The sequence below is a fragment of the Lolium rigidum genome, chromosome 3, assembly GCF_022539505.1.
Source record: "Lolium rigidum isolate FL_2022 chromosome 3, APGP_CSIRO_Lrig_0.1, whole genome shotgun sequence".
Lineage (NCBI taxonomy): Eukaryota > Viridiplantae > Streptophyta > Magnoliopsida > Poales > Poaceae > Lolium > Lolium rigidum.
Window position 1 is genome coordinate 142950769 of NC_061510.1, and position 72089 is coordinate 143022857.

The window sequence follows — 72089 nt, forward strand, 5'->3', positions numbered from 1 at the left end:
TCATGAGCTGCCTTACATGATTGAGATTCATCTGATGTAATCGGTGTTGTGTTTGTTGGGATCCGATGAATTGTTACATTATGATCAGTCTATCTATAAAGTTTGTGAAGTTATTGTTGCTGCAATCTTGTTGTGTTTAATGCTTGTCACTAGTGCACGAGTGGCATGATCTTTGATTTAAGCTATATAATTATTGCTTAAACTGTATCTACAAGTTGTTTGCACATGTCTATGTCCGAAACCCGAGGCCCAGAGTGACAACAACTGGGATAACTGGAGGGGATGGCTTAGATATGAGGATCACATGTTTTCACCAAGTGTTAATGCTTTGCTCCGGTGCTCTATTAAAAGGAGTACCTTAATTACCAGTAGATTCCCTTGAGACCCGGCTGCCACCGGCTGGTAGGACAAAAGATGTTATGCAAGTTTCTCATTGCGAGCACGTATGACTATATATGGAAAACATGCCTACATGATTAATAGACTTGATGTTCTGTCTTAATGCTATTTCAATCCTATCAATTGTCCAACTGTAATTAGTTCACCCAACACTTGTTATTGGAGAGTTACCACTAGTGTAGATAGCTGGGAACCCCGGTCCATTTTTCATCATCAAATACTCACTCGGTCCTATATGCCATTAGAAGTAGTATCAACTATTTTCTGGTGCCATTGCTTACGTGTTCTTGCTCTTGCTCGCCGTGTTACTTGTTACTATTGCTCTCATATTACCGCTGCTTTCACATCATCCCTGTTACTAGTGCTTTTCCATGTGCAGCTGAATTGACAACTCAGTTGTTAAGGCTTATAAGTATTATTTGTCTCCCCTTGTGTCGAATCAATAAATTGGGTTTTACTTCCCTCGAAGACTGTTGCGAGCCCCTATACTTGTGGGTCATCATTTACCCCAAAACCACATTGGAGTCCAACTCCAAAACTTACCAAATTTGGGAAACCTAGACAAGGTGGAATTCCTCCCCTTCCTTGTGGTGTGGCCGGCCACCCCACCTTCCGGGACTCTACTTTCCATAGTGATTTATTCCGAATGATTCTAGAAACTTCTACAACCTTCCATAAATTCACCGGACCACTCCCAAACTTGGAATGTGACTTCCTATATATGAATCTTATTTTCCGGACCATTTCAGAACTCCTCGGGATGTCCTGGATCCCATCCAAGACTCCGAACAACATTCGAACTCCATTCCATATTCCATATCTACTTATAACGAAACCTTAAGTGTCTCACCCTACGGTTCGAGAACTATATTGCGGACATGATCGAGATTCCTCTCCGATCAATAACTAATAGCGGTACCTGGAGATCCATAATAGCTCCCACATATTCAAAGATGACTTCGCGATCGAAAGAACCATTTACATAAGATACTGATTCCCTTTGTCACGCGATACTTTACTTGTCCGAGGTTCGATCATCGGTATCTCCATACCTAGTTCAACCTCATTACCGACAAGTACTCTTTACTCGTACCGTGGTATGTCATCTCTTGTGATCTAGTCATATACTTGCAAGCTAATCAGACGACATTCCACCGAGAGGGCCCAGAGTATATCTATCCGTCATCGGGATGGACAAATCCCACTCTTGATCCATATGCCTCAACTCACACTTTTCAAATACTTAATCCCATCTTTATAACCACCCATTTACGCAATGGCGTTTGATGTAATCAAAGCATCCTTCCGGTGTAAGTGATTTACATGATCTCATAGTCGAAGGACTAGGTAACTATGTATCGAAAGCTTATAGCAAGTTGAACTTAATGACTTGATCTCATGCTATGCTTACTATGGGTGTGTCCATCACATCATTCACCTAATAATATGATCTTGTTATTAGTGACATCCTATGTTCATGATCAGGAAACCATGATCATCTATTAATCAACAAGCTAGATAAATGAGAGGCTTACTAGAGACTCCGGTTGTTTTACACAACACACATGTATCAATGTTTCTGGTTAATACAATTATAGCATGGAGTTTAAACATTTATCATGAACACTAAGATATAACAATAACTATTTTATTATTGCCTCTCGGGCATATCTTCAACAGATGCCTTCGGAAGCAAGTCTCCCCTGGCCACATGGGAGCCTTGGGAGGGGGGAGCAAAGTGCAGGGGAGGGGTACTTCAAACCCTAGTTGCCTCACCTGCTCTTCCCCCTCCTTCCCGCGTGTTTGCTTGGCGAAGCCCTACCCATGAGAATCTCCACCATAGCCACTATCACGTCGCTGCTGACGTAGATCACATCTATCTCTCCCTCTCTCTTGCTGGATCACGAAAATGTCTTCGTCAACCTTTGATCAAACGTTTTTCGCTTGTGTACGTCAAGGGTATGCCGCTCTTCTTATCTCGTTACTTGCATCTACTTTAGATTGCATCTTGTTTTTGCTCGCGCTTTGAGATTTTTTTTTGTTTTGTATTGCATGTTCTATTTTAGATACTATCTCTGGCCATAAAAGGATGGTGTAAGTTTATCTAAATTTAGATGTATCTAGACATCTCTAAGTGTATTGATACGTTCGACATTCTTTTATGGACGGAGTTTGTACAATATATAGAGGTGTTTTCTACAAAATACACCCAAGAACATCATGCCATCTCAATACTAATAGTGGGATCATCAGAAAGAGCATCAAACGGGCTAAATTTTGCGATTAGTGTTATCTGCAACAATCAGAGAGAGGAGTATGGTGATTTTATGAGAAAAGTTAAATAATAGATGGAAACCCAAAACTGATCCCTGGTGTATATGCACCCGGTATGTACAAAACATATTTTTAAAAGTTAAAAAAATTAGGAAAAAAGTTTCACATGTAGAGGGACATGTTCAATGTGCGCATGTAAAGTTTCACATAAAACAAATATTTTTCGTGCTACCTTTATTTTCTTACACAGGGCATAAAGCATGCCGGTTTTTTTGCTGAAACAACTTTATGATCATGTATCATGTTAAGATATATACATGAGACATTTTTCTGTATTTTTTAATATTTTTAAATATGTTTAAAATGCATTTTAAAATAAAGGGTGCATGCACTCGGTGCAGAAACATCCTATCCAGTAATAGAGACCTTTTGAAACCCTATTCCGAATTCTGCTGGTTTTATGCAATTTTCTTACCCGACGAGGACTCAGCGACGAACCTTTCTGCACCACGCCCGCTGCGACGCCACGCTATCCTCGTCGCCGTCGCCGATCTGCCGCGCCCCCTCGAGCTCCCCTCCTGGTTTGTCAGTCTGCCCGCCCGTTCCCTCTGGCCAGACTGAAGAGAGCAGCACGACGACGAGGGCAGAGCGCAAGGCGGGACCTTCCAGGCTCCCACCGATCTGATCCCCTGTCCGCCGCCACTCCTCTCCCCTGTCCCCTGTCCCCTGCTCTGGACTTCTGCTGCCTACCTCTGCCTCCACTGCTCGCCGAGACGCCGTCCGAGGACCAGGTACCTGTCACTGCCGCTTGATTCGCAGTTTACAAATTACATCCGTATCATTTGAAGGCTTGAATTGAACAATTGGTTTAGTGCATTTTGTAGATGGACAGATCTTATACATGAGTGCGAAAATTACCCAATCAGTCAACAATTCCACAAACTAAAGCAACTCCAGAAACTGAAACAACTCCAGGATTAACATTGTGTCATGTTTTATCTGTACTATGTTGGATAGTTGGAGTTGGCAATTGAGTTTTGTTTTTAGGGTGGTTTATTAAAGGGGTTAGTTTCTGGCAGATCTCTGAATTAGGCAGTAGGCTATCCACTTCTTTTTTGCTTTCACGCCCGCATATATATTTTTTGATCGAGAAATATGCCTACCATTTCACTCGTTCATACAAAACTCTGTATGCCTAGCCAGATGAAAACTGTAATAATTGTTCAGCAATTTTCCCCTTGAAAACATTTATGACGCTGATGCGTTGTAGATCTGTTTGTTGTAACAACCAGCACAATTCCCCTTGCTGCCACTGATGAATGATTCTTTTGTTCTAGATGTCAGCTAATCAATTTCACCACTGCTTATATATGTACCACGCAAAGTTCTAAGATTTTTTCTTAATGAAATTGCAGCATTTTCGTTTCAACTATAATGGTGAAGTTGGGATATTTTGTGATTTTGGTCTAATAGTTGCCCCTGGTGAGGATAGAAGAGCAGGTTATGATGGAGCTCTGCTTGGGATGACTTATCTGAGTTTCAGTAAATAAACTAAAGCATTCACCCAGGTCAACTAAGTGGAGCGAATCCGGAATTTTCTATATTTGGATAAAGTTGTTCTAGATTTATCTTGACTTGAGTATGCAAGTATCATGTTACTATGTATGCCTAGTAGTATAATTTACATAAATACATCCAAAAAACAAACAACATGCTGAAATCTGTTAAAGCCAAGACAATGCACTAAATACCAAGGCTCCAGTTGGGTCTCCTTCACCATGCCCGTCTATCCCTCTCCCCGTCAATCTTCCATGTGGCCATCGCCAGCGGATCTCGCTGCGTTTCTCCGGCTAGGTCTCTGGTATCAGGTAGTGGTGGCTGTGTCTGTGAACTCGTGCAAAGTGCAACTGTTCTTCATTAAGTTGCGTGCCCTGGAGAGAAGAGAGAGATTTAATCAACTTCCTATTCCTATGGCTCGACTTCACGGATGTGGTTGTCCGCAAGGATTTCTGGCTTAAGACCAAGTGTAGCAATGTATGAGGTTGACAGTAGTGTACTTAAGACCGTCCTTATTCGCACATTGGAGACGCCCTTAGTGGTCAACCACACAGTTTATTTGATTTTTATTGGCAAGTACACTCTAGCAAAATGGTAATTAGAAGTTCAAACAAATTTCAGAGAAAAAATTAGCTGGAATTTTGGAGAATCAATCAAATAATACCGGCTTGTTTTCAGTAGAAACTGCACTTCAAAGCTGTTTCATTGTTAAAAAAGATTCTGTTTTGGATGCATAAAACAAAATCCCACCGAGCCTCTGTTTTCTCTCTCCTTCATACCTCACTCGCAAAGCAATACATTGCCGCCGCCTGGGGTTCCAGAGCCGCCGGACAACCCCAGTGAGCCTCAGCACTCCTGCAGAGCAAGCCGGCTGTTGCCTTTATCCGTGTGGCCAGCTGCTCCTGCGGGGTAGCAGGCCCTACAGACCTAGCAGGGAAGGAGTTGGTTGTCGGGATCCGCGGCGCGCCACCCGAAGAGAGAATGCTGTGAGGTTCTGGTGCTTGCTGCTGCACACGGATGGATGAGCAGACAGATCAATTAGGAGAGCGAGGTAGGAAGAAGAAAGAGAGGAAACACCCTCATATTTCGTCAGATTCTTTGCCCAATCGGGATTCACGAGCAAATGTAGGTTACTAGTAGTATTCTCTAGTGCGTGTATGTGCAATGGATGGACCGAATTTGATTTCTGGTGTAATTTTAGATGACTGGTTGGAGATCTTTTTTCAGTTTTTGCAAGGGGACCTGGGTCGAGAGTAGAGAGCTTGTCCTTATATCTGGTTCCAATATGTTAATAATTTGAAATTTCGTGCACTGAACTAAAAGTTGTAAGTTATGTTTTTAGCTTTCAAACAGTATATACTTTATCAGTGTCAATATTTCGATTAGCTGTGCAAAAGACATCGCCAAATTACAACTGCAGTCTGGCAGATTGAAATTAAATCAGTTTTTTGTTTATCATATTTTTCTAAAGAAGGCAAAATTAAAATTTGGTCACATCATGAAAATTGCATAATTTTTTTTTCTTTAGTTACCAGCATTGATATCATTTCTTATGTTTGGATAACAGTGGCATTAACGATGCAAATTAAACAGCAAAAAGATAGAGTATATGGTAAGTGGACATTGGAGAATAAACGGTGTTTTGAGGAGCTCTATTGCGAGGCTTAGCTGCGATTAGGGCATCCACAAAGGTAGAGACAGCCTATAAGTATTCAGTAATTTGAGTCGGTAAAAAAAAAATCATATAATGGGGTGTGTCTTCAGTAGAAATAAATAGCCAGCTTACAAAAGCCATAAGGTGGACTCTTTGCCCAAAGAGTCAGGCACATTTTCTACCCTCTTTATCTCTCTTTCACATAAGAGTATCCTACACGGAGAAATTAAGAGCCAACCTTTGTAGATGCCCTTAGCGTCTACTCCCTCCGTTCCCTTTTAATTGATTCTTATTTAGTATAACTTTGTATTAAATCAGAGCCAATTAAAAGGGAATGGAGGGAGTAATATTGTTCTTATTTTAGGCTAGCTTCTTAAGGGTGACGTCAATGTTAGGGGAAGGGATGAGTTTATTTAGATTCATGGTTGCATATTGTTGTTTATTTAGGGAAATGATTTTGGTCAGTAGTCCTGCATAGCACCACATATTTTGGGAGATTTGTTTTAAAGCCGGATCAGTAAGAAATCAGTAAAACTAGGTCAGTGAGTCGGTTGGTAGCTTATGACTACCGGTGTGCTTGGGCTAGGTCGGTGAGAAATTCACATGGTTGACTGGTTCGAAGAGGTCGGTAAGAAAGTCAGCTATAAGTAGTTTGGGATGCTCATTTGACGTAGATATCTCTTCGAAATATTGGCCCAAGAAAGTCTTTATTTTATAACTCAGGGTATATTGTGTCCTACGGTTGGATGGTCTTCTCATGTACTCACTCTTGCATGTATTCTTATTTTTTCCGGGCAGGTGAAAATGGAAGGCCACTCCCAAAATAAAATATCATCAGCTGAAGCTATCTTGGTGGGAGCCTTGTCTTCTGGTGTTAATGTAAGAAATGTTGCGTTGTGCATTTGTTCAGTCTTAAATTAGATTTTATCTCATCCTTAGAAATAATATGATGTGCATTATACTCAATCTTAAGTTCTTTTTTGGATCATGGCATCTTCATTATATTCACTCCCAGTTTTAATCCTAATCATGCCCCTTTGTGCTTTTGGAATAGGCCCCAACATGGATTGTGCTCCAGATGACATTTTTGCTACTAGCGTGCTGTTTTAGTGCAATGCTCTATCTGGCCTTCTTCTCAAGTGACTTTGTGATCGTTGGGCATGTTTTTTTGCTCATAACCATTGGCGTGGTTCTGTTTGTGCTTCTTAACAGGTACCCCCCTTCTGTTCCTGCATGTGATCCACACTTGTGTTGTGATGAATTTAGCGAACCACAATATGCATTGCAGGTTTCTTGCAGAGACTGGTTTTGTCCCGGTTGAACAACAGATGCAGGAAATTGGAATCCATAAACCAGAAGCTACAGAAAAAGACAAGAGAAGCTAGCCACTGAACATACTTTAATTTATTCATATAGAAGACAACTTGTCATTTTACACGGTGAAACAGAGTGCATTGCACGATATGCCACTCCATTCATATATCTAGGCAGACTTTTGCACACGTGTACATGTAAATTTCAACAGAGTGCTTTGCACGATATGCCACTCCATTCATATATCTAGGCAGAATTCAGACATGCTTGGCCGCCTCCTCCGTTGTTTTGCTCTTCTTCCTCTTGATGTAGCAGAAACACGAGCAGCAGGGGAACTGAAACAAGAACTTCATTATGTGGGAATTCACCAATGCTGAGTCGGCAGAGATGTTATGTTGCTGAATGGATTTCCATCCATCCCCTTATATTACTACGTTGATTCCTTGCTTAGTTTGTCATATTACCAGAAGACGGTGGAAATTGTGGTGCTTTCTCGTCTGGGGGTGGTTTTCCATAGATTTTGTCGGCAAGCAACTATGACAATCGTGCCATCCCTTTTATTATATGATCAACTCAACGGAAAAGTGCTATTGGAGCCTTCGAAAATATCAAAAGCTATATTTCCAAATCTTTAAAAATCCTGAATAAAAGCAACAAATAAATCAACATATCTAGTCTGTATGACACAAATTTTGTGGAAATATTTTTCATGTATGACCTAAACAAAAAGAGACACGTGGAGCTCAAAATATAGCATATTTTAGCGGAACTTTTTAGATACATATATCATATCATTATATATCCAACATTAAATATTAGTTTTTAAGAGACTTTTAAATAGCATTCCAAATTTTCTTAAAAAGGACTCGGGTGAGCTCGTGTTCTAAAACGAGGCTCTCAAACTAAACATGTTTACAAGTCTGCATAAGTTTTTTTGAGAAACACATGACAACGCAGACGCTCACATACACGCGCATACACTCACCCTTTGAACGCACACACATACACCCTACTTTATGAGCATCTCTAAAAGACTGAGCCGGTGGATTGGATCTTGAAATTGACGAAGTCACCATAGAAACGTTGCCTTCTATCGAATGAATATTCCGTTTTTATGAGACACATAGATGTCAAACTTAGGTTTGAACTTTGGTGGGTTGGGGATACACCACCTTCCTAACCACCTAACCTTAGGTTGGTTCTCCAGGTCCGCATAAGTTTGGAGTTATAATCTTCGGGGGTGGTTCTTTGAAGCTAGTTATTCTTGTCTCGAAGTAAGGCGGAAATCATATCTTTTTGTTGTGATGGGTCATTGAATGGCATATGTGCAATCCTTAATACTACCTCTATTTGTAAAAAGATGTCGTAAATTTATCTAAATTTGGATGTATTTTGACACTCTTTAGTACGGAGTATATAGATATCTCTAAATTTAGATAAATCTCCACGCAAAGAAAATAGTTAAAAAAATATAACTGTCGTCGAGACTTCTCCATTTTAACCGTGAGTCTACCATGTAGGTACTTTTAATAAAAGAGGAGAAGAAGAAAAAAAGGGTACATGGCGTGTCGGCATTGCAATAATAGGAGATAGCAAATTGACCTCTTATTAGCGAGGTTCGGTCTGTCGGTCGTTCCGTTTTGGCCAACCCCATTCTGTCGTCGTCGTCGTCTCACCCCCAGGCTCCTCCGTGCTGATTTTGATTTGATTTGATCCACCCCCAAACCCTCTATCCATCCGAGGCTGATTGATTGCTCAAGAGAAGAGAAGAGGAGAGAAGAGATCCTCGTCTCGGCTTGTCGATCTCGCCGCATTCGATTTGCCTTGCTCGGCTAGGGTTTGGATTTGGATTTTGGAGAGGAGGAGGAGATTTGGGTGGGTGGGTGGCTGGCCGGGATGGAGGAGGTGGCGGAATCGTCGACGGACTTCCTCGACTTCCTCGGCCCGGACACATCCGCTACCGTCTTCACCATGCTCCACGACCCCGCCGACCTCGCCCGCGCCTCCGCCGTCTCCCGCTCCTGGCGCACCTTCGGTCGGTACATCCTGTTTCTCTTCTGCCCACATGCCTTCGTCTATCTATATGCCCATTCTTATGCCTGCGAATCTAACAATTTATCTAGATGCTACTCTAAATTTGCTAAAATAAACTCACCCACAAAAGGGCTATGCTCAGGACTTCATCTATCTGTATGCCCATCCTCATGCTATACTCTAAATTTGCTTAAATAAACTCACCCACAAAACTTCATCTATCTGTATGCCTATGCTCATGCTATACTCTAAATTTGCTATACATTCGAGGAACCAGAGTAAATTTCATGACAGCCGTGATTGATGATGCTACACCCCAACCCCAAAAAACAAATGCCTACATAGCCTGTGTTTGATTTTCTCTTCACCGACAAGCATGCCCCAACTCTGAATCTTTCATCCAGTCATTGCCAACCAGTTCAGCAAGATGCAGTGCCTGCGGGTGTGCCCGGAGGTGTCCACCTTCGCGCGCGTCGAGGTGCGCAGCAGCTCCGGCGGCAAAGACCATGATGTCGCTGGGCCGAGCGCCCGTGCCGAGGACGAGAGGCTCTCCCGGGACCACATGGTGTACATGCACCTCGCCCACGGCCTCCTCGCGCGGCCGTACAACGACGCCAGGAACTGCATCACCCGCTGTATCGGCGCGTCCAGCACCGACAACTTCCCTGAGGAGACCATCGAGAACACCCTCGAGCCTATCGACCGCGTGGATATGAGACCGTCGTACTGGTCCAGCGGGGGGCAGAGGGACCCCGCTGCGCCCGAGTGGCTCATTTATAGGCTCCAGGCGGATCTATGCCTCGTTGATGAAGTCAAGGTGCAGCCATTCAAAGGTCCGTCCTAAGACAAGACTGCCTCCTTTCTGTCTGGTGCTGCTTGTTGTGTTAACACTCTTCCTCGGCCGTGCAGCATTTTTCCAGTATGGTGATCCGATATACTCGGCAAAGTGCATCCGGTTCCGGATGGGCTATCCAACATCACCTCTAGAGCCTGAAACACTTGTGTGCGATGAAAATGAAGGGCAGCTAATTGATGATAGCAACTATGTATGGACTTACACATCTCCAGAATTTCCAATGTTGCAGGTCAGTTAACATAGAATCTCTTGTACAGATAATATGTATAACTGACATAGAGCCTTGAATGGGTACAAGTGTTCAACAAGTGCTTATTACGGAGGCCATTTGAACCTTGTTTAATAAAGTCTAGACGCCTTGTGCTGTTAGTCTGCTGAGTGACATGATGTGTGTGATATTCCAGGAAAATGTTTTACAATCCTTTAAGTTACCACACCCAGTTTTGTGTATTGGCGGCGTGGTGAAGGTTGAGCTTCTTGGGAGGGTCCAGAAGCAGGCAATGGACAGCTTGTACTACATATGGTGAGCACTTGTGGAGATTGATACTGTATTGTCTCACTATGATCAGTCATCTCCTGCATTACACTGATACATTAATTTGTCATTGTTCTTCCTTTTCCAGCGTGTCTCATGTCCAAATTGTGGGGAAGCCAGTCTCTCAAGAACTTGAGGTCGCTCCTCATGGGAAATGTGTGGTCATGAATTACTACCCAGATCCACGTAGATGCAGCGTTGCTCGCGGCGACTCGTCGGGGGACGATGGTCGCAGCAAGTGGCACGGCTTCGCGTCGAGGTTCTGGCACTCTGGCCGTGCTAGAGGGATAGGTGGACTGAACCAGGGGCTGTTGAGCAGGCTGTTTGGTGCTCCGTTGCAGTTTGGGGGCGAAGACGATGTATCCGATGAGGAGGGGGAGCTTCTTTAGAACTTAGAAGAAGAGAGGGCTATATCGGTGTCGAGCTCATGTGTCTTTTAGGTTTGGTTTTGAACAAAAGAAACATAGTCACTAGTACTACACACAAGTGAGTGTCCTTTGTGTGACAGAGATGCATCATCCATTGGCTCACTTGTAATCAAACCGATGCTACTATCGTTATTATTACCAGCTAGAGAATAAAATATATCTGAACTTGTTCAACCCGTGAATGGATGACTGAATCAGGTTATCTCAACACCTTCAGTCTATTTTGGAAAAATGAGTGAAAAACGTGAATGAATTCAACATATATTGGAAGAATGAATTGAAAAATAGGAGAATAAATTGAAAAAAAAGAAGAGAACAGATTCAGCATATATCTGGAAGAAAGTACTTCCAGTTGAGCTGCAGCCAAAATTGGATGGGCCAAGCAGCTTCTTTAGCGGTGTGATGTCTTTGTCATTGTTGGAGGAGTAGAACTCCTTGATCGCATCCGTCAGGGTGAAGATGGCGAGGTATTACCTCTGCAGTAAGCATTCTCAAATCCCCCGGTAGCATTTGGTCCTAGTACTGCTTGTATGGGCTTTGGCGAGAAGGCTGCCTCGTTACCCAGTTGGCGCTTATCTTCCGCTGTTTTTGGTTGAAAGAGGGGTACTGGAAGGAGATAAGCGTGAGGTCAGAATTCATGGTATTGGGTGTTTGAATGCAGAAAGATTGTAGGGGCATAGAGGAACCAGGTGTGATATGTAGTTGCTGGGCAATTTTGGTTGCTTGGTGGTTAGACAACGAATCTGAGTATAGCGGCAGGTGTTTAACACGTGTCCTTTATGTGGGATCGAATGCGAGGACACGTTCCACGCTTTCTGCAGGTGTCCATCAGCGCGTGCGCTCTGGAGTGCAATGGAGGAGGTCTGGTCTCTCCCAGACCTTAACGAGGTGACATGTACGGACCCGGAATGGCTGCTCCATATGCTGGATAATAAGTCTGAAGTGGAGCGCACGATGATCCTTCTGACGCTGTGGAGGATATGGTATGCTCGGAATGAGGTTGTGCATCATAAGCCGATGCCAACGATTGAGAGCTCGAGGCGTTTCCTATGCAGCTACCTGGACTCGCTGCTAATAATTAAGCATGACCCGGGTGCAGACCCTGTGAAGGGAAAATCAGTGGTTTCCTTTGACCGCGTGGTGGGAGAGAAGTGTAGAAAAAAGAAGGATGCAGCCTGTGTCTAGCCGCCGAAACCCTGGATCATGCCAAGAAGAGGAAGTATAAAGCTGAATGTAGATGGCTCATTTTGTGCCACTGACGGTACGGGAGGCACAGGTATGGTGCTGAGAGATGAGACCGGTATGGTTATTGTGTCCGCTTGCAGTTTTATGAGTTCTTGTAGCAGTCCTTTGCATGCTGAACTCAAATCCTGCCGTGAGTGGAGCACACTCCCATGCTTGATCGAGATGGATTGCGCGGAGGCAGTCAACCTGGCATCGACTGATCGCTGTTCATGGGCATCGTCCAAGAAATAAAGGAGCTTTTAGTTGAGGGAGATAGATTTGATATAGACGTTATCAGTCGTGAGCAAAATAAAGCTAGTCATGTTTTAGCAAACTTAGGCCGGTCTATGACTCTTACTAGGTTGTGGCCTAATTCTGGACCTGATGAAGTCCTGGCAGTGTGCCAGGCAGAGTGTAATCCTATGATTTGATCAATATAAATCTCCCTTTCTCGCAAAAAAAAAAAAGAAGAGTATAGCGGCAGGTGAGGCTTCCTGGCAAGGAATGGGATGGAATTTGCATGGTGCATTGCTAAATCATAAAAGATTTGTTACCATACGGAGTGAGGAATTGCTTCCTACGGGTCCAAACCCTGCTCTTGCTCCTACTGCTTCTTCTCCATGGCTCCATGGTATCAGCTGACGGGCTATAATCCGTATCCAATTGTTTGCCTTGCCTTCTTCTGCTGCAGCTCTTTGGTAAAAATCAGCGGGGTGATTCCAAACTGTCCCAAGACCGTTGTAATTTCACCATTGCAATTTTATAAGCTTCCTTTATAATTGGACCTACCTATTTAATTATCCCAACTGCTAAAAAGTACCCGGATGCTCCCTGTCTATGCGAGCACTCTCTTTTCAGCCGTTCGATGCGATCGGAACGCGCTAAATCGCGCCACACGAACGATTGCGTCCGGACATGTCGGCACCTGGGCCCCGACAATTTTCAACCTGGACCCACGGGTGACGTGTCATCCGAAGAGGCGCTGCGGCGCGTGCTCTCTCCGTTCCCCATTTCTCCCCCGCTCTAAAATTAGCTAGGGTTTTCTCCGGCGATTTTTCCTCGGCGGTGGAGGGGTGCTGTGATTGGCGGTGAGCAAGCTCGTCGGCGTGAGCGGGGGCGCGCGAGAGGGCTTCTACCTCGGTGCCGGAAAGGCGGAGAGTGAGCCGCGCGGTAGTGCGGTGTTATCTTTAGCAGATCGAGAGAGCACGGAAGGGGTGGGGATCTCATCAGCGGAGAGCGCCCCGCGTGAGTGGGCGGGGAGCTCGTCGGAGGAGAGGGAGAACGCCTGAGGGGGTGATCGGTCGGCTGCGGAGGACTTCCCGTGCTCAAGGGCTCATCGGCCGCGGAGGGTGGAGAGCGACAGCGATCTGCAAGTCTGCAACGGGAGGTACGGAAATAGCAACCCAGTTCATGCTCTGTACGGTTGCAATTTCTCTCATTCCCCGTCCTCTCCTTGCTTTGTTTCTGCACAGCACGCATTAGATAGGGCAATGCTATACTACTGCTGATTATCCCCGTACAATCTTTGCAATCCAAGCTATGTATCACGGATTTGCCAGGTAGCGAGGAATTTTAGGCAATAATGTTGGGTGAAATGTTGATGTACACTACCTTTATTAGTACTGATTTCGGGGTAGATGGTTTCGCCATATTAGTGACTCTTTTTTGAAAGAATGTTTTAGTTCCATAAAAAATTGATCAAGTTGCTTTGCTAATGTGCTTATATTCGTTATTAGTTTGTAACTAAGTTGCATTTTTTTCCTGTACGCATTGTCGTATAGTTTTTAGCAGCAACGTCATTTTAAGCTGCAGATTTTTTCGTCAATTGACACACGCACACTAGACTCCTTTCGTCCCAGCCTAGCAAGGTTGTGAGCAACCTGGACACCTGGTTGGGTGATCGGTTCATTTCGGACACAGGGTAGTTTGGTAGCATGATAGCAGGTTTAGTGTGGTTTCTCATCCTTTAGGTCCTTGATCACAGAAGCACAGTCGTTCTTAACATGGACTGGACCAGCATAATTACCGATAATTGGTTTGACTGCATGTAGTCCAGTCGTGGCTTCGAAAGCTTCAGAAGTTGTGCAAGACTGCATTTTACCCCAGGTTGGCAGAAGGATCGGCCCCTTGCCACTTTTTTCATAGTTTTTGCTATTTATGTTTTGATGCTCCTGCACATCAGCAACATGAACCACTTCCACCTAGTGCTGGAACCTAGTATATCTGATGCTTGAGCTATACTGTAAATGGTGAACTTCATTGCTTAGTGCTAACAATTCTGCATTGTGTTGTAAATTGATCGATCCATATCAGAATATGTTCCTGGTTCGACTCTGTGTGGTTCGTTTTGATTGAAGTGGGGACGCCCTGATGTGATTCGGTAGGGTTGCTGGCGTCTTCCTCGACAATGTTCCTGAGCTGCTGCCGCCGGCCACATCCATCGCCCCTTCCAACCATCCTACTACACCGGCACCAGCCCTCCTTCCCCCACATCCACTAGGTGCCGCCGGAGCACCCCGCCTCTCTTCACGGCATCGGCGCGCACTGCACAGCCCGGTGCCCCATAGGTAAATAGCTGCTAAGTTGCTTTGTCTCCATATGTAAATAGCTTACACCATCATAACTAAGTTGGTTCCATAGCTTGTTTTAGGGGTTTATTTTTGCACCTTATTTTTTGGTGTGTGGGGGCTTAATTCAATGTGTTGTTAATTGTCACATTTAGGTAAGTCATTTTTCAGCTTACAATTAAGTTGCTTTACCATATCGATTGAGAGAATTTTTCATGGTCGTTTAGGGTGTGTTCGGTTTGGGAATTAGGTGGAATGGAATGGAACCATTCCATTCCACTGTCACGGAACCGTTCCATCCCTGTGTTCGGTTTGGACAAAAAAATTGTCACGGAACGGTTCCATCCCTGTGTTCGGTTTTGGAATGGGATGAGAATGGAATGGAATGGGTGAGATTAGTCACCCGATTAATTATTCTAAACTCGATTAATTATTTACTAAACTTGATTAGTACTGCTAAACTTGATTAATTATTGCTAAACTTGGTTAATTAGCACGCAGATCGAGATATTCCACCTCGTCCGGCCGATTTGCCCGGACGGGTGCGTTCCGCATCCGGACAGAATATTCCCTTTCAAGGAACGGTTCCATTCCATCTTATCCCTGAACCGAACGCGAGAATGGCTCCGAAGAATGGAATGGTTCCATTCCATTCCACGTAATTCCCAAACCGAACACACCCTTAGAGTTTGCCAAGAAGCAATTTGGATGTCCAACAAATGCAACTAATCCCACATACACATGCAACTTAGGGATTTATTGAGAACCAATTTACTTTCTAGGAGGTTTGAGAAATTAATTATACAAACACATTCAACTTAGGGATAGCTTGGAAGTAACTCATTTCTCACACAAATGTAACTTAGGAATTAAGTTTGGTTGCATCTTAGGTTGTTCTGCCCCAGCTATTTAGTGGACTTGGGTTTATTAGTTAAGTTCCCTCCCAACATAGTTAAGTTACTCGTACCATTTAATTAAGTTTCACATTAGTGGAGTTGCTACTCAATTTAGCTAAGTTGATTATTCCTGAAAATTAAGTTGCTCACATCCTTTTGACTGCTCCTTTTTCCAAGTTTTGTCTTGCTGCAATATCTATGTTTAGTTAAGTTTCACATTAATAGAGTTGCTAGTAAATTTAGGTAAGTTGTTTTATTCAGCATACTTAAGTTGCTTCCATCATTAATCTAAGTTTTGACTTATAATCAAATTCTTACTAAGTAGTATACTCATTTAATTAAGTTGCTTTTTGCCATCTCACTAAATTGTTTTTCATTAAAATTAAGTTGTAGAAGCAATGTCGTAAGTTGCATAGTGATCTAATTAAGTTTCTTTCATCAATATGTTTTAGTTGTTTCCACCATCTAACTAAGTTGTATTTTATCACCTAACCAGTTGTACAAGAAATGTCGTAAGTTGCATAGTGATGTCTGAAGTTGTATAGTGATCTAATTAAGTTGTATTGTCAACATGCCTAAGTTGACTACTGAAATGAAGTAAGTTGGTTCTACAAACATGCTTAAGTTGTGTTTTATAATCTCGTTGGTTTTCTTCTTTTATGGAGCAACATGCACAAGTTGGTTAGTTTGGGTTAATTAAGTTGTATTGTCAACATGCCTAAGTTGACTACCGAAATGAATTAAGTTGGTTCTACCAACATGCTCTGGTTTGCTCCTTCTGAATATTGCTGGTGTGTTTTTACTGCTACTTGCGCTGGTTGTGCTCCAACTTATTTTTGGATCATTGCTATCCTAAATCACTAGACATGCAAGTGCTTCAATTTAGTCTCCATCGTTGCAAACATGTCCAGTTGCAAGTATCACTTTACATTCATGATAATGCATAGCATTGGCCTGACTGCAGAGTGGACATCTTGTATTGTTTAGTTGTCACATGTTTTTATTTCGTTCGCAAAGTGAGTACTTTCACTAGATGTATAGATGAACTATTTTCTCTAGGGGTATCTCTATAGGCGAAGTGAGCTGAATCTTCGTAAATACAACAGATATGTAAATGGTGACCATGCTACTATATGTTTAGAATCCTGTAAAATTTTCAACTGCTGAATTGACCCATTCGGTAATGCCGGTCTTCTTGTGCTTCCGCTAGTGGTCACCTGCTTGAGTTGCTGCTGCCGGTGGCATCAAGGCACATGCCACCAAAGCGGAGCAATATCGGGGCAGAGGCCACCGCAGCAGGGAGATGACGATGCCACAATTATGCTGACCAGTCAAACAATTTTGGTGTCTTATCCCATGTTCAATAACCTAGTTTTTTTTTTCCTTTTTGGTACAGGTTTGTTTGACCATGGATGCTACCCCTTCACCGAATTTCCAAAATTAGTAGAATATTAATATCAAGTTGATGTAGCAAATTTATCTTAGTAGTTTATTATGTATATCCTGGGATTGATTAGGTGCGTTGTTTTTGGCGTTGTTATGCCAATTTGCATACTATATGCTATTAATTTTTAAATGGTAGATATGTGAGATATCACAATGTTGTTGTGTGTAATACATAGTTGTGTACTGCTTGTTGTTAAGTTGTCCATCGACTGCTTGTTAAGTTGCATAATGATTGCAAGTTGTCCACTTTTCTTGGTAGCCGCTTAGCATAATGTCTATTCACCACGGTGTTCTTTTATTGTTCTAAGTTGTTGCATACACACTTGTTATTTCGCAACGCACACTTAGTTGCTTTTTTTATCTACTTGTAGTATGCATATGGTTTGTTTCTTCTTTTGAATTATGCATTGCGCCTTGGTAGGTTCATGATGCTGCCTAAGTTGCTTGTCATATTTCATTAAGTTGATCATCTACTTTAGATTAAGTTGTTTTATGCTCTCTTGTAAGTTGCAGGTTGCAGTCAATTAAGTTGTATGTACCTGTCCAACTAAGTTGCTTCATCGGACAACATGGTTTATCAATTTACGCACACAGTAAGTTTATCCCATTCCCTTAAGTTGTTTCCTCTCCATTTATTAACTTGTTTTTTGCATATCGATGGACAAGGGTTACTCTTTTTGATTCACGGCGCAAATCATTTGACTTAATAAGTTGTTTAATTATGCAAGTATAAGTTGCTTGGCCACTTTTATTACTCCCTCCGATCCGAAAAAAGAGTCGGAACGCTAATACACATTCATTTTACAATTAAGCCCTTGTGAAATCAGAAAAGCCATTCCGCGTCCTACGAAATTCAGAACAGCAAGGATCTGATCGTACATATCGAGCGCCGCCTTCAGCGGCTGCTTCGGCTCCATGCCGGCGCCATACGGGTCCGCCATGTCGAGGAAGGCGGAGCTGCGGGAGGCCAGGGCCTCGATGCCGGCCCAGCAGGTATGGCTTCGCGGAGGAGGGATGCAGCAACGGGGGCACCAGATCCAGTGTGTCCGGCCTCACAGCAATCAGATCCATCCTCGCCGACGCCGTATCCGGCGATTTGTCGCCGGCGTGGACCCAGAGGTCGGCCTTATTGCGGTGGGGAGGTCGGCGAGCCATGGATGGTCGAGGGGAGAAGAGAGAGTAAGCGGGGGGAGGGTTGCTGGTTGCTGGGTGCTGGGTGCGAAACTGTGAATGCGGGGTGCGGGTTGACCCGACGAGATATGGACTGCGGGTCGTTTAGAAAATAAGTGCGATGGCTCTTTTGCAAAACTTACCGTTCGACACTTTTTCCCGACCGGAGGGAGTAAGTTGCTTGTTGCTCCTTAACAAATTAATTTTATCAGAGTTTTGCTATGCATGCATGTGGTAGGCGTTTGTTACTTAGAGTGTACACAATCATGCAACTAATTTACTTGCTTGTCTTGTCTAACTAAGTTTGATGCGACACTTTAATTGAGTTTGGGCGTTTTTCATACATCATAATTTGCTAAAAACCAAGTTGTCTAGATTCCATACCTTTTTTATGTCAAGTTGTATGTATTTAGTTGATGCTAAGTTGCTCAGTGTTTACTGTTAAGTTGTGTTCAAAGTATCTGGTAAGCTTCTCAATGTTTTATCTACAGTATTAAATTGTGTGCAAAGTAATTGCTAAGTTGCTGACAAAGAAGCTCTTAAGTGGCATCTTAATTCCTCCTAAGTTTGCCCCCACTAAGCACAACTAAGTTTCCTAGCGAAGAAGCTTATAAGTTGCATATTTTCGGTTGTTCTTAAGTTGCTCCCTAATATATGCTAAGTTGCTCCATAAGATCTGCGATATGATTACCTCCTTTGTTTCATTTTCGTTTTGGAGCTAAACCTTAAATCATGGAAAATTTGATGATTTGCAGGTTTAGTGGAGATCTGTAGGAGAGAAAGAAGATTAGTGGAGATCTACAGGAGATGAAGAAGAGAAACTGTTGCAGGTGTCACTGCCACGTGGTCCTGGGCTGGGGCCTGGTTAGCGTTGCATTAGAAGATGAGGGCTGACCCAGGACGAGCGGAAACCTAATCAGGGACTCGAGGACGCGCGGGAGCCTGGCCGCTGGCGTGCGTTACTTTTTTTTTGGACCAAGTGCTGGGTCGGACTAGCCAGCATCCAGATGTTGGGTTGGACAAACTAGCACCCGGATGCTGGGATGGACTAGCCAAGCACCGGATGCTAGCTAGCCGTGTCCTTTAATTATACCCTCCAACATGGAATCAAAACATTTTGGAACATGCCAAGCGATTTCGAACCGAGCCTTGAAAGCCCTACTCATTCAGTCTGAAAGCTGCAAAAATATTACACTAGAGAGAGAGAGAGAGAGAGTCTTCAAAATAAAGTAAGGGGAAAGTACAACAGACCAACGAGAGAATAGCTACAGATATTCAAACTGAGAGTCCGGTAAGGCAACACACCGAACAGCACCTGTATTACAACTTGAGCTTAAGCAGATGGCAGCCAGTCGAATACAAATGTTGAAATGTTGTAAAAGGACACAGCACTATGCCATAACTGGAGATAGAAGTATCGTTTTGGGCATCAACAAGGAAAAGACTTGTACATCTCACAACAACAATACACAGGAAAAGCAACTTGGCACCTAAGACGATTCAGATACAGCCATACTGGTAATTGTTGGTGTGAGTGCGAGAGGCTGGAGCTCTCTGACCTCAGGAACTGCACGTCAGATCACCAGCTTATACAAGTTGTAGTTATCCATAAATCGTACGCTCGAATTGAAGTGTGCTTCGTCTGTAAATCAACTACAGATGGTAACAGCAACACAATTTTTTTTGAAGCGGACCAAAAAAGAAGAGGCCAAGTTCAGAGTTGCTCGGTGTCACCTGATGCTTCAGGTGGAAATGTGACGACCCAATTTGCGGTGAGAGAGGGGCCACTTTTATTTGCGGTGAGAGAGGGGCTCGAACTCAGGATCACTCGCTTTAGCTACGAGACCTATGCTCTAGCCAACTGCGCCACCTCCCCGTTGTGCTAACACAGCGAAATAAGCGGTGTTTAGAGCATCTCCAACAGACGCGCTATATAGGCCGCGCGGCATAAAAACGTCCGATATAGCGCGCGCGGGACAGAATGTCGCGCTCCAGCAGGAGCGGTAAACGGCGCGGCGCTGTAAATTTTTTAGGGCGCGCGGCGTTTTGCACAATCCGGAGCGGCATATCTGGCGCGTCGGCTACAGCGCGCGGCATCGCTCGTCCAAGCGCGAAAAATCCCCCGCGCTGAAATTTCCTCTTCCGCCTCGCCGTCCGAGCGCCAAATCCGTCGTCTCCGCGCGCCGCCGGTGAAATCCCGACGATGGAGGACCCCTCCAGCACCCCTCCCTACTCCGTCCCACCCTCCGCCGCCGTCACTTCCGCCGCACCCCCGCCAAACCCTAGCGGCGGCGCCGACGGCGGCAACGCAACGGAAAATGCGGAAGTGTGATATGCATTTGTGATATGTGTTCCACTTTGTCCATTTGAACCATATGTCGTGTGTCATTGTTGAACTACGTCATTTTGTGTGTCGTTCTTGAACTATGTGATGTATGTTGCACTTTGTGTCCACTTAAATTATGGTACATTATTTGTTTCATGAATTATGTGTGATTATTTGATCTTTGTGATTGCAAAATAGTATAAAAAACTGTTTTCCGCGCGCGCTGTATTTTGCCGCGCCCGGTGGAGGACGATTTTTTCCGCCCGCGCACGCGCTGCATTTTGCCGCGTCCGGCGGGGGAAAATACGGGCCAGCGCGCGCTAGCAGAGGTTTAGCGCACCGCGATATGTCGCGCCTGTTGGAGATGCTCTTAGTGACTGTACCAGAGTAGATGGTTCTCTCTAAGGATAATTCATGCTGGCATGCATAGGAGTACTTCTAACGACTGGAGCTGAATCAATCTCGTGAGCATTCGTACTGGCATATATATATACTTTTAACGCCCCGAGCTACATCAAATCGAGGACTTCCTCTGTGGTTCAAATAACATCACACCACTACGCAAGACCAAACATAATCATGAGGAAATTCTAGTTTTGTCAATTCAAGTGTAACTTCGTGTATGGACAAGTATGGCTAGCAAGATTAGTTGATACATGTTTGAACAAGACAAAATGGAGCACACAAGTGTAATCATTTCGCGTCCTGGAACTTCATAATTATATCAACCGTAGCAGCTATTTGATTATGTACAACATCTAATGGACAAAAGAAAACAGCCTTGTCTACTGAAAATGTGGGGTGGATGGTAAGCCTCCACTCTGAAACCGGCTACATAATGAATCTGATCAACCAGTCCTGCCATCATATTATGGTACACAATGTATTCAAACCAGCAATTTCCGTTTCAGCTAGTTGCTCGTATTATTGCATATCAGGACATCACTCGTGTTCCAGACAACTGTCTAGTCATACATCTTTACAGGTCTCTCAAATGAATGATGGTCCAGCATAGAGATCATGCAATTAGCAAAATTCCAGCCAAAAATAACAAAAGAATGTGGGCATTATCAGGATATCCAATCCAAGGACCGTTTGTGACAAGAGGAACCCGTAACTGGTTAGCAGGGTGTGCCTTTATTGGAGCTGTGTCTGGGTGCTCTAGTCCAAGAAACCCTCATTACCTTGGAGAAATCGTCATCTTTTTCTGCAAGTGTCTCTTAATCTATAAGGTAAGGCCTCATCCTCAAGAATAACCATAAAGAAAGGTTTTCCAAAATTCTGAAATATCAAGCATATGGAAATGAGGATAAGTATCAAGCATATCCAAGTAAGCAATGGGAAAGACATTTCTTTCAGCTGATGACTTAAAGGTTGTCCAACTGTACTTTTGGACCTACTCACAGAAACCACGCTGCATTTATTTATTTATTTTACAGAACAGGTTTTACTCAATAGATGAAGTAACTGAGATCTAGTATTAGCTAAACTTCATCACTGTTTGGTTCTGGGTGTCATTGGTAAAATGCTATACGTAAACCAAGCGGTCAAAAGGACCAAGATTTTTCTCCTCCTCTGGAACCTAGAAAGAGAAGACAGTATCACCCATCAAACCCAGGGGAAAATTGAAACCTTCTAAACCAATGGAGAATGGTCTCACTGTAAAGCCTGGCATACCAATATAAAATACCTCTTCTGCACGCAGTGTCTAGTACCGATCGTTGATGTTTTCTATCTTTTCACTGAGTACGAAAATTCGCAGCAAATACATGGTAAAGAAATACTATTGCGTGGAGCTAAATGCAACTAAGAGGTGTTAACCAGTGAAATAGAGCTATTGAAGGTTCGAATTCTCGTCCCCTAGCTTCTGTCTTCATCTTCTTTGCCGGGCTATTATGGTCCTCAGTAGTGAACTGAGTAATTGATTCCGGGACCATCGTAGTGAAGCCCTTTTTCTATGTCTGCGTAGCCCTCCGAAGATATGATCTTGCTGTAGTAATAGCTGTAGCCATTTAATACTTTTTCATTATTAATACTTAAGTGCCTCTCAGAACATACTAGTACCTCTAAGAAACCAAATCCCACTTAAGTGCCGAACTCTGGAACGACTCTGCCTTTCGAGCCTTGCTGGATGATTATCATGATATTTGTGGGCACAAAAAGGCGCAGTACTATTTATCTCGGAATCAAGCACAGAATTGGCAGTATGCACGCTAATTATCATGATATTTGTGGGCACAATTTCTTTGCAAGCTCTATATGGACCATCTCTACCATGCATAACTGCCAGTCTAGCACACCAACACATAAGATGTATATTGGCCTACAACAGATATAGATATACTAGAAAAGGCATGGAGAAGAAGAAAAAACAAGATATGATAAATGTCAAATACGGACAAGTACAAGAACTAAGAAAACAACCAGTCAAGCTATGGCTTTTGGGGTTTTCAGATGTCAGCAATCTTTAGTTCAGGGTTCTGCACAAACCTATCTAAAAACATAGTCATCTCAAATAAGTACCAACCGATTTTTTTTTTCATATTTACTATTTGAACATAAGATTGCCTTGTTTATACTATGTCATGAATAATCAGCAAAATCTCAGTGTAAAATGCATGCATTTAAGCTGTAAGAGACCCATCTCTACTTGCAATAAGAGTACTGCAGCTTCTTCATATATGAATTCAAGCCACAGTGGCATCCAAGTGCTTGTTCCTCCATAGCATAAAATTATATTTATTGACAAGTAAACATTTAATTGAGAAGAAACACGTACCTGCTAGAAATGATAACTATTATAGGGTTTCCTTGAAAATATTAGGAGCTACAACATCATGGTCATGTTGGCCTCTTCAATAAATTTCTAGGCTGAATAAATCCATGCATTTAAAGTTCTTAGCTGCCTCGACAGTAGAAGTTCAAAACAAGCTATGTAGTCCAACGGCGCGTTCAAGCATATGAAAATGGTAATGATCCCGACAATGAAAAATCCATGTACTTCAAAACAAAACTGACGATGGCAGTTCATGGCTTCCACATAAAGATGCAAATTGAACCAGTGAGTAGACAAAACCTTAAAAAATATGCTAACCTTCAATATCATCACATACACTTTGTCTGAACTCTGGATCTAGCCAGCAATGCAGCGAGACAATGTCATTAGCCTAATCCAGATGAAAATATGCAACAATATATCTTGGATACAAATCCATGTTGACATGAAAGAGTAACATATAACAGTGATATTACAGACAGAGAAAATGGCATCACAGCCTCAGGCCCCTTGTAAGTTTGTCACCAATAATCCCCACAAGAGCATGATCCGTCCTTGAAATGATGAAAACGCTGTAAATCTCTGACAATAATTTCTCGTCCAGAGATCCTTGAAATGAATTTCATTGCTGTGTGGCAATCAGTACAGACCCGAAGATTCTTTATTACATGGATTATCGAACCCGGGACCTGATTCATTAGAGCAAAAGCAACGGCAAGCTTTTCACTATGGATGCGCACTGCAGACTCTTTCTCCTCTTCATCTAAATCATGAAGAACAGAACTTGTGTTTGGTACATAGCCTGCTTCTTGAATTGTCTCAAGTAGTTTCCCCAAATAAGAATAGATCTCCTTGTGCTGAGGATGAATCTTGTCACCAACATAAAACACATGGGTTTTACCTTTCAACTCAACTGAACTATACCCTGGAGGCTTTTCTATTCCTCGTGCTTTAACCATAACTCTCATTCTCTCCACATCTTTCCACAATCCAGCTTCTGCATATATATTGGACAGTAGAACATAGTACCCACTGTTAGTCGCATCCAACTCAAACAATCTTTTCGCAGAAATTTCTGCCAGTTCAACCTTTTTGTGGATTCGACATGCACTAAGAAGAGCTCCCCAGATAGCAGCATCAGGTTTGATCTTCATTTCTTTAATGAGGCCATAAGCCTCATCAAGACAACCAGCACGGCCGAGAAGATCCACCATGCATCCTAAGTGTTCCACACCAGGCTCAATCCCGAATTTCTTCTTCATGGTTTTGTACCAATAACGTCCCTTATCTAAAAGACCAGCATGACTACAAGCAGCTAAAACCGATATAAAAGTTATGTAGTTAGGATTTTGCCCTGATCTCCTCATCTCATCAAAAACGTCAAGGGCTTGTTGTCCATGACCATGCATGCCATAGCCAGTAATCAAGGCAGACCATGAAAGGACATTCTTCTCCTTAATTTTTTCAAAAGCCTTTCTTGCCATTTCAACTCTTCCGCACTTGCTATACATATCGACTACAGAAGTTCCAACGTAGACATTTTCCTCCAAACCCATTCTCACCACCTTTCAATATATCATAAGAGGAAACTTCAATCACATTAGCACAATAGAAAGCATTTTACAGCACTATGGACAATATGAGTAAAAGGCTCAGGGAATGGAAAACAGATTAATATCTGACTTGCTCAATCTCATACAGTGCCAGTGGTCAACTTACTGTAATGGTGCTTAGAATAATTAAATCTACCAACAAAATTTTGAATTAATTCAACTGACCTAGCATTTCAACTCATAACTTGAACTAAGAAATGATGTGCAAACCTCATGAATGGACGGGCTTATAGGTATGAAACACACTGATAAAAAATGATCCTTAAATTCAGGAGTTTACATTTTTACCCTAGAAAGTGCTAAACTTAATACAAATACTCACTGGAATATTTGAATGTCTAATGGACAAATTTTGAGAAGAGATATTTTTGGACTGCTAAGTGATTAAATAATATACATCCTGTGTTTATCTTTTCAGGCTTTTTTTTGCCAAGATGCTAGTTATTTGTGGAGATCTAGTCTGCCCTGCTGTTGTTGGCCACAGTCTTGTCTTGACTGGTCGGTTGTCTGGGCCTAGCATTAGGCTTGTAATTATATGTTCTTTCTAACAATGAATCGCTTTGCTTCTCGAAGAAAAAGAACAATTTTGTATAATAATCCCTCACATGGTACAGAAAACCTAGACTGAAGAACAATATTTCCAACAGGCAACTAGTAGTGTGTAACAAGGTATTTGATGATGCCTCATGCATATAATCATTGCAGGGTGCTATGCGACCTTCACAGTCCAAACATCTGGCCAGGTGATCTGGCAATCTAGACATCTGCTTTTATTGCGTTTGATCAAAACAGCATGCAAGTGGTCAAGTAACATTTGCAATTTATTCAGCAGGCAGTAATTCACCTGATTATGAATGCGCTTTCCAGTCTGTATTGTCCCAGCATGCGCACAAGCCAGTAACACAGCAGAGAAGGTCACAGCATTGCACCTAATGCCTCCACCAACATTCAGCATATCGCCATATAGCCTGAGGGCCTCCGCCGACAGCCCATTCTGAGCATAGAGCGCAATCATGGAATTCCAGGACACCACATCCTTGTCCATCGTATCAAACACTTTCCTTGCGGCCCCCAGGTCACGACCACCGCCCTTGGCATAAGCGTCTAACATTGTGTTGACCACCCCAGCATCCACGTCCAAGCCAATCTTGGCAATGAGCGCGTGAAGGCTAGAGGTAATCCCTCGGTCCGAGACACGGGCTGACGCGGAGAAGGCGACGAGCGCAGCCGCCTCGTCCACCGCCATGGCGGATCCAGAGACGAGTAAGGCGCGGAAGAGAGCGAGCGAGGGGTAGAATAGACTGTTGCGCGCGTAGCCGGAGGCCATGGCGGTGATAATGACGGGGTTGGGGCTGGGGATTTCATCAAACGCCTTGCGGGCGTCTGACGGGTGGCGGCAGTGGTGGTACATGTGGAGGAGAGCGGAGGCGGAGAACGGGTCGGAGGGGAATAGACCCGAGCGGAGGGCAAGGAGGTGGAGCTGACGGCCGGCGGCGAGGGAGGTGGCGGCGGCAGCTGCGCGGAAGGCGGGGGGAAGGGCCGGGCGAAGCGCGGCGGGGTTAGCGCGGAGAGCGGCAGCAAAGACGGCCAGCGCGGCGACGGCGTCGCCGGAGGAAAGGAGGTCGGCGACAGCGGCCGACCAGGAGGCGGGGCGGGAGGGGTCCACCGCGCGGAGGAACATCGCACGAAGGGAAGGGTCGGAGGTCTGTAGGCTTCGAGTGTTGGAGGTGTGAACTGCCGGCGAAGGCGCCGCCGCTCGTGGGTTGAGCGGAGGCTGTACACTTGCTGCTGCCATTGCTGATATCAGTGGCAGAGGTCGAAGGAGAGCAGGGGCCAGGAACTTTGAGTTCACTGCTCGGCTGCTCGCTGCTGCTCACCGGTACCGCGCACGGCGCCGACGAACATCCTGAGCCGCTGAGCACGGGACGAGACGAGCCCCACCGCCGGCCGCCGCCCACCGCCCACGGCTCCGCGCCCAAGTTCAGGAAGGAACAAGGAAAGAAGAGACGACAAGAATCTGTGGTTCAGTCTTTGCACTCGATATTCCCAGCCTCCCAGGTAGAGTAAACGGGCCTTTTAGGCTGGGTAATCTAAGAACAAAATTAATGGGGGTGCCACGGCCCAGGTGAATACTCTTGCGTTGCCGCAGGCAAGTTCACAGGCACCATCCCTTGGTCAATTGGTGGTCTCAAAAGTTTGAAGGCCTTATTAAAATTTTAAAAATGTTAAAATTTCCATCTGTTTTGAGATTTTTTTTCCCATTTTTCATGGTCTAGTTTTTTCAGGGATGAGTCTGGTAAATTTATGGCGGGCGCTAGCCGTTGGTTGGCCGATCCGTATGCATGGATCTATCTACCAGCGTTGTTGGATCTCTTCAGTCAACCGCGTCGACGATTGAGATTTGTTTTCTTATGGATGGGTCGCTTTCCCCTGCTGCGATGTTCGCATGCTTTTGCTTGTCACATGGGTGGGTCATGATCCATCAGCGCTGCTGCCATTTCTCCCGCTGTAAGGGCATCTCCAGCAATTCGTTTCTGTCTGTTTGGGTCAACCCGTGGATAGGATGCGTCGCGTGGTCTGGCCAGGTTGGACGGAGCCAGACCTAAATCGTCCTCCTCGGCCGCTATCAACGATGACACTTTGCCTCTAATGGCGATGGGACGCTAATGGCATCGCCAGCTTCGCGCATGATGTAGATGGTTCCCGCACATTCATTTGGTTCCCGCCCACGACGGCTCCGGTTTCCCGCCCACGCGCATTTTCCCGTTTCCCACCGCGGCCGGAATAGTTCGCGCGCCTGGCGGCCATTTCCCGTCCAGGAACGAGGCTATAAATGGTGGCCACCGGCGCAGTGTCGGCCAACACACCCAATCAACGTCGAAAAACACATGAGTCGCCAGAATATCTCCAACTGGGACCACATCAGGGAGATGTGCCGCTCCCGATGGACTCATCCGCCCGACGAGGAGGGAGAGATCATGGCCACGGAGATGGCCCGCGTATAGGCGAGGTACCAGGTGGCCGCCTTCGAGCACGAAGGCAACGTGGTGCAGCAAGCGCTGGTGGAGGTGGTCGAGGCGGCGGCTCAGCAGGCATTGCACCAGGCGAAGAAAGCGGTGGACAATGAGGCCGCCGCGGTGGCCGTGCGTGCCGGACGCCACGAGGCGGCCATACGCTCTTGGGCTCTGCGGCGCGCAATGCCTCCACCATTGTCGTGCAAGAGCAACGCCGCGGCGGCGTCCAGGGATGCGGCGGCGGTCGATGCAGCCGCCAATGCGGAGAAGGAGGTGCACGACAAGGCGTACCGCGCCACTAACGATGCTGCGGAGGAGGACCGCGTGGCGGCGGCGGCCTTAACCATGGCTTGGTCTCTCCTCTACAAGGAGGATGAGGACTGGCAGGTGCGCAAGACGCACTGCAGGTCCACCACAAGAGACCTCGACCGTCGGGAGCACGACGAGGAATCGTCCGTGGCGTTGATACGTCTCCGACGTATCGATAATTTCTTATGTTCCATGCCACATTATTGATGATATCTACATGTTTTATGCATACTTTATGTCATTATTATGCGTTTTCCGGAACTAACCTATTGATGAGATGCCGAAGTGCCGGTTCTCGTTTTCTGCTGTTTTGGTTTAGAAATCCTAGTAAGGAAATATTCTCGGAATTGGACGAAATCAACGCCCAGGGTCCTATTTTTCCACGAAGCTTCCAGAAGTCCGAAGGGGAAACGAAGTGGGGCCATGAGGTGGGGACACAGTAGGGCGGCGCGGCCCAAGCCCTGGCCGCGCCGGCCTAGTGTGTGGCCCCACCAGGACTCCACCGACCCTGCCCTTCCGCCTACTTAAGGCCTCCGTCGCGAAAACCCTATGACGTTCGACGGAACCAGAGAAAACCTTCCAGAGCCGCCGCCATCGCGAAGCCAAGATCTGGGGGACAGGAGTCTCTATTCCGGCACGCCGCCGGGACGGGGAAGTGCCCCCGGAAGGCTCCTCCATCGACACCACCGCCATCTTCATCAACGCTGCTGTCTCCCATGAGGAGGGAGTAGTTCTCCATCGAGGCTCGGGGCTGTACCGGTAGCTATGTGGTTAATCTCTCTCCTATGTGCTTCAATACAATAATCTCATGAGCTGCCTTACATGATTGAGATTCATATGATGATGCTTGTAATCTAGATGTCATTATGCTAGTCAAGTGGGTTTTACTTATGTGATCTCCGGAGACTCCTTGTCCCACGTGTGTAAAGGTGACAGTGTGTGCACCGTGTGGGTCTCTTAGGCTATATTTCACAGAATACTTATTCACTGTTATGAATGGCATAGTGAAGTGCTTATTTATCTCTTTATGATTGCAATGTGTTTTGTATCACAATATATCTGTGTGCTACTCTAGTGATGTTATTAAAGTAGTTTATTCCTCCTGCACGGTGTAATGGTGACAGTGTGTGCATCGTGTAGTACTTGGCGTAGGCTATGATTGTGATCTCTTGTAGATTATGAAGTTAACTATTGCTATGATGGTATTGATGTGATCTATTCCTCCTTTTGTAGTGTGAAGGTGACAGTGTGCATGCTATGTTAGTACTTGGTTTGGTTATGTTGATCTGTTATGCACTCTAAGGTTATTTAAATATGAACATTGAATATTGTGGAGCTTGTTAACTCCGGCATTGAGGGTTCGTGTAATCCTACACAGTTAGTGGTGTTCATCATCCAACAAAAGGGTGTAGAGTCTAGTGATGTCTACGGGTGCTTCTATTCTTGTAGACAGTGTTGGGCCTCCAAGAGCAGAGGTTTGTAGAACAGCAACAAGTTTCCCTTAAGTGGATCACCCAAGGTTTATCGAACTCGGGGAGGAAGAGGTCAAAGATATCCCTCTCATGCAACCTTGCAACCACAAAGCAAGAAGTCTCTTGTGTCCCCAACACACCTAATAGGTGCACTAGTTCGGCGAAGAGATAGTGAAATACAGGTGGTATGAATATATATGAGCAGTAGTAACGGCGCCAGAAAAGTGCTTGTTGGCGTGCAGTTGATGGTAGTAATATTGCGGGCAGTAGTAAAACAGTAAAACAGTAAACAAGCAGCGATAGCAGTATTTAGGAACAAGGCCTAGGGATTACACTTTCACTAGTGGACACTCTCAACTTTGATCACATAACAGAATAGATAAATGCATACTCTACACTCTTGTTGGATGATGAACACCACTAATTGCGTAGGATTACACGAACCCTCAATGCCGGAGTTAACAAGCTCCACAATATTCAATGTTCATATTTAAATAACCTTAGAGTGCATGACAAATCAACACAACTAAACCAAGTACTAACATAGCATGCACACTGTCACCTTCACACTATGTAGGAGGAATAGATCACATCAATACCATCATAGCAATAGTTAACTTCATAATCTACAAGAGATCATAATCATAGCCTACGCCAAGTACTAACACGGATGCACACACTGTCACCATTACACCGTGCGGGAGGAATAAACTACTTTAATAACATCACTAGAGTAGCACACGGATATATTGTGATACAAAACACATTGCAATCATAAAGAGATATAAATAAGTACTTCACTATGCCATTCATAACGGTGAATAAGTATTCGTGAAATATAGCCTAAGAGACCCACACGGTGCACACACTCGTCACCTTTACACATGTGGGACAAGGAGTCTCCGGAGATCACATAAGTAAAACCCACTTGACTAGCATAATGATATCTAGATTACAAGCATCATCATATGAATCTCAATCATGTAAGGCAGCTCATGAGATTATTGTATTGAAGCACATAGGAGAGAGATTAACCACATAGCTACCGGTACAGCCCCGAGCCTCGATGGAGAACTACTCCCTCCTCATGGGAGACAAGCAGCGTTGATGAAGATGGCGGTGGTGTCGATGGAGGAGCCTTCCGGGGCACTTCCCCGTCCCGGCGGCGTGCCGGAACGGAGACTCCTGTCCCCCGGATCTTGGCTTCGCGATGGCGGCGGCTCCGGAAGGTTTCTCGTACCGTGGCTCTTCCGTATCGAAGTTTTAGGTCCGGGGGCTTTATATAGGCGAAGAGGCGGCGTCGGAAGGTCGAAGGGCGCCGACACTATAGGGGGCGTGACCTCCCTGGCCGCGCCGGCCTAGGGTTTGGTGGGCCTCGTGCCCCCTCTCCGGCGGTTCTCGTGTGTTCTGGATGCTTCCGGGCAAAATAGGAACCTGGGCGTTGATTTCGTCCAATTCCGAGAATATTTCGTTACTAGGATTTCTGGAACCAAAAACAGCAGAAAACAGGAACTGGCCCTTCGACATCTCGTCAATAGGTTAGTTCCGGAAAACGCATAATAATGACATAAAGTGTGCATAAAACATGTAGATATCATCAATAATGTGGCATGGAACATAAGAAATTATCGATACGTTGGAGACGTATCAGCATCCCCAAGCTTAGTTCTGCTCGTCCCGAGCAGGTAAACGATAACAAAGATAATTTCTGGAGTGACATGCCATCATAACCTTGATCATACTATTGTAAACATATGTAATGAATGCAGCGACAAAACAATGGTAATGACATGAGTAAACAACTGAATCATAAAGCAAAGACTTTTCATGAATAGTAATTTCAAGACAAGCATCAATAAGTCTTGCATAAGAGTTAACTCATAAAGCAATAAATCAAACTAAAGGTACTGAAGCAACACAAAGGAAGATTAAGTTTCAGCGGTTACTTTCAACTTATAACATGTATATCTCATGGATATTGTCAATGTAAAGTAATATAACAAGTGCAATATGCAAGTATGTAGGAATCAATGCACAGTCCACACAAGTGTTTGCTTCTTGAGGTGGAGAGAAATAGGTGAACTGACTCAACATAAAAGTAAAAGAAAGGCCCTTCGCAGAGGGAAGCATTGATTGCTATATTTGTGCTAGAGCTTTGGTTTGAAAACATAAAGAGAGCATGCAAATAAAGTTTTGAGAGGTGTTTGTTGTTATCAACGAATGGCAGCGGGTACTCTAACTACCTTATCAACCAGACTTTCAAGAGCGGCTCCCATGAAGGACGTTATCTCTACCAGCAAGGTAGATCATCCCTCTTCTCTTTTGTTTACACATGTACTTTAGTTTAGTTTTTCTTTATTTATGGATGACACTCCTCCCAACCTTTTGCTTACACAAGCCATGGCTAATCGAATCCTCGGGTGCCTTCCAACATTCACATACCATGGAGGAGTGTCTATTTGCAAAATTAAGTTGCTTACCGATAGATCGGAGCAAAACATGTGAAGAGAATTATTAATGCAAGTTAATTAATTGGGGCTGGGCACCCCATTGCCAGCTCTTTTTGCAAAATTATTGGATAAGCGGATGAGCCACTAGTCCATTGGTGAAAGTCTGTCCGAAGTAAATGACAAGATCGAAAGATAAACACCACATACTTACTCATGAGCTATAAAACATTGACACAAATAAGAGGTGATAAATTTTGAATTATTTAAAGGTAGCACTCAAGCAATTTACTTTGGAATGGCGGAGAAATACCATGTAGTAGGTAGGTATGGTGGACACAAATGGCATAGTGGTTGGCTCAAGGATTTTGGATGCATGAGAAGTATTCCCTCTCGATACAAGGTTTAGGCTAGCAAGGTTTATTTGAAACAAACACAAGGATGAACCGGTGCAGCAAAACTCACATAAAAGACATATTGTAAACATTATAAGACTCTACACCGTCTTCCTTGTTATTCAAAACTCAATACTAGAAATTATCTAGACTTTAGAGAGACCAAATATGCAAACCAAATTTTAGCAAGCTCTATGTATTTCTTCATTAATAGGTGCAAAGTATATGATGCAAGAGCTTAAACATAAGCACAACAATTGCCAAGTATCAAATTATCCAAGACATTTTACCAATTACTACATGTAGCATTTTCCGTTCCCAACCATATAACAATGAACGAAGCAGTTTCAACCTTCGCCATGAACATTAAAAGCTAAGAACACATGTGTTCATATGAACCAGCGGAGCGTGTCTCTCTCCCACACAAGCATTTATTCAAACAAAAACAAAAACAAAAGCAAACAGACGCTCCAAGTAAAGTACATAAGATGTGACCGAATAAAAATATAGTTTCAAGAGAAGAAACCTGATAAGTAGTCGATGAAGAAGGGGATGCCTTGGGCATCCCCAAGCTTAGACGCTTGAGTCTTCTTAAAATATGCAGGGGTGAACCACCGGGGCATCCCCAAGCTTAGACTCTTCACTCTTCTTGATCATAGTATATCATCCTCCTCTCTTGACCCTTGAAAACTTCCTTCACACCAAACTCAAAACAAACTCATTAGAGGGTTAGTGCATAATCAAAAATTCACATGTTCAGAGGTGAAACAATCATTCTTAACACTTCTGGACATTGCACAAAGCTACTGGACATTAATGAAACAAAGAAATCCATCCAACATAGCAAAAGAGGCAATGCGAAATAAAAGGCAGAATCTGTCAAAACCAGAACGAGTCCGTAAAGACGAATTTTAAAATGGCACCAGACTTGCTCAGATGAAAATGCTCAAACTGAATGAAAGTTGCGTACATATCCGAGGATCACTCACGTAAATTGGCATAATTTTCTGAGTTACCTACGGAGAATTAGGCCCAGATTCGTGACAGAAAGAAATCTGTTTCTGCGCAGTAATCCAAATCTAGTATGAACCTTACTATCAAAGACTTTACTTGGCACAACAATGCAACAAAATTAAGATAAGGAGAGGTTGCTACAGTAGTAACAACTTCCAAGACACAAATATAAAATAGAGGTACTGTAGCAAAATAAACACATGGGTTATCTCCCAAGAAGTTCTTTCTTTATAGCCATTAAGATGGGCTCAGCAGTTTTAATGATGCACTCGCAAGAAATAGTAGTTGAAGAAAAAGAGAGCATCAAGAGGCAAATTCAAAACACATTTAAGTCTAACCCACTTCCTATGCATAGGAGTTTTGTAAGTAAACAAGTTCATGAAGAGCAAAGTAACAAGCTTTGAAGATAAAACAAGTGTAGCTTCAAAAATTTCAGCACATAGAGAGGTGTTTTAGTAACATGAAAATTTCTACAACCATATTTTCCTCTCTCATAATAACTTTCAGTAGCAACATGAGCAAACTCAACAATATAACTATCACATAAAGCATTCTTATCATGAGTCTCATGCATAAAATTATTACTACTCCCAACATAAGCATAATCAATTTTATTAGTTGTAGTGGGAGCAAATTCAACAAAGTAGCTATCATTATTATTCTCATCATCAAATATAGGAGGCATATTGTAATCATAATCAAATTTATCCTCCATAACAGGCGGTACTAAAAGACCAATATCATTATAATCATCATAAATAGGAGGCAAAGTATCGTCAAAGAAAATTTTCTCCTCAATGCTTGGGGGACTAAAAAGATCATGAAAACCAGCTTCCCCTAGCTTAGAACTTTCTATATCATTATCAACAATGGTGTTCAAAGAGTTCATACTAATATTACTACCAACATGCAAATAAGGTTCCATAGGTTTTTTAATTTTCGCATCAAACCATCCATGTCTTAATTCAGGAAATAGAATAAGAAGCTCATTGTTGTCCATTATGCCAAACTAGTGTAAACAAGAAACAAAAAGATGCAATTGCAGGATCTAAAGGAAATAGCTTCGAGCACACACACAACGGCAACAGAAAAGTACTTTACCTGAGACCGGAGTATGAGTGCCTTTTACCTTTCCTCCCCGGCAACGGCGCCAGAAAATAGCTTGATGTCTACGGGTGCTTCTATTCTTGTAGACAGTGTTGGGCCTCCAAGAGTAGAGGTTTGTAGAACAGCAGCAAGTTTCCCTTAAGTGGATCACCCAAGGTTTATCGAACTCGGGGAGGAAGAGGTCAAAGATATCCCTCTCATGCAACCCCGCAACCACAAAGCAAGAAGTCTCTTGTGTCCCCAACACACCTAATAGGTGCACTAGTTCGGCGAAGAGATAGTGAAATACAGGTGGTATGAATATATATGAGCAGTAGTAACGGCGCCGGAAAAGTGCTTGTTGGCGTGCGATTGATGGTAGTAATATTGCGGGCGGTAGTAAAACGAGTAAAACGAGTAAACAAGCAGCGATAGCGATATTTAGGAACAAGGCCTAGGGATTACACTTTCACTAGTGGACACTCTCAACTTTGATCACATAACGAGAATAGATAAATGCATACTCTACACTCTTGTTGGATGATGAACACCACTAATTGCGTAGGATTACACGAACCCTCAATGCCGGAGTTAACAAGCTCCACAATATTCAATGTTCATATTTAAATAACCTTAGAGTGCATGACAAATCAACACAACTAAACCAAGTACTAACATAGCATGCACACTGTCACCTTCACACTATGTAGGAGGAATAGATCACATCAATACCATCATAGCAATAGTTAACTTCATAATCTACAAGAGATCATAATCATAGCCTACGCCAAGTACTAACACGGATGCACACACTATCACCATTACACCGTGCGGGAGGAATAAACTACTTTAATAACATCACTAGAGTAGCACACGGATAAATTGTGATACAAAACACATTGCAATCATAAAGAGATATAAATAAGTACTTCACTATGCCATTCATAACGGTGAATAAGTATTCTGTGAAATATAGCCTAAGAGACCCACACGGTGCACACACTGTCACCTTTACACACGTGGGACAAGGAGTCTCCGGAGATCACATAAGTAAAACCCACTTGACTAGCATAATGACATCTAGATTACAAGCATCATCATATGAATCTCAATCATGTAAGGCAGCTCATGAGATTATTGTATTGAAGCACATAGGAGAGAGATTAACCACATAGCTACCGGTACAGCCCCGAGCCTCGATGGAGAACTACTCCCTCCTCATGGGAGACATCGGCGTTGATGAAGATGGCGGTGGTGTCGATGGAGGAGCCTTCCGGGGGCACTTCCCCGTCCCGGCGGCGTGCCGGAACAGAGACTCCTGTCCCCCAGATCTTGGCTTCGCGATGGCGGCGGCTCTGGAAGGTTTCTCGTACCGTGGCTCTTCCGTACCGAAGTTTTAGGTCCAGGGGCTTTATATAGGCGAAGAGGCGGCGTCAGAAGGTCGAAGGGGCGCCGACACTATAGGGGGGCGCGGGCCCCCCCTTGGTCGCGCCGGCCTAGGGTTTGGTGGGCCTGTGCCCCCTCTCCGGCGGTTCTCGTGTGTTCCGGATGCTTCCGGGCAAAATAGGAACCCGGGCGTTGATTTCGTCCAATTCCGAGAATATTTCGTTACTAGGATTTACGGAACCAAAAACAGCAGAAAACAGGAACTGGCCCTTCGGCATCTCGTCAATAGGTTAGTTCCGGAAAACGCATAATAATGACATAAAGTGTGCATAAAACATGTAGATATCATCAATAATGTGGCATGGAACATAAGAAATTATCGATACGTCGGAGACGTATCATCTAGCATCTATCTATTTATTATGTTATGTGATCAATGTTGAGAGTGTCCACTAGTGAAAGTATGATCCCTAGGCCTTGTTCCTAAATACTGCTATCGCTGCTTGTTTACTGTTTTACTGCATCTTTACTTCCTGCAATATTACTACCATCAACTGCACGCCGGCAAGCACTTTTCTGGCGCCGTTACTACTGCTCATATTCATTCATACCACTTGTATTTCACTATCTCTTCGCCGAACTAGTGCACCTATTAGGTGTGTTGGGGACACAAGAGACTTCTTGCTTTGTGGTTGCAGGGTTGCATGAGAGGGATATCTTTGACCTCTTCATCCCTGAGTTCGATAAACCTTGGGTGATCCACTTAAGGGAAACTTGCTACTGTTCTACAAACCTCTGCTCTTGGAGGCCCAACACTGTCTACAAGAATAGAATCTCCCGTAGACATCAATCACTTTTCTGGCGCTGTTGCCGGGGAGGAAAGGTAAAAGGCACTCATACTTCGGTCCCAGGTAAAGTACTTTTCTGTTGCCGTTGTGTGTGTGCTTGAAGCTATTTCCTTTAGATCCTGCAATTGCATCTTTTTGTTTCTTGTTTACACTAGTTAGGCATAATGGACAACAATGAGCTTCTTATTCTATTTCCTGATTTAAGACATGGATGGTTTGATGCGAAAATTAAAAAACCTATGGAACATATTAGTATGAACGCTTTGAACACCATTGTTGCTAATGATATGGAAAATTCTAAGCTTGGGGAAGCTGGCTTTGATGAGCATGATATTTTTAGTCCCCCAAGCATCGAGGAGAAAATTTACTTTGATGATACTTTGCCTCCTATTTATGATGATTATAATGATATTGGTCTTTTAGTACCGCTTTGTTATGGAGGATAAATTTGATTATGATTACAATATGCCTCCTATATTTGATGATGAGAATAATAATGATAGCTACTTTGTTGAATTTGCTCCCACTACAACTAATAAAATTGATTATGCTTATGTGGAGAGTAATAATTTTATGCATGAGACTCATGATAAGAATGTTTCATTTGATAGTTATATTGTTGAGTTTGCTCATGATGCTACTGGATATTATTATGAGAGAGGAAAATATGGTTGTAGAAATTTTCATGTTACTAAAACACCTCTCTTTTTGCTGAAAATCTTGAAGCTGCACTTGTTTTATCTTTCTATGCTTGTTGCATTATGCTTCATGAATTTGTTTATTTACAAGATTCCTATGCATAGGAAGCATGTTAGGCTTAAATTTGTTTTGAATTTTCCTCTTGATGCTCTCTTTTGCTTCAACTACTATTTCTTGCGAGTGCATCATTAAAACTGCTGAGCCCATCTTAATGGCTATAAAGAAAGCACTTCTTGTGAGATAACCCATGTGTTTATTTTGTTACGGTACTTTTATTTTGTATTTGAGTCTTGGAATTTGTTACTACTGTAGCAACCTCTCCTTATCTTTATTTTATTGCATTATTGTGCCAAGTAAAGTCTTTAATAGTAAGGTTCATACTAGATTTGGATTACTGCGCAGAAACAGATTTCTTTGCTGTCACGAATTTCGACCTGCCTCTCTGTAGGTAGCTCAGAAAAATATGCAAATTTACGTGCGTGATCCTCAGATATGTACGCAACTTTCATTCAATTTGGGAATTTTCATCTGAGCAAGTCTGGTGCCATTTTAAAATTCGTCTTTACGGACTTTTCTGTTTGACAAATTCTGCCTTTTATTTCGCATTGCCTCTTTTGCTGTGTTGGATGGATTTCTTTGTTCCATTAACCTCCAGTAGCTTTGTGCAATGTCCAGAAGTGTTAACAATGATTGTGTCACCTCTGAACATGTGGATTTTTGATTATGCACTAACCCTCTAATGAGTTTGTTTCGAGTTTGGTGTGGAGGAAGTTTTCAAGGGTCAAGAGAGGAGGATGATATACTATGATGAAGGAGAATGAAATCTCTAAGCTTGGGGATGCCCCGGTGGTTCATCCCTGCATATTTCAAAAAGACTCAAGCATCTAAGCTTGGGGATGCCCAAGGCATCCCCTTCTTCATCAACAAATTATCAGGTTCCTTCTCTTGAAACTATATTTTTATTCGGTCACATCTTATGTACTTTACTTGGAGTGTCTGTGTGCTTTTGTTTTTGTTTTTGTTCGAATAAATGCTTGTGTGGGAGAGAGACACGCTCCGCTGGTTCATATGAACACATGTGTTCTTAGCTTTTAATGTTCATGGCGAAGGTTGAAACTGCTTCGTTAATTGTTATATGGTTGGAAACGGGAAATGCTACATGTAGTAATTGATAAAATGTCTTGGATAATTTGATACTTGGCAATTGTTGTGCTCATGTTTAAGCTCTTGCATCATATACTTTGCACCTATTAATGAAGAAATACATAAAGCTTCCTAAAATTTGGTTTGCATAATTGGTCTCTCTAAAGTCTAGATAATTTCTAGTATTGAGTTTTGAACAACAAGGAAGACGGTGTAGAGTCTTACAATATTTACAATATGTCTTTTATGTGAGTTTTGCTGCACCGGTTCATCCTTGTGTTTGTTTCAAATAACCTTGCTAGCCTAAGCCTTGTATCGAGAGGGACTACTTCTCATGCATCCAAAATCCTTGAGCCAACCACTATGCCATTTGTGTCCACCATACCTACCTACTACATGGTATTTCTCCGCCATTCCAAAGTAAATTGCTTGAGTGCTATCTTTAAAATTTCCATCATTCGCCTTTGCAATATATAGCTCATGGGACAAAATAGCCTTAAAAACTATTGTGGTATTGAATATGTACTTATGCACTTTATCTCTTATTAAGTTGCTTGTTGTGCGATAACCATGTTTCGGGGACGCCATCAACTACTCTTTGTTGAATATCATGTGAGTTGCTATGCATGTCTGTCTTGTCCGAAGTAAGGGAGATTTACCACTCATTTAAATGGTTAGAGCATGCATATTGTTAGAGAAGAACATTGGGCCGCTAACTAAAGCCATGAATCATGGTGGAAGTTTCGAGTTTTGGACATATATCCTCAATCTCATATGAGAACATTAATTGTTGCTACATGCTTATGCATAAAAGAGGAGTCCATTATCTGTTGTCTATGTTGTCCCGGTATGGATGTCTAAGTTAAGAATAATCAAAAGCGAGAAATCCAAATGCGAGCTTTCTCCTTTGACCTTTGTACAGGCGGCATAGAGGTACCCCTTTGTGACACTTGGTTAAAACATGTGTATTGCGATGATAATCCTGGTGATCCAAGCTAATTAGGACAAGGTGCGGGCACTATTAGTATACTATGCATGAGGCTTGCAACTTGTAAGATATAATTTATATGATACATATGCTTTATTACTACCGTTGACAAAATTGTTTCATGTTTTCAAAACCAAAGCTCTAGCACAAATATAGCAATCGATGCTTTCCTCTTTGAAGGACCATTCTTTTACTTTTATGTTGAGTCAGTTCATCTATCTCTCTCCACCTCAAGAAGCAAACACTTGTGTGAACTGTGCATTGATTCCTACATACTTGCATATTGCACTTGTTATATTACTTTACATTGACAATATCCATGAGATATACATGTTATAAGTTGAAAGCAACTGCTGAAACTTAATCTTCTTTTGTGTTGCTTCAATACCTTTACTTTGATTTATTGCTTTATGAGTTAACTCTTATGCAAGACTTATTGATGCTTGTCTTGAAGTACTATTCATGAAAAGTCTTTGCTTTATGATTCATTTGTTTACTCATGTCATTACCATTGTTTTGATCGCTGCATTCATTACATATGCTTACAATAGTATGATCAAGGTTATGATGGCATGTCACTCCGAAATTATCTTTGTTATCGTTTACCTGCTCGGGACGAGCAGGAACTAAGCTTGGGGATGCTGATACGTCTTCGACGTATCGATAATTTCTTATGTTCCATGCCACATTATTGATGATATCTACATGTTTTATGCATACTTTATGTCATTATTATACGTTTTCCGGAACTAACCTATTGACGAGATGCCGAAGTGCCGGTTCTGTTTTCTCGCTGTTTTTGGTTTCAGAAATCCTAGTAAGAAAATATTCTCGGAATTGGACGAAATCAACGCCCAGGGTCCTATTTTTCCACGAAGCTTCCAGAAGTCCGAAGGGGAAACGAAGTGGGGCCACGAGGTGGGGACACAGTAGGGCGGCGCGGCCCAAGCCCTGGTCACGCCGGCCTAGTGTGTGGCCCCACCAGGACTCCACTGACCCTGCCCTTCCGCCTACTTAAGGTCTCCGTCGCGAAAACCCTATGACGTTCGACGAAACCAGAGAAAACCTTCCAGAGCCGCCGCCATCGCGAAGCCAAGATCTGGGGGACAGGAGTCTCTATTCCGGCACGCCGCCGGGACGGGGAAGTGCCCCCGGAAGGCTCCTCCATCGACACCACCGCCATCTTCATCAACGCTGTTGTCTCCCATGAGGAGGGAGTAGTTCTCCATCGAGGCTCGGGGATGTACCGGTAGCTATGTGGTTAATCTCTCTCCTATGTGCTTCAATACAATAATCTCATGAGCTGCCTTACATGATTGAGATTCATATGATGATGCTTGTAATCTAGATGTCATTATGCTAGTCAAGTGGGTTTTACTTATGTGATCTCCGGAGACTCCTTGTCCCCCGTGCGTAAAGGTGACAGTGTGTGCACCGTGTGGGTCTCTTAGGCTATATTTCACAGAATACTTATTCACTGTTATGAATGGCATAGTGAAGTGCTTATTTATATCTCTTTATGATTGCAATATGTTTTGTATCACAATATATCCGTGTGCTACTCTAGTGATGTTATTAAAGTAGTTTATTCCTCCCGCACGGTGTAATGGTGACAGGTGTGTGCATCGTGTAGTACTTGGCGTAGGCTATGATTGTGATCTCTTGTAGATTATGAAGTTAACTATTGCTATGATGGTATTGATGTGATCTATTCCTCCTTTCGTAGTGTGAAGGTGACAGGTGTGCATGCTATGTTAGTACTTGGTTTGGTTATGTTGATCTGTTATGCACTCTAAGGTTATTTAAATATGAACATTGAATATTGTGGAGCTTGTTAACTCCGGCATTGAGGGTTCGTGTAATCCTACACGAGTTAGTGGTGTTCATCATCCAACAAAAGGGTGTAGAGTCTAGCATCTATCTATTTATTCTGTTATGTGATCAATGTTGAGAGTGTCCACTAGTGAAAGTATGATCCCTAGGCCTTGTTCCTAAATATCGCTATCGCTGCTTGTTTACTCGTTTTACTCGCATCTTTACTTCCTGCAATATTACTACCATCAATCGCACGCCGACAAGCACTTTTACGGCGCCGTTACTACTTGCTCATATTCATTCATACCACTTGTATTTCACTATCTCTTCGCCGAACTAGTGCACCTATTAGGTGTGTTGGGGACACAAGAGACTTCTTGCTTTGTGGTTGCAGGGTTGCATGAGAGGGATATCTTTGACCTCTTCCTCCCTGAGTTCAATAAACCATGGGTGATCCACTTAAGGGAAACTTGCTGCTGTTCTACAAACCTCTGCTCTTGGAGGCCCAACACTGTCTACAAGAATAGAAGCTCCTGTAGACATCAGGCATTGCAGGCGAGGGCGGAGGCAACGATGACGATGTTGCGCGATGCGGCATGGAAGGCAACGGAGGTAGCTGCGGAGGAGGAGGAGAGGAGGGCGCAGTTGGCTGCCGAGCTCAACGCCACCTTGGCCCGCCGTGAGGATGAGCGGCGACGGGAAACCCAACGCAGGGAGAACCGCACTCGGACACGCCGCTAGGAAGCAGCCACATGGGCTACGCGGGCGGCGCTGGATGAGGACGGCATCGCCGATGGAGAGGTGTAGACGTGTACGGCCGGCGTAGTGGTTGTCGGTTTCTAATGAACAATTAACTAGCGTTATGCGACACTTACATACCGGGCCAATGGTTGGACACACTGATACGTCCATTTTGCATCACTATTTATATCACAATTTGCTGTTATTCATTGATATATATCACCTTTGGGAGAATAATTGCCTTCATCAGACATTTCCACACCTTGTAACTTTTGCTAAATTTACAGACTGGACTGTTGAAAAGGTAGTGCATACTGAGTACCTGGAGGATATGTTTCATCTTCCTCTTTCACAGCAAGCTTATGAAGAGTTTCAGTCACTGGAATCATTATGTCAAAGAACTCTCAGAACAATACATGCAGGTAACAAAGATACTTGGACATATATTTGGGGCAATGCAAAATTCTCTTCTCAAGATGCATACAAGGCTATGATTGGATGTTCACCAGCGCCAAAGATTTTCTCTTTAATCTGGAAGTCTTCTTGTCAAGCAAAACATAAGTTCTTCTTCTGGCTATTACTTCATGATAGATTAAACACAAGAAATCTTCTGAGAAGAAAGAAGCTTCAGCTGCCATCTTATCAGTGTGCGATCAGTAACTGTGATGAAGAAGAAACGCTTGTCCATCTTTTCTGGGCATGCCCTTTTGCAGATCAGTGTTGGAATTTTGTATGTCTCCAGAGGGATAGAAGATTATCAATATTAGAGGCGTTTGAAGATATGATAACAAAAATAAACCAACCTTTTGCTATGGAAATTATCATACTTTCAGCTTGGGGCATTTGGATTGTCGAAATAACAAGGTCTTCAAGGATCAGAATGCTATCTTCAACAGTTGGAAAGCAATATATATACAGGAGCTAAAACTTTTAGAACATAGAATGAAGAAAAAGCATATTATAGCTCTTAAAGAGTGGATTCATTTACAGTTTTAGTTTTCTTTTTTGAGAGTTTCTCACTCTCTTTTTTACAATCTTTGTAAATATACTATTATATAAATAAAAATTGCAGTGGGCATTCCCACTGTTTTACCCTCAAAAAAAAAATGATTATTGGAGGATCGCGCACCGGAGCCAGGATTCTGCTGGAAAAAGCACCGTCAGAATGCAATATTTCGGAAGATCAACAGTTGACGGAAATTATATGAAAATTCCTATTTTTCGAGATGACGAAGGGAGCCAGAAGGGGGAGCTGAGGAGGGCCGCCATGGGCCCCCTCACAGGCCGGTGAGGGCCACCGCCTGGCCGCGCCGCCGCTGTGAGGAGGGGGCCCACGGCCCCTCTCGCCTCCTTTTCTTCGCGCACGCCTTCGTCCCGAAAACCTAAGCTCGAGGGGTACGTCGAAAAGAGCCACAACCGCCTCGCGGGGCGGAGAACACCGGAGAGAAAAGAGCTCTCCGGCGAGGCTGAGATCTGCGAGGAAATCCCTCCCGGAGGGGAAATCGACGCCATCGTCACCGTCATCGAGCTGGACATCATCTCCATCACCATCACCATCATCTTCATCATCATCACCGCCGTCTCCACCGCTGCACACCGTCACCGCTGTAACAATTTGGGTTTGATCTTGATTGTTTGATAGGGGAAACTCTCCCGGTGTTGATTTCTACTTGTTATTGATGCTATTGAGTGAAACCGTTGAACCAAGGTTTATGTTCAGATTGTTATTCATTATCATATCACCTCTGATCATGTTCCATATGATGTCTCGTGAGTAGTTCGTTTAGTTCTTGAGGACATGGGTGAAGTCTAAATGTTAGTAGTGAAGTATGGTTGAGTAATATTCAATGTTATGATATTTAAGTTGTGGTGTTATTCTTCTAGTGGTGTCGTGTGAACGTCGAATACACGACACTTCACCTTTATGGGCCCAGGGGAATGCATCTTGTACTCGTTTGCCAATTGCGGGGTTGCCGGAGTGACGAAACCCGAGCCCCGTTGGTATATCGATGCGGGAGGGATAGCGGGATCTCGGAGTTTAAGGTCTGTGGTTAGATTTATCTTAATTACTTTCTTGTAGTTGCGGATGCTTGCAAGGGGTATAATCACAAGTATGTATTAGTCCTAGGAAGGGCGGTACATTAGCATAGGTTCACCCACACAACACTTATCAAAACAATGAAGATTAATTAGCCGTATGTAGCGAAAGCACTAGACTAAAATCCCGTGTGTCCTCGAGAACGTTTGGTCATTATAAGTAAACAAACCGGCTTGTCCTTTGTGCTAAAAAGGATTGGGACACTCGCTGCAATTATTACTCTCGCACTTTACTTACTCGTACTTTATTCATTTGTTACATCAAAACCCCCTGAATACTTGTCTGTGAGCATTTACAGTGAATCCTTCATCGAAACTGCTTGTCAACACCTTCTGCTCCTCGTTGGGATCGACATTCTTACTTATCGAAGATACTACGATACACGCCCTATACGTGTGGGTCATCAAGACTATTTTCTGGCGCCGTTGCCGGGGAGTGAAGCGCTATTGGTAAGTGGAATTGGTAAGGGAAATTTCTACTGTTTGTGCTGATTTTATTTACTGCTTCTTTGCTATAATTCATTATGGAGAGATCTTCTCTTGAGTGTTTATTTGGGAAATCTACTACTACTGCAAAGGTAGTGGATGAGGCGCCGAGTAAGGAAGAAATACCATACAAAATACCTATGAAAATTATTGAACGTGTAGTGGATAACCGTTATACGGGGGATGGAGCTGTCCACCACGGAGATCATTTACTTGTTCTTACATGAATTATGCGGTTTATTCAAGTGTGCAGGTATTGCTATGGATGAAGTGAGGAAGAAACTATTCTCCGTATCGCTTGTCCGGTAAGCGGCGCATTGGTATAAATTCTTGGATAATGGGGATTCTCTTGAATGGAATGATATTGTGCCCCGGTTTTATTCTAAGTTCTATCCTCCAAGTGAGATTCACAAAGATCGGAATCGCATATATAATTTTTGGCCTCATGAAGGAGAAAGTATTGCCCAAGCTTGGGGGAGATTGAAGTCTTTAATGCTCAAATGCCCCATTCATGAGCTTCCTGGTAATATTATTATTGATAATTTCTATGCAAGACTTTCTTTTCAAGACAAGACCTTGCTTGGATACTTCTTGTTCTGGATCATTTACACGCAACAAGGAAGAGTTTAAAAGGGACCTTCTTAATCGGATCCAAGAAAATACTGAAGGATGGGAGAACGACAAGGATAGAGAATCAGGTATAAATTATGATTATAAATGCATTGAAGCCTTTATGGATACTGATAAATTTCGTAATATGAGTGCTACTTATGGCCTTGATTCTCAAGTTGCTGATATCTACAGGTTTTATGCACACTTTATGTCATATTCGTGCATTTTCTGGAACTAACCTATTAACAAGATGCCAAAGAGCCGATTCTTTGTTTTCGCTGTTTTTGGTTTCAGAAATCCTAGTAACGAAATATTCTCGGAATTGGACGAAATCAACGCCCGGGGTCCTATTTTGCCACGAAGCTTCCGGAAGACCGAAGAGGAGTCGAAGTGGGGCCACGAGGCGCCGCCACACTAGGGCGGCGCGGCCGGGCCCCGGTCGCGCCGACCTATGATGTGGGGCCCTCGTGTGGCCCCCGCGTTGCCCTTCCGCCTACTTAAAGCCTCCGTCGCGAAACCCCCGGTACCGAGAGCCACGATACGGAAAACCTTACCGAGACGCCGCCGCCGCCAATCCCATCTCGGGGGATTACGGAGATCTCCTCCGGCACCCTGCCGGAGAGGGGATTCATCTCCCGGAGGACTCTTCACCGCCATGGTCGCCTCCGGAGTGATGAGTGAGTAGTTCACCCCTGGACTATGGGTCCATAGCAGTAGCTAGATGGTTGTCTTCTCCTCATTGTGCTTTATTGTTGGATCTTGTGAGCTGCCTAACATGATCAAGATCATCTATCTGTAATACTATATGTTGTGTTTGTCAGGATCCGATGGATAGAGAATACTATGTTATGTTAATTATCAAGTTATTACCTATGTGTTGTTTATGATCTTGCATGCTCTCCGTTATTAGTAGAGGATCCGGCCAAGTTTTTGCTCTTAACTCCAAGAGGGAGTATTTATGCTCGATAGTGGGTTCATGCCTCCATTGATATCCGGGACGGTGACGAGAAAGTTCTAAGGTTGTGGATGTGCTTGTTGCCACTAGGGATAAAACATTGATGCTATGTCTAAGGATGTAGTTGTTGATTACATTACGCACCATACTTAATGCAATTGTCTGTTGTTTTGCAACTTAATACTTGGAAGGGGTTCGGATGATAACTCTGAAGGTGGACTTTTAGGCATAGATGCATGCTTGGATGGCGGTCTATGTACTTTGTCGTAATGCCCAATTAAATCTCACTATATTTATCATGACATGTATGTGCATTGTTATGCCCTCTCTATTTGTCAATTGCCCGACCGTAATTTGTTCACCCAACATGCTTTTATCTTATGGGAGAGACACCTCTAGTGAACTGTGGACCCCGGTCCATTCTTTTATACTTGAAATACAAATCTGTTGCAATACTTGTTTTACTTGTTTTCTTGCAAACAACCATCTTCCACACAATACGGTTAATCCTTTGTTACGAGCAAGCCGGTGAGATTGACAACCTCCACTGTTTCGTTGGGGCAAAGTACTTTGGTTGTGTTGTGCAGGTTCCACGTTGGCGCCGGAATCTCCGGTGTTGCGCCGCACTACATCCCGCCGCCATCAACCTTCAAGGTGCTTCTTGGCTCCTCCTGGTTCGATAAACCTTGGTTTCTGAGGGAAAACTTGCTGCTGTGCGCATCATACCTTCCTCTTGGGGTTCCCAACGAACGTGTGAGTTACACGCCATCAAGCTCTTTTTCTAGCGCCGTTGCCGGGGAGATCAAGACACGCTGCAAGGGGAGTCTCCACTTCCCAATCTCTTTACTTTGTTTTTGTCTTGCTTCATTTTAATTACTACTTTGTTTTCTGCATTATATCAAAACACAAAAAAATTAGTTGCTAGTTTTACTTTATTTACTATCTTGTTTGCTATATCAAAAACACAAAAAAAATTAGTTACTTGCATTTATTTTATCTAGTTTGCTTTATTTACTACTGTTAAATGAGTAATCCTGAAGTTGAAGTTCGTTCGTTTAAGTAACAAGGGGGAGAATGTTTAAAAGATGCTTGGTATAGAATTAGTGATGCCCATAATAGGTGCACTAAGAAACACTCCACCACTATTGTAACATCCCAAAAATAAAAAAAAACAAAATAAATGAATTTCACTAGTTCCAAATTTTGGAACCAACAAAAAAACTTTTATTAAATTAAGTATGATACATAGTGATCTTGCTTAATTCTTGTGTTATTGCTATGATTGCTTGTTATTAGTTTTTGAAATGATCTTAAACCCTAAACCTCACCCCTCCTGTCACCATACTAGTTAAAATAAAATAAAAGGAAATTAAATAAGATAGAGGCATATGTGCCTATGGATATATTTATAAAACCTTACCCTAAGCCTTTCCACTTTGTTTAAAGATTTGGAAAACCTTCATACACCATACCTAGTACCTATCAAACCAATTTCAAGTGGTTTCCAAGAAAATTAAAAAGGAACTAAAAATGCCATAGAGGCATATGAGAGCAAAATAGCAAACTGTGTTTTTTAAGAAAATTGACCCTAGGACTTGTTGTGAATGGTTGGATCACCTCCATATATCATTTCAACATTCAACAAAACCAATTGGGTCAAACCAAGTCAAATTAAAAATAAAATACCACATATGCATAAAAGCATATGTGACACATAGGCATTTCACCAAACATTGACCTAGGTCTCTAAACCTTGACCAAATGGTGTGAAACCATCTCTAAACCTATTATAACACTAAATGGACCCTAACCCATGTCCAAGTAAGACAAGAACAACCCTAGTACAAGTTTATGAAAATTTGACACCTCATCTCTTATGTATTAAGGCCAAATTTGCAAATCTTTGAACAAGACCCTTTGATTTAGTTTCAATGCTCTTAAAATGTTTCTAAACTCATAAGAACCCCATTAGAGTCAACCAAAGTCAAATCAAATGGAGAGAAATCACATAGTGAGAAAATCCCCAAAATTCCCTTACATACACTTTATGTAGAAATGCAAATCCTTCACCAAGGCCATATTTACTTGCTTCCTTGCTTCTAAAATACTTCAATATGATAAACTAACACAATTGCATCATTGGATCAAGAATCAAATCAAAGGAAATCAAGATTTCATCTTACATATGATAATGGTCATTTGGGCCAAAATTATTTTCTTCACCACTTTACCCCCTGTATTTCTCAAATCCTAAACTAAACTTTGTCAACCAAAGCCATGTCATCCAAGACCATGTCAAGGTGAGTACTTTTCATGTTGACCACCATGGCCGAGTTGACTAGGTTGACCAGTATTAAATTGCCAAAAGAGGATCAGAGAAGAAAAACAAGATCACCTCAAATTTGAAACTCTGCAATTCTTTTCCAAATTGAGTGCCACCACCACCAAAACCTCACATTAATTATATCTTTAAGATCCACCAAAAAGAATTTCAAAATTCGACAAAAAGGTTCATGCGGCCATTTTCACGAACACTTCTCAGGCAGTAATTCAGAATTGAGTTACACTCTTTTGTCCAGCAGTTTCTTCCCTAAACCCCTTTAATCTTGTGATCATTTGCTAGTTCTAGGACCCCTGCATCATCCCTGTACCTGCCCTGGTCGATTAAAGTGAGAGGAGGGAGAGAAAAACCCTAAAACAATGCATGCCGTGGCCATGCCGGCCACCTCGGGCCAAAACTCTCCCTGGCCTCTCTCTCACTTTTCTCCATGTCCTCGAGTATCCCTGCAGCACAAGTACACGAATGGTACCCAGCCCTGGCTTGCCAACGCTTGGCATTGGCCAGAATCGCCGTGTCCAAACCGTGCCAGGACGCGCCAGCACGCGCGCTCACCGCGCACTGGACGCGCCCGTACGTCGCGCGCTCGAGCGCGATCGTCCTCCTCCTGCATCCCTACCGCCGTGTCGAGTAGCCACTCCACAACCTCTAGCGCCTAGACACACTTAAGCACGCGCAGAAGCATGGTCACCATCGTCCTCGCCGTCGACGTACCGCGGGTACTGTGATGATAACTGGACGCGCTCGAGCGATCCCTTCGTCCCTTCTCTGCGCCAGCTAGCTCTCGAGCACCGCTAGGACGACGCCTACCCACCGCCGTCCTCGCCTTGCCCTTTCGCTCGCCACAGGAGCCGCGCCATGGCCGCGCCCTTGCAGCACCCCACGGCCACCATGTCCCTCTATAAATAGAGCTCCTCAGCCCACGATCTCTTCACACATTTCACTCCCCTCCCCTCACTGAGCCTCCTCCACCAGCCAATTTCACCACCCATCGCCGGAGGAGCTCCAATTGCGAGCTCGCAGTCGCCGGAGCCCGCAGATCCTCTACATCGCCTGGAGTCGCCCCGAGCTCCGCCACTGTACCAGGGGCCTCTTCGTCCTCGCCAACGACGCCTCGCACCTCTCCCTCGACCGCCGGCGGCCCAAGACGCTCCCCGACCCCCAACCTCCGTCGCCAGCACGCCCTCCTCTCGCCGGAGAAGAAGAAGAACCACGGCCGTGCGATCCTCTCCTGATCCGACGGTCATCATCGCATACCGATTCGGTAAGAAAAGAAGTCACTTACACATGGACCCCACCTCGTCAGGCGGCCCACTCACACTGGCTGTTCTACTGGGCCGTGCCTCGCCGTTTGAAACCGTTTGGGCCCGTAGGCTTTTCCCGCGCAGCCCACCATTTCAAATCTCGTTTAAATGTTTCATCAAAATTTCAAATACTGGTGCCCCATTCAAAAATTAATAAATCTCAAACTACTGCACCATTTTGGACAAACTTTATATTATTAGAAAGCCTAAGAAATTATCTAACTAATCCCACTGGATTCAACCTCATATGTTTTGTAGATTTTGAATAGCAAAAATAACAAAACAGATACTTTTCAGTATTCAAATAAATCTTAAAAATCAACCCTTTTGAATTTTGAGGTGATTCCACCTCTCATAATTCACATTTAACAAACTCTAATTTAATATGTAAAAATATGATATGGGTTCTGTACATGATCATGGGCTAGAATCAAAATATGGGCTATGTAGTCAATACTAGTCCATTTTAAACTATACCAAATTTTAGAATTTAAATCTATGAGGTATAGCACCTCATTTAAAACCTTTTCTCAAGTGATATGAAGTAATATGATGACTTCTACTGCATAGGTTCATACTTGCTCACTTGTAGAATTTAAATCAAAATAGGATTTAATATTGCCATGGTTATTTAAATCACATGAGATGATGAATCTCATTTAAATCATTTTTCTCAAATACTAAGTGTGAAGTGTTGACCTTGGTCAACATGGGATCATCCCTGGTTATTTGAGAAGATTAAATATTAAGAAGAATTCAATGAGAGGAAATTATTTCTCCCAAACTAAATAGAAACCCTAACCCACATTTTCAATGAGAGGAAATTATTTTCCTAATATTAAAGAAACCCTAGCATAATTTGTGAATAAATGTTAAGTAGTGATGCTAGATCATTTGAGTGAGCCATTAAGTCTAATTAAGAGTACTTAAGTATTGTTTGGTGATTGTATCCTCGTATTCGTTTTTAGACGCTAGTACCGGAGACTATCAAGAGGAGGAGGTATTCTACCAGGAGGAAGAGCCAGAAAACTTTGATCACCTCACCAATCAAGGCAAGCTATTACCAATGCAAGCTAGACTAATGCAAGTTATAATGTTGCAAGCTAACACTCTTGCAAGGTTCCCTTGTGCAAAGCTCTTCAAGAGCAAGGCACCAATATTTTTACTTTATGCTTAATGCTCCTATCCCAAGTTTTTACTTTACCAGCTTTTCTAAATTTTGTTTATCAAAGTTTACCTTTTTGATTCATGATTCACTTGGTTTGGATTTAGAGTAGAACAAGAGCATCAAAGTTAGCCTAGAGCAAGACAAGCTAGTTAGCACCCCTCATGACTAGTTGCTAGTGCTAAACAAATAGAGTTGACTACTCTAGATGGGATCATGTGAAATGAAATGACTTTGAAAACCTTGGAATGATGATTCATTCTATTGAAAGATTTTGAAGGTGAATATGAGCTGGTGAATGACTTGGTGAATTTTACAAAAACTGATGGTTGGGTTCGGATGCGATACCATTCCAATTTGAAAGTACCCCCACAATACCCAATATGGGTAAGGGCTTAACTAGAAATTTATGTGCTTTAGTATGGGTTCCCTCTAAACAAGCGTCATCGGGGTTAGGCCAAAAAGCTGCCTCCACAACAAACAAAACGATGCGATATGACGTGGAATGAGGTGAATGTCCGGCCCAAGCCCTGTGCGGTTCCGGGTTGACTGCGGTTTTCACCGGGAGGCCAAGCTCATGGGGAGAGGTGCCTATACTAGAGTATGTAAGTGAAAGGTTATGGTTGGTAGTCCGCATACGGAGTATGATAAATCAGGGCCGATTAACCACGACGGATTATTGCAAATATTGTGGCACAAGTGTACGACCTCTGCAGAGTGTAGAACTATTCGAATAGCCGCGTCCACGATTATGGACGGTTGGAAAGGCCATACTGTTCCGTCATCAGACCATTTTCAAAAATGTGACATATGACTTGAGACTTGAATTTGAAAGGTGAATGGTGACTTTGAATTGAATCACAACGAGTTGTGGGAATGACACTAATGTTCCCACTTGAGTTAGTTTAGCAAATGAAGAGTCTTTTCTAAATGTTTAGGAAATAAACTTGGCTTTACGCAAATAAACCTAGAGCTTAGTATCCCCTTACTAGAATTAATAGTGCTTACACTAGTATTAGTTTGCGAGTACTTTAAAAGTACTCATGGCTTTGTCCCCTGGCTATTCAAATGGCCGGACTATGAAGGTGAACAGCAGTACGAGGAAGATGGACCGCAGGACGTCTACGACAACTAGGACCGCTCCTGACGTCAAGCGTTGGCCTGTGGATTAGATCGCCACTACTACTTCGCTTCCGCTATTTGTGATGTTCGTTGATCGATAGATCAACTACTATTGTAATATTGGATCATGTGATCTACCTTTGTAAGACGATTATGTGTTGTAATAAATGATGACTCTATGATATTCAACTATTATGTCTCGCAACAACAATATTCACGGGATTGCGATGTATGGCATAATAGGCATCCGGACTTAAAAATCCGGGTGTTGACAAGTTGGTATCGAGCCATTGTTTGACCTTAGGAGACCCTAGTTAGAATGGACGTCCTAAAAACTTAGTTTCAAAACAAAGAAAGTGAATATTTTCGAAAACTTATTCTCACCCTTATCTTAAGATCTTTTCAAAAGAATAAATCCATGCTCTACTTTTCTTTGTAATTGTACATAAAATTTTGCACACTTGATCACTTCATTAACTTACTCATCCTCATTGCTCACAGATGAAGTACCAATGGGAGTCCTATCAGCTTGGTTCCGGAGGCGACCTAAGGTTCGAAAAGGAGTTGAAGCAACTAGTGGACTATCTAGGACACCCGTATCCCGAATTCTTCGGAATACCCCTTAAAGCTCAGTTAGGAGAACCACCTCGGTGGGACGTTTCTACTGATCTACGAAGGAAGTTTGATGCCCCAGTATGGGAAACCATATGGTTTTCTGTAACGGGAAACACTTGGAAGGAAGGGCTAGACAAAGCTATGCAAGAAGCAATTTCCCGTCTGTGCGGACAAAATGAGAACAAGATCAAGAACACTCGCTTCATCTACTACCCAAGACATGACTCCATGGGAAGACCGATGACCATGCCCCCACCACAACCAAAGATGAACCCCTATGAAGCACCTCAGGACTTCAGGCAATACAAAACCCGCAGGGATTTGGACAACGCCCTCGCCTCTCGCCAAGCACATTACCCGTGAAGAAGAAGTACCCCCCCTGAAGAGTAGTATCATTTAAAGCACTTTCGTATGTGTGAGTTGTATCAGGATCCCCTTGTATCATAGAGCGATGAATGGTTCTTCAAACCAACGGTGTGTTAGATTTGTAATATGTGATGCTTGGTATGAATGAAAAAGTGTTGTCGGTGTTACCCCTGCAACACTACTAAAAATTTCAATTTGTGAACTTTTAAAAATTTAACAAAACCAACCATAGAAATTTCCCTCTTATCTTAGCATCTACCTCAATATTCAGATGGCCCCACCAACCCGCAACACCACCCAGGATGCCATGATGCAACTGCTGCAGACAATGATGGCAGACCGAGAAGCCGAAAGAGCTGAACGCCAAGCCAACATAGCTGCACTGCAACAGATAGCTCAGAACAATCAAGGCCATGGAAACAACGATCACCCTGGATCAAAACTGAAGAACTTTCAGCACACCAACCCTCCGGTATTCAACAAGACTGAAGAGCCCCTTGATGCTGATGACTGGCTCCAGACCATGGAGAACAACCTTGAAGTTGCGGGAGTTGAAGCCGCGAGAAAAGTACTGTTCGCCACCCACTACCTGTCGGGACCTGCCGAGCCTGGTGGACAAGTGCCCGTGCAATGAATGCGGGACAAATGATGACCGGGAAGACTTCAAGCTGAAATTTAGCAAGTATCATGTGCCCCAAGGACTGATCAAGAAAATGAGAGACGAGTTCCGTGAACTCAAACAAGGAAGGATGTCCGTGGTGGAATATCGCGACAGGTTTCTCACTCTGTCAAGGTACACCCCGGATGAGACCGACACCAATGAGAAGAGAAAGGAAAGATTCTCGAACGGACTACACGACGAGATGCGGATCTGTGTTAGTGAACATTCCGTTCGCCGACTTAGAAGCCCTCGTAGACTCAGCCATACGGATGGAAGGAAAGCCGCATCGGGCCAATGAGAACCGCAAGCGCAGAATGATGAATCAGAATGGACCCCACCATACCCGAAGTACCGCAATAACTCCTCCGGAGGATTCACACCAAGATACAACAAGCCCCCGCCCGGAATAATCGCCCCAACTACACCAACAACAACGGAGGACCCCCGAAGCCGGAGGCAACAACAACAACAACAACAACAGCCACCACAACAACAACCACCCCAACGAGCAACGAGCAACAATGGAAACAACAACAACACCAACACTGGCCCGAGGACTGGAAGCAATGCCATCCCCGTCAACCCGAAGGACAAGTCAGCCATAACTGCTATGAATGTGGAGTTGTGGGCCACTACTCCAATGAGTGCCCCAAGAAGCTTGCCAAGATTGCCGCCAATACCGCGAGCACCTGCTCAACAACGGCGTCGCTTCGCCGGTAGAAGGAACCAGAACAACAACAACGGCCGCCTCTACCACATGACCCCTGTCGAAGCTCAGGAAGCACCACAGACCATGCCAAGTATGTCTTCCTGTAAATAAAATACTCAATCTCTCTTAGGAACCTAACTTTTCTTAAAATCTCGGGACGAGATTTGTTTAAGGGGGAAGGGTTTGTAACATCCCAAAAATTCAAAAAAACAAAATAAATGAATTTCACTAGTTCCAAATTTTGGAACCAACAAAAAACTTTTATTAAATTAAGTATGATACATAGTGATCTTGCTTAATTCTTGTGTTATTGCTATGATTGCTTGTTATTAGTTTTTGAAATGATCTTAAACCCTAAACCTCACCCCTCCTGTCACCATACTAGTTAAAATAAAATAAAAGGAAATTAAATAAGATAGAGGCATATGTGCCTATGGATATATTTATAAAACCTTACCCTAAGCCTTTCCACTTTGTTTAAAGATTTGGAAAACCTTCATACACCATACCTAGTACCTATCAAACCAATTTCAAGTGGTTTCCAAGAAAATTAAAAAGGAACTAAAAATGCCATAGAGGCATATGAGAGCAAAATAGCAAACTGTGATTTTTAAGAAAATTGACCCTAGGACTTGTTGTGAATGGTTGGATCACCTCCATATATCATTTCAACATTCAACAAAACCAATTGGGTCAAACCAAGTCAAATTAAAAATAAAATACCACATATGCATAAAAGCATATGTGACACATAGGCATTTCACCAAACATTGACCTAGGTCTCTAAACCTTGACCAAATGGTGTGAAACCATCTCTAAACCTATTATAACACTAAATGGACCCTAACCCATGTCCAAGTAAGACAAGAACAACCCTAGTACAAGTTTATGAAAATTTGACACCTCATCTCTTATGTATTAAGGCCAAATTTGCAAATCTTTGAACAAGACCCTTTGATTTAGTTTCAATGCTCTTAAAATGTTTCTAAACTCATAAGAACCCCATTAGAGTCAACCAAAGTCAAATCAAATGGAGAGAAATCACATAGTGAGAAAATCCCCAAAATTCCCTTACATACACTTTATGTAGAAATGCAAATCCTTCACCAAGGCCATATTTACTTGCTTCCTTGCTTCTAAAATACTTCAATATGATAAACTAACACAATTGCATCATTGGATCAAGAATCAAATCAAAGGAAATCAAGATTTCATCTTACATATGATAATGGTCATTTGGGCCAAAATTATTTTCTTCACCACTTTACCCCCTGTATTTCTCAAATCCTAAACTAAACTTTGTCAACCAAAGCCATGTCATCCAAGACCATGTCAAGGTGAGTACTTTTCATGTTGACCACCATGGCCGGAGTTGACTAGGTTGACCAGTATTAAATTGCCAAAAGAGGATCGAGAGAAGAAAAACAAGATCACCTCAAATTTGAAACTCTGCAATTCTTTTCCAAATTGAGTGCCACCACCACCAAAACCTCACATTAATTATATCTTTAAGATCCACCAAAAAGAATTTCAAAATTCGACAAAAAGGTTCATGCGGCCATTTTCACGAACACTTCTCGAGCGAGTAATTCAGAATTGAGTTACACTCTTTTGTCCAGCAGTTTCTTCCCTAAACCCCTTTAATCTTGTGATCATTTGCTAGTTCTAGGACCCCTGCATCATCCCTGTACCTGCCCTGGTCGATTAAAGTGAGAGGAGGGAGAGAAAAACCCTAAAACAATGCATGCGCGTGGCCATGCCGGCCACCTCGGGCCAAAACTCTCCCTGGCCTCTCTCTCACTTTTCTCCATGTCCTCGAGTATCCACGCAGCACAAGTACACGAATGGTACCCAGCCCTGGCTTGCCAACGCTTGGCATTGGCCAGAATCGCCGTGTCCAAACCGTGCCAGGACGCGCCAGCACGCGCGCTCACCGCGCACTGGACGCGCCCGTACGTCGCGCGCTCGAGCGCGATCGTCCTCCTCCTGCATCCCTACCGCCGTGTCGAGTAGCCACTCCACAACCTCTAGCGCCTAGACACACTCAAGCACGCGCAGAAGCATGGTCACCATCGTCCTCGCCGTCGACGTACCGCGGGTACTGTGATGATAGCCCGGACGCGCTCGAGCGATCCCTTCGTCCCTTCTCTGCGCCGGCCTAGCTCTCGAGCACCGCTAGGACGACGCCTACCCACTGCCGTCCTCGCCTTGCCCTTTCGCTCGCCACGGGAGCCGCGCCATGGCCGCGCCCTTGCGGCACCCCACGGCCACCATGTCCCTCTATAAATAGAGCTCCTCGGCCCACGATCTCTTCACACATTTCACTCCCCTCCCCTCACTGAGCCTCCTCCACCAGCCAATTTCACCACCCATCGCCGGAGGAGCTCCAATTGCGAGCTCGCAGTCGCCGGAGCCCGCAGATCCTCTACATCGCCTGGAGTCGCCCCGAGCTCCGCCACTGTACCAGGGGCCTCTTCGTCCTCGCCAACGACGCCTCGCACCTCTCCCTCGACCGCCGGCGGCCCAAGACGCTCCCCGACCCCCAACCTCCATCGCCAGCACGCCCTCCTCTCGCCGGAGAAGAAGAAGAACCACGGCCGTGCGATCCTCTCCTGATCCGACGGTCATCATCGCATACCGATTCAGTAAGAAAATAAGTCACTTACACATGGACCCCACCTCGTCAGGCGGCCCACTCACACTGGCTGTGCTACTGGGCCGTGCCTCGCCGTTTGAAACCGTTTGGGCCCGTAGGCTTTTCCCGCGCAGCCCACCATTTCAAATCTCGTTTAAATGTTTCATCAAAATTTCAAATACTGGTGCCCCATTCAAAAATTAATAAATCTCAAACTACTGCACCATTTTGGACAAACTTTATATTATTAGAAAGCCTAAGAAATTATCTAACTAATCCCACTGGATTCAACCTCATATGTTTTGTAGATTTTGAATAGCAAAAATAACAAAACAGATACTTTTCAGTATTCAAATAAATCTTAAAAATCAACCCTTTTGAATTTTGAGGTGATTCCACCTCTCATAATTCACATTTAACAAACTCTAATTTAATATGTAAAAGTATGATATGGGTTCTGTACATGATCATGGGCTAGAATCAAAATATGGGCTATGTAGTCAATACTAGTCCATTTTAAACTATACCAAATTTTAGAATTTAAATCTATGAGGTATAGCACCTCATTTAAAACCTTTTCTCAAGTGATATGAAGTAATATGATGACTTCTACTGCATAGGTTCATACTTGCTCACTTGTAGAATTTAAATCAAAATAGGATTTAATATTGCCATGGTTATTTAAATCACATGAGATGATGAATCTCATTTAAATCACTTTTCTCAAATACTAAGTGTGAAGTGTTGACCTTGGTCAACATGGGATCATCCCTGGTTATTTGAGAAGATTAAATATTAAGAAGAATTCAATGAGAGGAAATTATTTCTCCCAAACTAAATAGAAACCCTAACCCACATTTTCAATGAGAGGAAATTATTTTCCTAATATTAAAGAAACCCTAGCATAATTTGTGAATAAATGTTAAGTAGTGATGCTAGATCATTTGAGTGAGCCATTAAGTCTAATTAAGAGTACTTAAGTATTGTTTGGTGATTGTATCCTCGTATTCGTTTTTAGACGCTAGTACCGGAGACTATCAAGAGGAGGAGGTATTCTACCGAGGAGGAAGAGCCGAGGAAAACTTTGATCACCTCACCAATCAAGGCAAGCTATTACCAATGCAAGCTAGACTAATGCAAGTTATAATGTTGCAAGCTAACACTCTTGCAAGGTTCCCTTGTGCAAAGCTCTTCAAGAGCAAGGCACCAATATTTTTACTTTATGCTTAATGCTCCTATCCCAAGTTTTTACTTTACCAGCTTTTCTAAATTTTGTTTATCAAAGTTTACCTTTTTGATTCATGATTCACTTGGTTTGGATTTAGAGTAGAACAAGAGCATCAAAGTTAGCCTAGAGCAAGACAAGCTAGTTAGCACCCCTCATGACTAGTTGCTAGTGCTAAACAAATAGAGTTGACTACTCTAGATGGGATCATGTGAAATGAAATGACTTTGAAAACCTTGGAATGATGATTCATTCTATTGAAAGATTTTGAAGGTGAATATGAGTCGGTGAATGACTTGGTGAATTTTACAAAAGCTGATGGTTGGGTTCGGATGCGATACCATTCCAATTTGAAAGTACCCCCACAATACCCAATATGGGTAAGGGCTTAACTAGAAATTTATGTGCTTTAGTATGGGTTCCCTCTAAACAAGCGTCATCGGGGTTAGGCCAAAAAGCTGCCTCCACAACAAACAAAACGATGCGATATGACGTGGAATGAGGTGAATGTCCGGCCCAAGCCTCGTGCGGTTCCCGGGTTGATTGCGGTTTTCACCGGGAGGCCAAGCTCATGGGGAGAGGTGCCTATACTAGAGTATGTAAGTGAAAGGTTATGGTTGGTAGTCCGCATACGGAGTATGATAAATCAGGGCCGATTAACCACGACGGATTATTGCAAATATTGTGGCACAAGTGTACGACTTCTGCAGAGTGTAGAACTATTCGAATAGCCGCGTCCACGATTATGGACGGTTGGAAAGGCCATACTGTTCCGTCATCAGACCATTTTCAAAAATGTGACATATGACTTGAGACTTGAATTTGAAAGGTGAATGGTGACTTTGAATTGAATCACAACAGAGTTGTGGGAATGACACTAATGTTCCCACTTGAGTTAGTTTAGCAAATGAAGAGTCTTTTCTAAATGTTTAGGAAATAAACTTGGCTTTACGCAAATAAACCTAGAGCTTAGTATCCCCTTACTAGAATTAATAGTGCTTACACTAGTATTAGTTTGCGAGTACTTTAAAAGTACTCATGGCTTTGTCCCTGGCTATTCAAATGGCCAGACTATGAAGGTGAACGAGCAGTACGAGGAAGATGGACCGCGGGACGTCTACGACAACTAGGACCGCTCCGACGTCAAGCGTTGGCCTCGTGGATTAGATCGCCACTACTACTTCGCTTCCGCTATTTGTGATGTTCGTTGATCGATAGATCAACTACTATTGTAATATTGGATCATGTGATCTACCTTTGTAAGACGATTATGTGTTGTAATAAATGATGACTCTATGATATTCAACTATTATGTCTCGCAACAACAATATTCCTGGGATTGCGATGTATGGCATAATAGGCATCTGGACTTAAAAATCCGGGTGTTGACAACTATCCTACTCAGGAATTTTTATGTTGGTATCTCTAGCTGGAATATGTATGTTCTTGATTGTCTCGCGGGAGGTAACTTCCTAGGCGCTTCTGTTTTAGAAGCTAGTTGCATTATTGAGAGTTTATTTGGAATACCACCTGTTAATGAAGTTAAAATTGAAACCTCTCTTGAAGATGTTATGAAAAAATTGGAAACCATAGAGAAAAATTTCCCAAGCGTTGAAACTAAATTGGAAATGTTACTTGATAAAACTGATGAACTTGATAAATCCTTAGGAGGAATTGATGAAAGAATTAGTGTCCTAGGAACTTGTGTTGATCATGATAATCAAATTAATAGGATTGGCGAACTTGAAAAAGCTATGGGAACCTTGGGTTCAACCTTTTCATCTTTACAGTTTAGAGAGAAAGCTTATGTGGGAAAGGAGCAAAAGTTTATGTATGTCTCTAAAGTGCCTAAATCAAAGAAATATTATTATAGGCCTAAAATTGACAAAGCCCTTAGTACCACTACAGATGGGGGAGCTTATGATATCAATGCTCCATCTCTCGATAACACTTGAGATACACTTTACGCGCCTAGGCGAAAGGCGTTAAAGAAAAGCGCTTATGGGAGACAACCCATGTTTTTACTACAGTATTTTTGTTTTATATTTGAGTCTTGGAAGTTGTTTACTACTGTAGAAACCTCTCCTTATCTTAGTTTTGAGTTTTGTTGTGCCAAGTAAAGTCTTTGATAGTAAAGTGAATACTAGATTTGGATTACTCGCGTAGAAACAGATTTCTTTGCTGTCACGAATCTTGGTCTAATTCTCTGTAGGTAACTCAGAAAATTAAGCCAATTTACTTGAGTGATCCTCAGATATGTACGCAACTTTCATTCAATTTGGGCATTTTCATTTGAGCAAGTCTGGGGCCTCAATAAAATCCATCTTTACGGACTGTTCTGTTTTGACAGATTCTGCCTTTTATTTCGCATTGCCTCTTTTGCTATGTTGGATGAATTTATTTGATCCATTAATGTCCAGTAGCTTTATGCAATGTCCAGAAGTGTTAAGAATGATTGTGTCACCTCTGAACATGTTAATTTTTATTGTCCACTAACCCTCTAATGAGTTGTTTCGAGTTTTGTGTGGAGGAAGTTTTCAAGGATCAAGAGAGGAGTATGATACAATATGATCAAGGAGAGTGAAAGCTCTAAGCTTGGGGATGCCCCGGTGGTTCACCCCTGCATATTCTAAGAAGACTCAAGTGTCTAAGCTTGGGGATGCCCAAGGCATCCCCTTCTTCATCGACAACATTATCAGGTTCCTCCCCGAAACTATATTTTTATTCCGTCACATCTTATGCACTTTGCTTGGAGCGTCTGTTTGTTTTTGTTTTTGTTTTGTTTGAATAAAATGGATCCTAGCATTCATCGTATGGGAGAGAGACACGCTCCGCTGTAGCATATGGACAAGTATGTCCTTAGGCTTTACTCATAGTATTCATGGCGAAGTTTCTTCTTCGTTAAATTATTATATGGTTGGAATTGGAAAATGCTACATGTAGTAATTCTAAAATGTCTTGGATAATTTGATACTTGGAAATTGTTGTGCTCATGTTTAAGCTCTTGCATCATATACTTTGCACCCATTAATGAAGAAACACTTAGAGCTTGCTAATTTGGTTTGCATATTTGGTTTCTCTAAAGTCTAGATAATTTCTAGTATTGAGTTTTGAACAACAAGGAAGACGGTGTAGAGTCTTATAATGTTTACAATATGTCTTTTATGTGAGTTTTGCTGCACCGTTCATCCTTGTGTTTGTTTCAAATAACCTTGCTAGCCTAAACCTTGTATCGAGAGGGAATACTTCTCATGCATCCAAAATCCTTGAGCCAACCACTATGCCATTTGTGTCCACCATACCTACCTACTACGTGGTATTTATCCGCCATTCCAAAGTAAATTGCTTGAGTGCTACCTTTAAAATTCCATCATTCACCTTTGCAATATATAGCTCATGGGACAAATAGCTTAAAAACTATTGTGGTATTGAATATGTACTTATGCACTTTATCTCTTATTAAGTTGCTTGTTGTGCGATAACCATGTTTCGGGGATGCCATCAACTATTCTTTGTTGAATATCATGTGAGTTGCTATGCATGTCCGTCTTGTCCGAAGTAAGAGAGATCTACCACCTTAATGGTTGGAGCATGCATATTGTTAGAGAAGAACATTGGGCCGCTAACTAAAGCCATGATTCATGGTGGAAGTTTCAGTTTTGGACATATATCCTCAATCTCATATGAGAATAATAATTGTTGCCACATGCTTATGCATTGAAGAGGAGTCCATTATCTCGTTGTCCATGTTGTCCCGGTATGGATGTCTAAGTTGAGAATAATCAAAAGCGAGAAATCCAAAATGCGAGCTTTCTCCTTAGACCTTTGTACAGGTGGCATGGAGGTACCCCATTGTGACACTTGGTTAAAACATGTGTATTGCGATGATCCGGTAGTACAAGCTAATTAGGACAAGGTGCGGGCACTATTAGTATACTATGCATGAGGCTTGCAACTTGTAAGATATAATTTACATAACTCATATGCTTTATTACTACCGTTGACAAAATTGTTTCATGTTTTCAAAATAAAAGCTCTAGCACAAATATAGCAATCGATGCTTTCCTCTTTGAAGGACCATTCTTTTTACTTTTATGTTGAGTCAGTTCACCTATCTCTCTCCACCTCAAGAAGCAAACACTTGTGTGAACCGTGCATTGATTTCTACATACTTGCATATTGCACTTGTTATATTACTCTATGTTGATAATTATTCATGAGATATACATGTTACAAGTTGAAAGCAACCGCTGAAACTTAATCTTCCTCTGTGTTGCTTCAATACCTTTACTTTGATTTATTGCTTTATGAGTTAACTCTTATGCAAGACTTATTGGTGCTTGTCTTGAAGTACTATTCATGAAAAGTCTTTGCTTTATGATTCACTTGTTTACTCATGTCATTACCATTGTTTTGATCGCTGCATTCATTACATATGTTTACAAATAGTATGATCAAGGGTATGATGGCATGTCACTTCAGAAATTATCTTTGTTATCGTTTTACCCGCTCGGACGAGCAGAACTAAGCTTGGGGATGCTGATACGTCTCCGACGTATCGATAATTTCTTATGTTCCATGCGACATTATTGATGATATCTACATGTTTTATGCACACTTTATGTCATATTCGTGCATTTTCTGGAACTAACCTATTAACAAGATGCCGAAGAGCCGATTGCTTGTTTTCTGCTGTTTTTGGTTTCAGAAATCCTAGTAACGAAATATTCTCGGAATTGGACGAAATCAACGCCCAGGGTCCTATTTTGCCACGAAGCTTCCGGAAGACCGAAGAGGAGTCGAAGTGGGGCCACGAGGCGCCGCCACACTAGGGCGGCGCGGCCCAGGCCCAGGCCGCGCCGACCTATGGTGTGGGGCCCTCGTGTGGCCCCCTGCGTTGCCCTTCCGCCTACTTAAAGCCTCCGTCGCGAAACCCCCGAGCACCGAGAGCCACGATACGGAAAACCTTACCGAGACGCCGCCGCCGCCAATCCCATCTCGGGGATTCCGGAGATCTCCTCCGGCACCCTGCCGGAGAGGGGATTCATCTCCCGGAGGACTCTTCACCGCCATGGTCGCCTCCGGAGTGATGAGTGAGTAGTTCACCCCCGGACTATGGGTCCATAGCAGTAGCTAGATGGTTATCTTCTCCTCATTGTGCTTCATTGTTGGATCTTGTGAGCTGCCTAACATGATCAAGATCATCTATCCGTAATACTATATGTTGTGTTTGTCGGGATCCGATGGATAGAGAATACTATGTTATGTTAATTATCAAGTTATTACCTATGTGTTGTTTATGATCTTGCATGCTCTCCGTTATTAGTAGAGGCTCGGCCAAGTTTTTGCTCTTAACTCCAAGAGGGAGTATTTATGCTCGATAGTGGGTTCATGCCTCCATTGATATCCGGGACGAGTGACGAAAGTTCTAAGATTGTGGATGTGTTGTTGCCACTAGGGATAAAACATTGATGCTATGTCTAAGGATGTAGTTGTTGATTACATTACGCACCATACTTAATGCAATTGTCCGTTGTTTTGCAACTTAATACTGGAAGGGGTTCGGATGATAACCTGAAGGTGGACTTTTTAGGCATAGATGCATGCTGGATGGCGGTCTATGTACTTTGTCGTAATGCCCAATTAAATCTCACTATATTTATCATGACATGTATGTGCATTGTTATGCTCTCTCTATTTGTCAATTGCCCGACTGTAATTTGTTCACCCAACATGCTTTTATCTTATGGGAGAGACACCTCTAGTGAACTGTGGACCCCGGTCCATTCTTTTATACTCGAAATACAAATCTGCTGCAATACTTGTTTTACTTGTTTTCTTGCAAACAATCATCTTCCACACAATACGGTTAATCCTTTGTTACAGCAAGTCGGTGAGATTGACAACCTCACTCGTTTCGTTGGGGCAAAGTACTTTGGTTGTGTTGTGCAGGTTCCACGTTGGCGCCGGAATCTCCGGTGTTGCGCCGCACTACATCCCGCCGTCATCAACCTTCAACGTGCTTCTTGGCTCCTCCTGGTTCGATAAACCTTGGTTTCTTTCTGAGGGAAAACTTGCTGCTGTGCGCATCATACCTTCCTCTTGGGGTTCCCAACGAACGTGTGAGTTACACGCCATCAATTGCCTAAGAAGAACTTTGATAAGTATCATGAACCGTATAAAGGTAAAATTGATTCATCTATAAATAAATGTGTTGTAGTTGAAACTATTGATCATGTTATTCCTGAAGCTTATATTGAAAAAACTCCTTTCCCTGCTAAAATGAAGGAGTACTCTATTATAAATAGTGCGGTTCATAAAAGTGAAAAGAAACCTATAGAACCTGAAGAACAAATAAAAGTTGAACTTGCTGTTGCAATTATTAAAGATCTTGTGACTGAAAATGTAGAGGATGGTCATATTATTTTCTGTGAAGATGCCTCTAATATTGTTTCACATCCTAATAAGTCTAGGAAAGCTAGTGTTCCTATGCTCTCTGATAGAATTGGTGATCATTGTTATTATGGTTTATGTGATATTGGTGCAAGTATTAGTGCTATTCCTTATGAGCTTTACACGGAGATTATGCACGAAATTGGTTCTTGTGAACTTGAAGATATTGATGTGGTTATTCGGCTGGCTAATAGAGAAACTATCTCTCCAATTGGTATTATTCGAGATGTGGAAGTTCTATGTGGTAAGATTAAATATCCTGCCGACTTTTTGGTACTTGGTTCTGCTGCTAGTAAATATTGTCCTATCATTTTTGGTAGACCTTTTCTAAATACTTGTGGAGCTATTATAGATTGCAAGAAAGAGAAAATTTTGACTAAATTTGCTGGTGAATCTTATGAGTTTAACTTCTCTAAATTTACCAAAACCCCTTATAAAATTGATTCGCCTAATAGTGATTTTAAAGTTGAACAATGTGCATCTATTGCTCTTGCTCCTAGTAATCCTTTGCAGCAACATTTGGAGAATAGTGAGAGTGAAGTTTTTAGGGAAGAAAGAGATGAGCTTGATGAAATTTTCCTTCGTCAACCTATTCTTAAGCATGATTTACCGGTGGAAGATCTGGGTACAACACCACCACCAAAGGAAGATCCTATCTTTGATTTAAAACTATTGTCTGATAATATTAAATATGCTCATATTGATGATAAGAAAATATATCCTGTTATTATTAGTTCTAAGCTTTCAGAGTTTGAAGAAGAAAGGTTATTGGAAATACTGAAGAAACACCGAGGTGCTATTGGCTACACTCTTGATGACTTGAAGGGGATTTCTCCCTCTATTTGCCAACACGCCATTAATATGGAAGATGATGCGAAGCCTCGTTGTTGAACCTCGGCGTCGTCTAATTCCTAAGATGAAGGATGTGGTAAGAAATGAGGTATTAAGACTCCTTGAAGCTGGTATTATATATCCTATTGCTGATAGTAGATGGGTTAGTCCTGTGCATTGTGTTCCTAAGAAAGGAGGAATGATCTGTTGTGCCTAATGATAATGATGAGCTCATCCCTCAAAGAGTAGTTGTAGGTTATAGAATGTGCATTGATTATCGAAAAGTTAATAAGGTTACTAAGAAAGATCATTACCCTTTACCATTTATTGATCAAATGCTAGAAAGGTTATCTAAAAATACTCATTTTTGCTTTCTTGATGGTTATTCTGGGTTTTCACAAATTTCTGTTAAAACTAAAGATCAAGAGAAAACCACTTTCACTTGTCCCTATGGAACTTATGCTTATAGGCGTATGCCTTTTGGTTTATGTAATGCTCCCGCTACTTTTCAAAGATGCATGTCTGCTATTTTTCATGGCTTTTGTGAGAGTATTGTAGAGGTATTCATGGACGATTTTTCCGTCTATGGAAATTCTTTTGATAATTGCTTGCGGAATCTTGATAAAGTTTTGCAGAGATGTGAAGAAACTAACCTTGTTCTTAATTGGGAGAAATGCCACTTTATGGTTAATGAAGGAATTGTATTGGGACATAAAATTTCCGAGAGAGGTATTGAAGTTGATAGAGCTAAAGTTGAAGCAATTGAGAAGATGCCCTATCCTAGGGATGTTAAAGGTATTCGTAGTGTTCTTAGTCATGCTGGGTTTTATAGGAGATTTATTAAAGATTTTTCTAAGATTTCAAAGCCTCTTACTAATCTTCTTCAAAAAGATGTACCTTTTGTTTTTGATGATGATTGTAAGGAAGCTTTTGAAACTCTAAAGAAAGCCTTAACAACTGCTCCTATAGTTGAACCTCCTGATTGGAACTTACCATTTGAAATTATGTGTGATGCTAGTGATTTTGCTGTAGGCGCTGTTCTTGGACAGCGAGTAGATAAAAAGCTGAATGTTATTCATTATGCTAGTAAAACTCTTGATGCTGCTCAAAGAAATTATGCTACAACTGAAAAAGAATTGTTAGCTGTAGTCTTTGCTTGTGATAAGTTTAGATCTTATATTGTTGATTCAAAAGTTACAATTCATACTGATCATGCTTGCAATTAGATATCTTATGACAAAGAAAGATGCTAAACCGAGACTTATTAGATGGGTACTTCTTTTGCAAGAATTTGATTTACATATTGTAGATAGGAAAGGTGCTGATAATCCTGTTGCTGATAATTTGTCTAGATTGGAAAATATTTCTTATGATCCTGTTCCTGTTAATGATAGTTTTCCAAATGAACAATTGGCTGTAATAAAGGGGAGCTCGCGAGACAATCCTTGGTATGCTGATTATGCTAACTTTATTGTTTCCAAGTACTTGCCTCCAACCTTTTCAGCTCAGACAAAGGAGGAAATTCTTTTATGACTTGAGGCATTATTTTTGGGATGACCCACACTTATATAAAGAAGGAGTGGATGGTATTCTGCGAAGGTGTGTTCCCGAATATGAACAACAAGAGATATTGAGTAAATGTCATGGTAGTGCTTATGGAGGACATCACGCCGGAGATAGAACCGCGCAAAAGGTTCTACAATCAGGTTTTTATTGGCCAACTCTTTTCAAAGATGCAAGGAAGTTTATTTTATCTTGTGATGAATGTCAAAGGGTTGGTAATATCTCCAGACGCAATGAAATGCCTATGAATTATACTCTTGTTATTGAACCGTTTGATTGTTGGGGATTTGACTTCATGGGACCTTTTCCCTCTTCGAAGGTAACACTCATATACTTGTTGCTGTTGATTATGTTACTAAATGGGTGGAAGCCATACCTACAAAAAGTGCTGATGGTGAGACCTCTTTAAGAATGCTTTTAGACATTATTTTTCCTAGATTTGGAGTGCCTATATATATTATGACAGATGAAGGTTCTCATTTTATTCATGGTGGTTTTAGAAAAACTCTTGCTAAATATGGTATTAATCATAGAATTGCTTCCGCTTATCATCCTCAAACTAGTGGGCAAGTAGAACTATCAAATAGAGAAATTAAATCTATCTTGCAAAAGACTGTTAATAAAACTAGAAAGAATTGGGCTAGTAAATTGAAGGAAGCACTATGGGCTTATAGAACTTCTTATAAAAACCCCATGGGAATGTCACCTTATAAAATGGTTTATGGAAAAGCTTGTCATTTACCTTTAGAACTAGAGCACAAAGCTTATTGGGCTGTTAGAGAACTAAATAAAGATCCTAAACTAGCCGGTAATAAGAGGTTGCTGCAATTAAGTTCTCTAGATGAATGGAGAAGTGAAGCTTATGAAAATGCTAAACTCTTTAAAGAGAAAGTTAAGAAATGGCACGATAGAAGGATTATCAAAAGAGAGTTTAATATTGGGGATAAAGTCCTATTGTATCGGTCTCGTCTCAGATTCTTTGCAGGGAAATTACTCTCGAAATGGGAAGGACCATATGTTGTTGAGGAGGTGTATCGTTCGGGAGCCACTAAAATTAGTTCTCTCCAAGGCAATGCCACGCAAGTGGTGAATGGACAAAGACTCAAGCATTATATCTCGGGTGATTCTTATAATGTAGATGTTGATGTTATTCGAGTGGAAACACCGGAGGCCTTCATTAAAGGTCAAATTGACGATCCGCCGAACCCGACTTTGAATAGGTAACGATACAGGTAATAAAAAGTTCGCGATTTACTTTCCGAACAATGTTTTTGCTGTTTTTGGAAAATATGAAAAATTACGAGATCGAAACGGAGTGGAGGAGACGCACGAGGGCGTGTCCCCATAGGCCGGCGCGGCCCCAGCCTGGCCGCGCCGCCCTATGAGGACACCGCCTCGTCGCCCCTCTCCGACTCTGGTTCGACCTGGTACTTTCCGTTTGTTGTGAAATTTTTTGTTATATAATCCCCTGGACCCCTGGAGGTCCGTATATCATTTTCTCGACGTGTTTTGTTTCGAGCTGTTTCTGCCAGGATCTGTCTTTGATCTAGAAGCACCATGGTCTCCAACAACAAGGACAAGGAGCCTCCGGAGGAAGTTATTCAAGACCCCGAGGTGAAGGAAGAAGTCAAGGAGGATGAAGAGGAAGTCGAAGAAGTTCCGCGAGTACGCCCGCGCACCACCATTGCAAGCATCGGAGTGGTGTCAAACCCGTTCAACGCCAAGAAGAGTGCACGGATTAGCACCGGAGGAAGAGTTCCACGTCATCACCTAGCTCCAAAGACATCTTTTTCAGGAAGGACGAAGCCTGAAGCTGAAGGGTGGGGAAATAACTCCAAGAATTGGGACTCGCCGTCGGATATACTTCTTAATCGCGTCGAGCACAATTCAGAGATGATCCGAAACCTCATGTACAAGATTGATGAGCTTCAGGAGCTTGTGGAGAAGCTTGTTGGGAATTCATCACCGCCACCGCCAAAGGAGTAATTCATCATCGGTATTGGCATCCCCTTGGTTTGTTCCAAGCTTGGGGGAGTGCCGCGATATCACATCATCACTACCTTTTACTTTTTACTATCAAGTAGTGTCATATCATGAGTAGGGAAGTTATCATATAAGATGGGTTGCGGTATGGAAGTATCTCTCCTTTAGTTGGTTGTCTATGTATCCCTTGGTGTGAGTTATCGTTATGAAATATTAATGAGAAGTCTTATCATTTACATATTGCACACCTTATTTTAGTTTGCAATTTCTATTATATGATTGATCTTGATTTTAGTATTGGTACCACTTTGGGAGCATTGAGTAAATCTATTTGGTTTTGGCAAACTTAGCATTGGTCAATAGCAACAACACCTTGAGGTTTAAGTAGAAAAGAGAAATACATATAGTTGTTTCATTGTCTTCCTTTCTTGTTAGCTCATAGCTTATTATTCTGAAGTTAAAATTGTTTGTGCTTGCAAGAAAGACGCATGATTATGTCTATCACATGTATATTTGTTTGTTTCCCTCAACTCTTATGCTAGCTAATTAACCTTGCTAGCCAAAGACCTGTACTGAGAGGGAATGCTTCTCGTGCATCCAAACCTGAACCCAAACTTATGCCATTTGTGTCCACCATATCTACCTACTGCATGGTATTTTCCGCCATTCCAAGTAAATACTTCATGTGCTACCTTTAAACAATTCAAAATTTATTACTTCTTATTTGTGTCAATGTTTTATAGCTCATGAGGAAGTACGTGGTGTTTTATCTTTCAGTCTTGTTAGGCAGCTTCCACTAATGGACTAGTGGCTTCATCCACTTATCCTATAATTTTGCGAAAAGAGCTAGCAACGGGGTTCCCAGCCCCAATTAATCAACTTTCATTAATAATTCTCTTCACATGTTTTGGCCCTGATTCATCAGTAAGCAACTTAATTTTGCAATAGACACTCCTCCATGGTATGAGATTGTTGGAAGGCACCCGAGGATTCGGTTAGCCATGGCTTGTGTAAGCAAAGGTTGGGGGGAGTGTCATCCTTAAATAAACTAAAGTACATGTGTAAACAAAAGAGAAGAGGGATGATCTACCTTGCTCGGTAGAGATAACGTCCTTCATGGGAGCCGCTCTTTGGAGGTCTGTTTGGCAAGGGGGTTAGAGTACCCGCTACCGATCGTTGACAACAACAAACACCTCTCAAAACTTTACTTTTATTCTCTTTATATGATTTCAAAACTGAAAAAGCTCTAGCACATGATTTAATCCCTGCTTCCCTCTGCAAAGGGCCTGTCTTTTACTTTATGTTGAGTCAGTATACCTATTCCCCTCCATCTCAAGCAAGCATTTGAGTTGTTGTGATCAAACCATTATATTGTGATTTGCTTCATCATGTCTTTACTCTTCCTTGTTTAGTACAAGTTTTATCTGAATGAATATAGCTTTGCAAGTTATCAATGATCATTATGATTGAGTATGCAGGATGAGCCACATAAGCTTTAACGTTAGAGCGCTGCTCAATAGATAAGTATAATCTGTTAACTGTTCTCTGACCAAGAACAAAGTTTGCCATCACCAACTATGATTTCTTATGCACCTTTATTTGTGATTACCTTATACTTGTTTCAAGTTGAATTATATGAGGAAGTTGTTTACTAGAATGTCTTGTGTGAATGAATATGATGCTTCTTGTCCGTATTTTATTTATCGACTCTTCACTCCATAAACATGTGGTCTTGTTTACCGAGTTCAGTTTCGCTTGGGGACAAGCGAAGTCTAAGCTTGGGGGGAGTTGATACGTCCATTTTGCATCACTATTTTATATCATAATTTGCTGTTATTCATTGATATATTTCATATTTGGAGATGATACTTATGTTATTTCATCTATTTTGCATGTTTCATGATTATTGGAGGATCGCGCACCGGAGCCAGGATTCTGCTGGAAAAAGCACCGTCAGAATGCAATATTTCGGAAGATCAACAGTTGACGGAAATTATATGAAAATTCCTATTTTTCGAGATAACGAAGGGAGCCAGAAGGGGGAGCTGAGGAGGGCCGCCATGGGCCCCCCTCACAGGCCGGCGCAGGCCCTACCCTGGCCGCGCCGCCCTGTGAGGAGGGGGCCCACATTCCCCTCTCGCCTCCTTTTCTTCGCGCACGCCTGATGGCGTGTATTTCACACGTTCGTTGGGCAACCCCAAGAGGAAGGTATGATGCGCACAGCAGCAAGTTTTCCCTCAGAAAGAAACCAAGGTTTATCGAACCAGGAGGAGCCAAGAAGCACGTTGAAGGTTGATGGCGGCGGGATGTAGTGCGGCGCAACACCAGAGATTCCGGCGCCAACGTGGAACCTGCACAACACAACCAAGCTACTTTGCCCCAACGAAACAGTGAGGTTGTCAATCTCACCGGCTTGCTGTAACAAAGGATTAACCGTATTGTGTGGAAGATGATTGTTTGCAGAGAAAACAGCAGAAACAAGTATTGCAGTAGATTGTATTTCAGTAAAGAGAATTGGACCGGGGTCCACAGTTCACTAGAGG

General features: G+C 42.7%; 3 protein-coding genes and 1 long non-coding RNA gene across 4 annotated transcripts; 3 read left to right on the forward strand and 1 right to left on the reverse strand.

The window, feature by feature from the left end:
• The first annotated feature begins 3174 nt into the window (after window positions 1-3174).
• On the forward strand, window positions 3175-7578 carry LOC124698330. The gene is made up of 5 exons (XM_047230819.1): window positions 3175-3358; window positions 3389-3464; window positions 6683-6763; window positions 6939-7096; window positions 7173-7578. Exons 3-5 carry the CDS (start codon window positions 6689-6691, stop codon window positions 7267-7269), a joined length of 330 nt encoding a protein of 109 aa, XP_047086775.1. The 5' UTR covers window positions 3175-3358; window positions 3389-3464; window positions 6683-6688; the 3' UTR covers window positions 7270-7578.
• A 1246-nt stretch (window positions 7579-8824) lies between these two features.
• LOC124698331 (F-box protein At4g00755-like) lies at window positions 8825-11218 on the forward strand. The gene is made up of 5 exons (XM_047230821.1): window positions 8825-9233; window positions 9637-10065; window positions 10142-10317; window positions 10493-10611; window positions 10712-11218. The coding sequence occupies exons 1-5, from the start codon at window positions 9095-9097 to the stop codon at window positions 11010-11012; spliced, it is 1164 nt and encodes a 387-aa protein (XP_047086777.1). The 5' UTR covers window positions 8825-9094; the 3' UTR covers window positions 11013-11218.
• Window positions 11219-13406: 2188 nt separating this feature from the next.
• Window positions 13407-19582, forward strand: LOC124698332. The gene is made up of 4 exons (XR_007000934.1): window positions 13407-13662; window positions 14589-14842; window positions 17698-17777; window positions 19110-19582. It is a non-coding gene; the product is annotated as an uncharacterized LOC124698332 (long non-coding RNA).
• A 4249-nt stretch (window positions 19583-23831) lies between these two features.
• On the reverse strand, window positions 23832-26873 carry LOC124698333 (pentatricopeptide repeat-containing protein At3g26782, mitochondrial-like). Its single transcript, XM_047230822.1, has 2 exons — window positions 25914-26873; window positions 23832-25021 (listed from the first exon to the last, which is right to left on the reverse strand). The coding sequence occupies exons 1-2, from the start codon at window positions 26862-26864 to the stop codon at window positions 23978-23980; spliced, it is 1995 nt and encodes a 664-aa protein (XP_047086778.1). The 5' UTR covers window positions 26865-26873; the 3' UTR covers window positions 23832-23977.
• Window positions 26874-72089: the final 45216 nt, after the last annotated feature.

What these genes read in the sequence shown, in the direction of transcription:
- LOC124698330 (XM_047230819.1), top strand. Translation starts at nt 6,689, where the DNA reads ATGGAAGGCCACTCCCAAAATAAAATATCATCAGCTGAAGCTATCTTG. An exon ending in CCTTGTCTTCTGGTGTTAAT is followed by an intron (nt 6,764 to 6,938) that starts GTAAGAAATGTT and finishes CTTTTGGAATAG; the next exon opens with GCCCCAACATGGATTGTGCT. An exon ending in CTGTTTGTGCTTCTTAACAG is followed by an intron (nt 7,097 to 7,172) that starts GTACCCCCCTTC and finishes TATGCATTGCAG; the next exon opens with GTTTCTTGCAGAGACTGGTT.
- LOC124698331 (XM_047230821.1), top strand. Translation starts at nt 9,095, where the DNA reads ATGGAGGAGGTGGCGGAATCGTCGACGGACTTCCTCGACTTCCTCGGC. An exon ending in CAGAATTTCCAATGTTGCAG is followed by an intron (nt 10,318 to 10,492) that starts GTCAGTTAACAT and finishes GTGATATTCCAG; the next exon opens with GAAAATGTTTTACAATCCTT. An exon ending in GACAGCTTGTACTACATATG is followed by an intron (nt 10,612 to 10,711) that starts GTGAGCACTTGT and finishes TTCCTTTTCCAG; the next exon opens with CGTGTCTCATGTCCAAATTG.
- LOC124698333 (XM_047230822.1), bottom strand. Translation starts at nt 26,864, where the DNA reads ATGGCAGCAGCAAGTGTACAGCCTCCGCTCAACCCACGAGCGGCGGCG. An exon ending in GAAAGCGCATTCATAATCAG is followed by an intron (nt 25,022 to 25,913) that starts GTGAATTACTGC and finishes ATATATTGAAAG; the next exon opens with GTGGTGAGAATGGGTTTGGA.